Source organism: Rhinoderma darwinii, chromosome 1, assembly GCF_050947455.1.
Source record: "Rhinoderma darwinii isolate aRhiDar2 chromosome 1, aRhiDar2.hap1, whole genome shotgun sequence".
In the NCBI taxonomy this organism is placed as follows: Eukaryota; Metazoa; Chordata; class Amphibia; order Anura; family Rhinodermatidae; genus Rhinoderma; species Rhinoderma darwinii.
In genome coordinates, this window is record NC_134687.1 from 644,917,613 (window position 1) to 644,976,657 (window position 59,045).

General features: G+C 42.7%; 1 protein-coding gene and 1 long non-coding RNA gene across 2 annotated transcripts; one reads left to right on the forward strand and one right to left on the reverse strand.

The window, feature by feature from the left end:
* Nucleotides 1–15,965: 15,965 nt before the first annotated feature.
* Nucleotides 15,966–49,703, reverse strand: LOC142667064 (oocyte zinc finger protein XlCOF8.4-like). Its single transcript, XM_075847072.1, has 7 exons — nt 49,594–49,703; nt 43,417–43,571; nt 42,782–42,955; nt 42,583–42,706; nt 33,050–33,147; nt 32,782–32,896; nt 15,966–19,268 (listed from the first exon to the last, which is right to left on the reverse strand). Exons 2-7 carry the CDS (start codon nt 43,492–43,494, stop codon nt 18,457–18,459), a joined length of 1,401 nt encoding a protein of 466 aa, XP_075703187.1. The 5' UTR covers nt 43,495–43,571; nt 49,594–49,703; the 3' UTR covers nt 15,966–18,456.
* Nucleotides 49,704–49,915: 212 nt separating this feature from the next.
* LOC142679219 (uncharacterized) lies at nt 49,916–51,948 on the forward strand. The gene is made up of 3 exons (XR_012852640.1): nt 49,916–50,066; nt 51,174–51,337; nt 51,804–51,948. It is a non-coding gene; the product is annotated as an uncharacterized LOC142679219 (long non-coding RNA).
* The last annotated feature ends 7,097 nt before the right edge of the window (nt 51,949–59,045 follow it).

Genomic DNA, 59,045 nt, shown 5'->3' on the forward strand with positions numbered 1-59,045 from the left:
CAAACTGTGCACTGAAGAAAAACTCCAATCTTGATATCCATTATCCAAGTTACAACAAAACAGCGAACAACTGTCAAAGTAAAAGAAAAGAAGAGTACTTACAGGGGCTTTAACTCCTCTATTTAACTCCGGTTTTATAACTCCACTTATATCACAAGCCACTTAAACCACCAAGCTCAGAAAAAGGATAGGAACGGTAGTTCATGTAAAGCCTGCTCTGTGAATGGTAACACAAATATAATGTTTTTTCGTGTGTAAGGAAAAACACTAATGTCATTTTTGTCTTACTCACAATCATTCCTCTACCCTTCAAAACTACACGTGTATGGACGGGTTAAAGCTTCCTCTCTTAGGTTCTTTTTTTTAATAACTTTTACTCTGCCCTGATGTGCACCACCATAGGCAAATAGTAAATAATAGGAAAAAATAATGGGGAAAAAAAACAAGAAGGTCAAAAGTTACTTGGATTGTTCGATCTCTTTAAATATTAAACCGGCACCAGAAGGCAGATTATGCCTACCAATGGGATATATGGCGAACAATTTATTTTCAAATCCCATTAATAGTTGTTATTTATTGTTGTTTATTTTTTAATTTTTTTTAATTGTTATGTGGTTATAAAGTCAAATATTATTCACCTCCTTAGCTGCCACTGGTACTTCCAATAGCTAGCAGAGTTGAATACAGAAATAAAAATGGGAATAGGAGGAAAGGCCGGGTTCCAATTTAAATGCTGTATCCCTAATAATCGAAAACTTTGTGCATGGTAACACTAGAAGAAGCTGACTGACTTCAGCGAAAACGTACATCGTGACGAACCCGGCACCAGTTTTGGGATAGTACAATTGAGGAAAAGGTTAGGGAATCCATGCTTCTTCCCTTACACGGTACCACTAAAGCTTAGATCTCCCCCCTAGGTGTGAGAGCGTGACCGCGGTCGCACATTATAACGCTTGTGTGCTGGCTCCGATCCCTGTATCACAGAGCAGTAAATATCATGCTTATCAGCTGACAGGTGGGGAGTGTGACAGCTGTTCTAGCGCTGCTCTGTGTCCTGCTAGCTATGTGTGTGGCCGGCTGGGAGCAGAGCATGTCAGCTACACTAAGTGTTTATATAACATCACACTCAATCAAGAAGCTCTCTGCTCATGCTGCGGTTACATGTACCCTGCTGCTGTGTCTCTGCTCATACTGTGGATACATTTACGCTGCTGCTGTGTCTCTGCTCATGCTGCGGTTACATGTACACTGCTGCTGTGTCTCTGCTCATGCTGTGGATACATGTATGCTGCTGCTGTGTCTCTGCTCATGCTGCGGTTACATGTACTCTGCTGCTGTGTCTCTGCTCATGTTGTGGTTACATGTAGGCTGCTGCTGTGTCTCTGCTCATGCTGTGGATACATGTACGCTCCTGCAGGGTCTCTGCTCATGCTGCGGTTACATGTACTCTGCTGCTGTGTCTCTGCTCATGCTGCGGTTACATGTACACTGCTGCTGTGTCTGCTCATGCTGCAGTTACATGTACTCTACTGCTGTGTGTCTGCTCATGCTGCGGTTACATGTACACTGCTGCTGTGTCTCTGCTCATGCTGCAGTTACAAGTACGCTGCTGCTGTGTCTCTGCTCATGCTGCGGTTACATGTACACTGCTGCTGTGTCTCTGCTCATGCTGTGGTTACATGTACACTGCTGCTGTGTCTCTGCTCATGCTGTAGTTACATGTACTCGGCTGCTGTGTCTCTGCTTATGCTGCGGTTATATGGATGCTGCTGCTGTGTCTCTGCACATGGTGCGGTTACATGTACTCTGCGGTGTCTCTGCTCATGCTGCGGTTACATGTAGGCTTCTGCTGTGTCTCTCATGCTGTGGTTACATGTACGCTGCTGCTGTGTCTGCTCATGCTGCGGTTACATGTACGCTGCTGCTGTGTCTCTGCTCATGCTGCGGTTACATGTACGCTGCTGCTGTGTCTCTGCTCATGCTGTGGTTACATGTACACTGCTGCTGTGTCTCTGCTCATGCTGCGGTTACATGTACACTGCTGCTGTGTCTCTGCTCATGCTGCGGTCACATGTACGCTGCTGCTGTGTCTCTGCTCATGCTGTGGTCACATGTACGCTGCTGCTGTGTCTCTGCTCATGCTGCGGTTACATGTACACTGCTGCTGTGTCTCTGCTCATGCTGTGGTTACATGTATTCTGCTGCTGTGTCTCTGCTCATGCTGTGGTTACATGTACGCGGCTGCTGTGTCTCTGCTCATGCTGCGGTTACATGTATGCTGGTGCTGTGTCTCTGCTCATGCTGCGGTTACATGTACACTGCTGCTGTGTCTCTGATCATGCTGCGGTTACATGTATGCTGCTGCTGTGTCTCTGCTCATGCTGTGGTTACATGTACGCTGCTGCTGTGTCTCTGCTCATGCTGTGGTTACATGTATGCTGCTGCTGTGTCTCTGCTCATGCTGTGGTTACATGTACGCTGCTGCTGTGTCTGCTCATGCTGCGGTTACATGTACTCTGCTGCTGTTTCTCTTCTCATGCTGTGGTTACATATATACTGCTGCTGTGTCTCTGATCATGCTGCGGTTACATGTATGCTGCTGCTGTGTCTCTGCTCATGCTGTGGTTACATGTACCCTTCTGCTGAGTCTCTGCTCATGCTGTGGTTACATGTACGATGCTGCTGTGTCTCTGCTCATGCTGCGGTTAGATGTATGCTGCTGTTGTGTCTCTGCTCATGCTGTGGTTACATGTACTCTGCTACTGTGTCTCTGCTCATGCTGCGGTTACATGTACGCTGCTGCTGTGTCTCTGGTTATGCTGCGATTACATGTACGCTTCTGCTGTGTCTTTGGTCATGCCTCGGTTACATGTACGCTGCTGCTGTGTCTCTGCTCATGCTGCGGTTACATGTACTCTGCTGCTGTGTCTCTGCTCATGCTGTGGTTACATGTATGCTACTGTTGTGTCTCGGCTCATGCTGTGGTTACATGTAGGCTGCAGCTGTGTCTCTGCTCATGCTGTGGTTACATGTACGATGCTGCTGTGTCTCTGCTCATGCTGCGGTTAGATGTATGCTGCTGTTGTGTCTCTGCTCATGCTGTGGTTACATGTACTCTGCTACTGTGTCTCTGCTCATGCTGCGGTTACATGTACGCTGCTGCTGTGTCTCTGGTCATGCCTCGGTTACATGTACGCTGCTGCTGTGTCTCTGCTCATGCTGCGGTTACATGTACTCTGCTGCTGTGTCTCTGCTCATGCTGTGGTTACATGTATGCTACTGTTGTGTCTCGGCTCATGCTGTGGTTACATGTAGGCTGCTGCTGTGTCTCTGCTCATGCTGTGGTTACATGTACGATGCTGCTGTGTCTCTGCTCATGCTGCAGTTAGATGTATGCTGCTGTTGTGTCTCTGCTCGTGCTGTGGTTACATGTACTCTGCTACTGTGTCTCTGCTCATGCTGCGGTTACATGTACGCTGCTGCTGTGTCTCTGGTTATGCTGTGGTTACATGTACGCTGCTGCTGTGTCTCTGCTCATGCTGTGGTTACATGTACGCTGCTGCTGTGTCTCTGCTCATGCTGCGGTTACATGTACTCTGCTGCTGTGTCTCTGCTCATGCTGTGGTTACATGTATGCTACTGTTGTGTCTCGGCTCATGCTGTGGTTACATGTATGCTTCTGCTGTGTCTCTGTCTGTTATGGTGACATTTTATAGCAGGCTATATCTCAGAGGAGCAGCTGCATGGTTTCCACAAGCACTGCTGATACAATTTGCAAAAGTGTAAAAAAGCACAAATTCATGGTGGTTAAATGTGCGCTGCCACTGTATCTCTGCTTGTTAGGATGACACTATATAGATGTTTATATCTCTTAGTAGCAGCTGTATGGTATCAATAAATGCTGTTGATACAATTTACAGCACTGTTACCATGCACAAAGCTATTGATTATTAGGGATACAGTATTTTAATTTGGAACCCGGCCTTTCCTCCTATTCCCATTCTTATTCCTGTATTCACCTCTGCTAGCTATAGGAATTAGCAGTGGCAGCTGAGGAGGTGAATAATATTTGAATTTATAACCACTTAAAAATAATATAAAAAATTTAAATAAATAAATAATACTAATATTAATGGGATTTGAAAATAAATTTTTGGTGTTCGCAACAGAGGGACTGATCGCCATATATCCCATTGGCAGGCATAATCTGCCTTCTGGTGCCGGCTTAATATTATAAGAGATCGAATGATCCAAGTAACTTTTGCCCTTCCTTTTTCTTATCCCCATCCCTTTTTCCAATTATGTACTACACGTGTATGGAGCCTTCTCCGACTACAGTCACGTAAGTAAAGCCATGTAATTTTATTTTTTTCTAGATTTGTTGACATGTGTATCAATATTTAATCTTCATTCATACAGTATTAAAAGGAAAAAGGTGATAGAAAATAAAAGTATAAATTAAATTTGCAATAATTTTTTAAACAAAAACAAAAATTAAAACCTCACAGATATGGCACTTCCTTCAATGGCTCAAATACCTGGTTCTGCCCCTTTGGCAAAAAACAATCGCCAGCAGGCATTATTTTTATAAGACCTCATTCACACTTGCGTATTTTGGTTAGTATTTTGCATCAGTATGTAGAAGCAAAAACCGGAAGCGGAACATAAACAGAGAAAAGTATAATGGAAAGATTAGCATGTCTTCCATGTTCTGGTCCTACTCCTAGTTTTGTCTTACAAATACTGATGTAAAATACTGTCCAAAATATGCAAATGTGAATGAGGCTTTACAGTCTACTAGTCTCCTATATGGGAGATTTTGTTTCCTACTCATTCATGGGGAATATGCACAATCGGTTTTAAACCCCCCCGCCAGAATCTTAATGAGATTTAGAACTAGGCCTTGACTTGGCCATTCAAGAATCCTCCATTTGTTTTGTTTTTTGGCCATTCCTTAGTGGGTTTACTGGTATTTTCATGTTCCAGTCTACTTTACTGAACTTAAAGCTTACTGACAGACCATCTCACATTATCCAAAAACAGACTCTGCCAATGTAGAATTCATAGTGGATTCTAGGAGGATGAGCTGCCCAGGTTCGTATGCAGTTTAGCAGCCCCAAACCATAACATTTCCTCCACCGTGCTCTCAGGTCATTTACAGTTATTTTTCTGGTAAAATACGAACTATAATTTAAGGCAAACATGTCTTCTGGTACTGGAGACAAATAACTTTTTGATTCGTCTCTCCAGAGCAGTCTGTTCCAGAAGTCATGTTTTTTTCCTAGATGTTCACAAGCAAACTGCAGTCTTGCCCTGTTTTTTTTTAAAGGCTTTCTTTTGGCACCCCCCCCCCCCCATGTAGTTTGCATTGTTGAAGCCTATTTTGCAATGGTAGAAATCAAGAGTAGCAAAATCTGCATGTAGATCTTTAAGAAATTCTGGTGTTCTCACAAACCTCTCAGTATCTTGTGTTCTGCTCTCAGGCCAATCTTACTGAGACAGACTGGCCTGGACCAATTGGCAGTTGTCTGAAATCTCCACTGAGGATGGTTTTCTGGACAGTGGAATAATTGACATCTAATAGTTTCAATGTCTTTCCTTTCCTGAATCATAGAAATCCATAACCTTTCTGAAGGACTCAGAGCGCTCTGGATCTCGACATGGTGATACCACACGTCTCAATAACAAAGGGTAAACCAAACGATAGGTGTTTAACCCCTTCCCTCTTTGGCCACTTTTGACATTCCTGACCTAGCCTCATTTTTCAAATTTGACATGTTTCACTTTATGTGGTAATAACTTCGGAAGGCTTTTACCTATCCAAGTGATTCTGAGATTGTTTTCTCGTGACACATTGGACTTTATGTTACCAGCAGAATTTGCTCGGTACATTCAGTATTTAAATTGTGAAAAACACCAAAATTTAGCGAAAAATTGCAAAAATTAGCATTTTTCTATATTTAAATGTATCTGCTTGTAAGACTTGTTGCTAATTAACATCCCCCATATGTCTACTTTAGATTGCCATCATTTTTTGAACATCCTTTTATTTTTCTAGGACGTTACAAGGCTCTGAACTTTAGCAGCAATTTCTCACATTTTCAAGAAAATGTCAGAAGGCAATTTTTACAGGGTCCAGTTCCGTTGTGAGGTGGCTTTGAGGGCTTTATATATTAGAAACCCCCAAAAAGTCACCCCATTTTAGAAACTTCACCCCTCAAAGTATACAAAACAGCATTTAGAAAGTTTCTGACCCCTTTAGACGTTTCACAGGAATTAAAGCAAAGTAGAGGTGAAATTTACAAATTTCATATTTTTTTACAGAAATAAATTTTTTATCTATTTTTTTTGTAACACAGAAAGTTTTACCAGAGAAATGCAACTCAATATTTATTGCCCAGGTTCTGCAGTTTATATATCTTACGTGGCCCTAGCATGCTTATAGACTGAAGCACTGGCCTCATAATCAAAGGAGCACCTAGTGGATTTTGGGGCCTTCTTTTTATTAGAATATATTTTAGGCACCATATCAGGTTTGAAGGGCTCTTGCGGTGCCAAAACAGTGGGAATCCCCCAAAAGTGACCCCATTTGGGAATCTACACACCTCAAGGAAATTATCTAGGGGTATAGTGAGCATTTTGACCCCACAGTTTTTTGCAGAAATTATTGGAAGTAGGCCCTGAAAATGAAAATCTAAATATTTTCAAAGAAAATGTAGGTTTAGCTAATTTTTTCTAATTTCCACAAAGACTAAAGGAGAAAAAGCACCGCACAATTTGTAACGAAATTTCTCCCGAGTAAAACAATACCCCATATTTGGTCATAAACGACTGTTTGGAAACACGGCAGAGCTTAGAAGGGAAGGAGCGCTATTTGGCTTTTGGAGATCACAATTAGCAGGAATGGTTTGCGGAGGCCATGTCACATTTACAAAGCCCTTGAGGGGACAAAACAATGAAAACGCCCAAAAAGTGACTCCATTTAGGAAACTACACCCCTAGAGAAATTCATCTAGGGGTGTAGTGAGCATTTTGACCCCACATGTGTTTCATAGATTTTATTAGAACTGGATAGTGAAAATAAAAACAATCCTTTTTCTTCAATAAGACGTAGCATTAGCTCAAAATTTTTCCTTTTCCCAACAAATAAATGAAAAAAAGAACCCACACATTTGTAAACCAATTTCTCGAGAGTACGGCAATACCCCATATGTGGTCATAAACTGCTGTTTGGGCACACGGCAGAGCTCAGAAGGGCAGGAGCGCCATTTGGCTTTTGGAGTACAGATTTTGCTGGATTGGTTTCTGGGCGCCTGTGGGACCAAGACAGTGGAAAACCCCCAGAAGTGACCCCATTGTGGAAACTACACCCCTCAATGCATTCACCTAGGGGTGTAGTGAGCATCTTAACCCCGCAGGTGTTTTGTAGAAATTAGTGTGCTTTCGATGTTGCAGAGTGAAAATGGGATTTTTTTTTCATAGATATGCTAATATGTGGTGCCCAGCCTGTGCCACCATAACTAGACAACTCTCTAATTATTATGCTGTGTTTCCCGGTTTTAGAAACACCCTACATGTGACCCTAATCTCTTGCCTGGACATTTGACAGGGCTTAGGAGTGAAAGAGTACCATGTAAAATTGAGGCCTAATTTGGCGACTTACAACGTATTGGTTCACAATTGCAGGGCTCAGATGTGAAATAATAAAAAGAAACTCCTGAGAAGTGACCCAATTTTGGAAACTACACCCCTCAAGGCATTCATTAAGTGGTGTAGGGAGCATTTTCACCCCACAGGTCTTTTCCATAAATGAATGCGCTGCGGATGGTGCAAATTAAAAAATAATATTTTTCTCTAGATATGCCATTTCAGTGGCAAATAAGTCCAGCTTGTGCCACTGGAGACACACACCCCAAAAATTGTTAAAAGGGTTTTCCTGGGTATGGCAATGCCATATATGTGGAATTAAACGACTGTTTGGGCAAGCCGTAGGGTTCTTAGTGGAGGGAGCGCCATTTGGCTTTTGGAGGGTGGATTTTGCTTGGTAGTTTTATTTGAGAATTGCTGGTGTTTCAGTTTATAATGTTGGGGGTACATGTAAGCTGGGCAGAGTAAATCAGGGGCATAGTCAGGTGGTATAATAATGTTGTAAACAATAAAATAATCCATAGATTCGTGTTACACTGTGAAGAATCCTTTCTGCACAGGCCAGTGTCGCACTTATAAATGTCCTTCCTTATCCGTCTTTTGGTCCACACTCCGCACCTTTGCAGTTTGGGGAATTTTGCTGGGAAGTGCTATCCTGGTATAATACGCGCACCCTCGCTTCTAGCAGATATGTTTGGGCCCTACCCTTCCTGGTTCCCTAATTTTAGGTCCTTGATAAATCGCCTCTTGAAACAGAAGAAATGTTCCCCTCGGGCCGGCACAACTGCATATTTTTTCATTCCTGACTTATTGGAGCCTTAACTAATTTAATTATTATTTTTTTCTTTATCAAAGTTTATTACATTTTCAGTACAAATATACAATAGCAATGTAATTGCACATAAAACGAGTGGCAGTTTAACTGAACCACATTAAATTAACACAGTTGAATACAATACAAATGCAATACAAGTAGAGTACATATAATGTCAGAATCAAAAAGTTTACATTAGCCTATGGATCATAAAATGGAAATGCAAATATAAAGGGGGAGCGGAGAAGGAAGGAAGGAAAGCGAAAAAGGTGAAAAGTAAAAGGTGAAGAGGGATGGCAGCGACCCAAGATGCGCTGCTGGCCAAAGAGATTCAAGTGTGTTCCTCCGGCCAACAGGAGAGAGCATCACTCTCTGTAAACATAATCCAACTCTTCCAGGTAGTTAGGAATCTGTCATGTTTTCCATTGTCCCATGCCAGGAGGCCCTCCATTCTCATTATACGATTCAACTCGGTTACCCATTCACGAAGAGAAGGGCATCCCGTAGATTTCCAGTGTCTAGGAATCACACACCTGGCTGCAGTAAGAAAATGTCTGAAGATACCATTTTTCAGAGCTGTGACATTACCTGGCAAAAGGGACAATAGTCCAATAGCAAGTTCAATAGGCCTTTGAGAGTCAAACAGTACATTATATAGTTCGAATATGTTACTCCAAAATGGAGACAAAATGGGACAATCCCACCATATGTGTAGCATGGTTCTCAAAGCAGAAAGGCATCGCCAACATTGATCAGACACGGAGGGAAAGGCTCTGTGTAGCAAGACCGGATAACGGTACCATCGGGTGAGAATCTTAAAATTATTTTCCTGAGCATAGCAAGCTGAGGGTAGTTTATGTGTAAGCAAAAAAAAATTTATACCAATCCTCATCCTGTATATGAAACCCTAATTCACGCTCCCACGCCTGTAAGTATCTAAGCTGCGAAAGCACAGGGGGAGCTAGAAGAAATGCATGTAGTGTTGATAAAAGTTTAGAAGGCATAGAGGGTAGCAATAGAAAAGTTTCCAATGTAGTTTTGTCTAAGGTAAGAGCCTCGCAAGCTGAGAAAGAGGAAATGTATGCTCTAAGCTGTAGATATTCCATCCAAGATAATCTTTTGTGAGGACAAGAGACCCGCAGAGACGAGAGAGTGGGAAGCTCACGAGTGTTGGCAAGTGTGGAAGAGAGTCTAACATTGTCCTGTCTACTCCAGGAAAGAAATTCCTCCACTCCCATCGCTGGTATGAAGTCAGGGTGTTCAAAGAAGTGAAAGGTCCGGGACAATGTATTAATTTGAAAAGGCACTGCATCCCTATCCCAGGCCACCAGAAATTGTTGAGTTAACAATGGTAGCATGTGTGTATTTCTGTGCTGTTTAGCAATCCACGGAAGAGATGTTAGGCGCAAAGGTGAGATTTCAAATTCCAGTCGAACCCATTGTTTGTGAGTAAATTATCTAAACCAATCAGCAATTCTCATTAGAAGAGCTGCAGAATATTTTTTTAAAGTAACCCCGCCCCTCCTTCCGATTTAGGTCTGCAGAGCACCGTCATGCTTTTCCAAGGTTTCTTAGAGCCCCAAATAAATTTATTTATGGCTCTATGCAAGGGACGGAAATAGGCTTGAGTGGCCAGAATCGGTACAGTTTGAAACACATGTAGAAATCTAGGTAAGATGTCCATTTTCACAGCGTTGATATGGCCAAACCAGGAAAGGCGAACCGAGGAATACTGCTCTATATCCCTCAAAGTACGATGCAATAGAGAGATGTAGTTCAGACGGAACGCCTTCAAATCCTGTGAAATGTGGATCCACAAATACTTTCTGGATTCCTGTTGCCATTTAAATGGGAAGTTTTGTTTTAAGTGTTCAACCGAATCAAGACTGAGGGACACGTTTAATACTTCAGTTTTAGAGTAGTTAACTTTGAAGTTGCTGAGCTGACTAAAACGTTCAAATTCCTTAAGTATGGATGGTAAAGTCACAATAGGTTCTGTTACATATAACAGGAGGTCGTCAGCATATAAAGCAAGTTTAGTATGAAGTGATCTCACAGTTATTCCTTTTATTGATGGGTTATTTAGCAGGGCACTAGCCAGGTGTTCCATAGTGAGGACATATAGAATAGGGGATAACGGGCATCCCTGTCAAGTACCATTAGAAATATGTAGTGGATCCGACAGTAGACCGTTTACACGGACCCCAGCTGTAGGCCTTGTGTACAGGGACATGATTTTACCGAGCATATTGTGACCTAAACCAATTTGTGACAAGGTCCTCTGAAGGAATAGCCAACTTACCCTGTCGAAAGCCTTCTCAGCGTCTACTGAGAGCAGGCATGCTGGAATATGCTGTCTTTGTGCATGGGACATGAGAAGTATGGTTTTATTCGTATTGTCCCTTGCCTCTTAACGAATCCCACCTGATCATCATGAAGGAGAGAGGGTAATATAGGGGAGATGCGTGACGCAATGGTTTTCGCAAATAGCTTGACATCCACATTGATCAGTGAGATCGGGCGGAAGTTAGGGCAAGACGTAGGGTCTTTCCCAGGCTTTGGTAACAACGTGATATGTGCCTCAAGTGACTGTTGAGTAAAACCACACGCTGAAGTGATGGAGTTGAAAACCCGCATTAAAAAGGGAATCAGCAGATCCTGAAATGTTTTGTAAAATTTATTATTAAAGCCATCAGGCCCAGGACTCTTTCCCAACGGAAAATCTTTCAGAGCTTGCAGCACTTCATCCTCTGTGAAGTCAGTTTCCAAGGTATCAGATTCCAGATGAGAAAGAGTAGGGAGCGGGGTCTCATTTAAATACACATCAATTTTGGACTGCAGAGTTTCAACCGGTATATCATGTAAGTTGCCTTTAATATTGTACAAAGAGGAATAGTATTGTTGGAAGCATGTGGTAATGTCCTTCGGGTCAGAGACCACTTGCCCAGAAGTTGTATGTAATTTAGGGATATAAGCAGCCTGCGACCTGGGATGCAGCGCCCTTGCAAGAGGTCGTACACACTTGTCAGCGAATTCATAGAAGAACTTCCAATTCCTGTCTCTATACCTTGTGTAAGATTGGTCAAGAAGGGCCCTGAGTTGATTCCTCGCAAGGTCAAGCTCTGAGAGTGTAGAGGAGAGTTGTGTACGTTTATGCTGAGTTTCAAGAACGCTAATCTTATCCAACAGTTTAGTCATTTGAGCACCTTTCTTCCTCTTCAAGCGAGACCCATGTTGAATTAGAACTCCTCTTAACACACATTTCAAAGCCTCCCATTGTACTGGTAAGGCTGTTGTATCAGCTATATGATTAAGAATGAAGGACTGGATGGAGTCTTTCATTGCTGTCATACAGACAGTGTCATTCAGGAGGTTATCATTCAGTTTCCAGTTCTTAAAATGAGTCGGCCTATCTGGAACGTCTAAAATCAGATACACTGGAGCATGGTCTGACCAGAGTACATTCCCAATCAGTGTTGTGGGTCTCCACGTGAGAAGATGATGACTGAGAAGGAACATGTCAATTCTATTGTAAGAATTATGCAGTGCAGAGAAATAGGTATAATCCTTAACTTGTGGATGTAGCATGCGCCAAACGTCAACCAACTGCACTGAATGCAGTGTGGAGGATAAAGCAGACATATGGGACCTAGGCACTGAACTTTTACCTGATGAGGAATCAAGATGTTTATCAAAAACAAGATTAAAATCACCTCCGATTACCAAAAGACCCTCCATAAAGTCCTCCAACCTCCGTAACAACGACCTGCAAACCCGAGCCTGATCCTGGTTGGGAAAGTAAACGTTTGCCAATGTAATCACCTTGCCATGCAAAGAAATTTTGAGAAATAGATAGCGTTTCCTCCGTGTCTGACGCTGTAGCCAATACCTCATGAAATAGAGATTTATGAATTGCAATGCTGACACATTTACTTTTGGACTCCGCATTCGTGCTATGATACCACTTAGAGTAGTATTGAGTATTAAGACAAGGAGTATGAGCAGTTTTAAAATGGGTCTCTTGTAAAAACAAGAGTTGAACCCTTTCCTTATGCATATCATAAGATCTGCGTGCGTTTTTCTGGTGTATTGAATCCCCTAACATTCAGGATACACATCTTCAGCGAGGCCATCATTCCACACAGAAAAGACAGGAAAAGATGGGTAGAAACAAGATAAGAAGGTAAAGGGGAAAAAATAAAAAATCAGGAAGAAACAAAGAAAAAGGGTAAATACCAACTCTCTGATGACTAAATCAGAGAGATAATCTCAAACAAAGTTACACTGGCGAACCAGTGAGTCCCTAAGTGGAAGAGTGACTAGTCAGAAACCGAGCAAACGCCGCTAGACTATCACTCCAGCACTACTACTTAGAAAAGAAAAATAACGAGAGAGAAATAAAAAAATAGAAATATAAATAATAGTTAAGAAAACAGTACAGTACAAAAAGAGCTGTAGAGAACACCCGTAATACTTTAGTATCTATGACATCATAAAAAATACATTCAGGAAAAATAGCATACACCCTCCTGTACATACATCAGAACAGTAAATCTTTAAAGAAAGGCGTTTTTGGACAGTGCAAGTGAACCGAAACCGCCTCCATTACAAGCACAGACATGTAGAGGCATGTCCCGCCCTGATAAGCAGACATGGCACAAAAGCGCATAAGTAAACAACATGTAACCACAGCTGGTAACCCTGCATCATGAACAAAATATATAAAACATATACATACAAGTATGAGAATTCTGCGCCAATATCAAAAAGGCTTGAAGGTATGCCAATTTCAGATGAGTATATATACACTCACGAAAAACTATCAAGCTTCTGGAACAGGGTCCATATGTTGGCGTTCCGGACGACGTCCACGGATGGCCGGAGATCTACCACAACGTCCTTGACGCAATCTTTGGGGAAGTAATGCAATTGAGGGCCAGTCCAATATGGGGACTCTAGGAATGTCCAGTGCCTCACAGAACTCTGGGATGTCTTCAAGGTCCCGGACGAAGAAGAGAACGCCATCTTTCCGTACTTGAAGTTGAAAAGGATATCCCCATGAATAGGGAATCCCGTGCTCCCAAAGAACATCCAAGAAAGGGCGCAAATTCCGTAGTTTATCCAAAGTAATTTTGGAGAGATCAGATAAAAGCTGAAGTTTGTTCTCCTCCCATGTGATATCGCCTTTATCTCTGGCTTTACTTAGTATTTCTTCCTTGAGTGTGAAATAATGGATGCGACACAAAATGTCTCTCGGCTTGTCAGGATCAGCGTTTGTAGAACCCAGAGTGCGGTGTGCTCTATCAATTTCCAGGGCAGATTCAGGTTCACGGCCCAGAAGAGAGTTGAATAAGCCTTTCAGCGTAGGGACTATAGCTGCAGTATTGTAAGTCTCAGGCATACCTCGTATGCACAAGTTATTGCATCAGTTGCGATTCTCGTGATCCTCAGCGATATTAAACAGCATATGGATTTGTTGAGTATGTTGTTCTAGTGTTGACTGTTGAGAGGCTTGTACTTGTGATGCAGCAGTAATATCTCCATCCATTCGTTGTACCTGGTCTGTAAGCTGAGAAAGATTGCAGGTCAGTGCCTGTATCTCAGATTTGTATGTGGTCTCCAATCTGTGCACATATGCTTCCATGTCCCCTTTAGTAGGAACAGCAGCAAGTTGTTGCTTTAGCTCCAGAAGCATGTTCCCCGAGACTGAGATCACATCAGTCGTAGGCATAGACAGGTCTGAAGATGTAGTATTCTTCTGAGGTGAGGAAGAGCTGGGAGATGGGTCTCGAGCCGGAGTAGGGGGAGCTGCAGAAGAGGTGTCCTGCACTGCACAGCCATTTCCTCTGGTCCGGCGTTCAGGACCCGGCAGCGCCATTTTGGATTTAACTCCCCTCACTATGTCGCTGAAGTACCTGAGAATTCCGCCGGTAAGTATGTCTGATCGCGGTCTGGAAGGTGTTCCTGGAAGTCTGGGTGCTCTCCTGACAATTAGGGTGCCATTTTCAGCTGAGAAATCGTGCTAATGAGTGTGCTGGTGTAGTCCGTAGCGAAGCTCTCAGTTTGCACGTCCGCTCAGCGCCATTACCAGGCCACACCCCAACTAATTTAATATTTTCATAGATGTAGTGGTATGAGGGCTGTTTATTTGCGGGACGAGCTGTAGTTATTATCGGTACCATTTTGGGGTACATGCAACTTTTTGATCACTGTTTATCCTATTTTTTGGGAGGCCAGGTAACCAAAAAAACGCAATTCTGGCATAGTGTTTTTTTTTTAAAAAACCATTTATACAGCTTTCACCATGCATTATAATTTACATGTTAACTTTATTCTGCGGGTCAACACGATTCCGGCGATACCTAATTTATGGCACTTTTTCATATTTTACAACGTTTTGCACAATAAAATTACTTTTTAAAAAGAATGTATTTTTTCTGTCGCCATGTTCTGAGAACCATAACTTTTTAGTCGACGGAGATGTATGACGGTTTCGTTTTGCAAGACGAGCTATAGTTTTTATAGGTACCATTTTTGGATACGTGCGACTTTTTGATCACTTTTTAGTCCATTATTTGTAGAGCAAAGTGACAAAAAAAACTGAAATTCTGGTATAGTTTTTTACGGGTATTTTTTACGCTGTTCACCGCGTGCAATAAATAATATATTTTTATAGCTCAGGCCGGCGATACCAAATACGAAAGGTCTATTATTTTTTCAATAATAAAGGACTTGATAAGGGAACAGGGCGATTGTGTTTTGTTTTATTTTATTACTTGAAACTTTTACTATGTTTTCAAACTTTTATTTTTTTCACTTTTTTTCAAGTCCCACGAGGGAACTTGAAGGTCCAACTGACTTATTTTTTTTTTTTCTAATACATTGCACCTACGTAGTGCAATGTATTAGATCTGTCAGTTATTCACTGACAGCAAGCCGATTAGGCTTCACCACCAGGCAGGGCCTAATCGGTATCCGTAGTGGCAGAGCAGAAGGCCATTGTGTTTCCTGTTGCCATAGCGGCAGTTGGCAGCTCTGATTGCATGTCAGGGCTGGCGATCTGCTAGCAACCGCTAAGATGCAGCGATCGCTTTCAATCGCTGCATCGACGGGGTTAATGGCAGGGATCGGAGCTAGCTCCGGTTCCTGCCGTTACAGGTGAATGTCAGCTCTTACATACAGCTCACTTCCACCGCTGATGACACCGGCTCAGCTCCTGAGCCGGCACCATTTTGCCGGTGGCTACGGAAGCCGTTAAAGATCTGCCGCCCGGCGTGTCCTGAACGGCTCCCATGCTAGGGCAGACCTGGAGGCCAGTATTAGACCTCCGATTGCCAGTGCAGCCCCCGGTACCCCTGGCAATTTCATTGCTGGGGTCCCTTTGAGCTGCAAACACCTTAAATGCAGCGATCGCGTTTGAGCGCTGCATTTAAGGGGTTAATGGCAGGGATCAAAGCTAATTTCGGTCCCCGCCATTACAGCCGGATGTCAGCTGTAAGATATCCGGCGATGAGGTCACCGGCTCAGCTTCTGAGCCGGTGCCAAGCATTTGGTGTATGGATACGGCAAAATGCGTGAAGCACTAGCTTTCCATGACGTATCCATACGGCAAATGTTGGGAAGGGGTTAAATGAGACATGTTCCTCCTAGATCCTCTCTGAAGGGTCTTTTACACCTGACGATATTCGCCCAGTGCAGCGAGCACCCATCAACAAGACATCGTTAATCGGCGCTCGTTTGCTCCTGTCACACGGAGCTATGTGTGGGGACAAGCGGTCGTTACTCCATCGCTCGTCTCCATACATTATGTCAGCAGCATGTCTTCCTGTTTACAGAGGGATATGTACTGCCGACAACGAATTTTTACTTTTTTAAAACGATGCGATCAGCAGATGAACGAGTTTGCTCGTTCATCTGCTTATCACTGCCCTGTTTACACAGGGCAATTATCGGGAACAAGCGTTCTATGAATGCTTGTCTGCCCAATAATCGCCCGGTGTAAAAGGGTTTTAAGGATGGAATCACACATTCAGTATTTTTAGCCAAAGCCAATAGTGTATTAAAAAGAAATCGGAAATATAAATGAGGGACTTATACTTCTCTTTCTGGCTGGATCCACTTCTGGCTTTGATGCACTTTTTTTTTTAGCTAAACTGCATGTGTGATTCCAGTTTCGTTTCAGAAATGTCTGTGGCTGCCCCAATCATCTGTATGGGGCTTTCAGAATCCGTGTGCATGCTGCAGAAAAAGCCCCACTCACATGTATGGAATGATTTTGAAATTTCTGCTAGCAATCTGCCGCAAGTAAATATACCCTTAGGATAAGACCACATGAAGCAGCAGCCGCAACTATACCCACATAGTTGATGAATGGACACGAGATTTAGACAGTAAATACTGTGGTATTAGCGCAAAAAGCTTGTGGCCATTCGCCCACCGTATAAGTGTGTGATTTCTGGCCGCGGGTGTCAGCTGTGTATTAGAGCTGACATCCGAGCCAACGGCCAGGAACAATGATTGCACTGTTCCTGGCTGTTTAACCCCTCAAATGCTGCGGTCAATTCATGAGTCTGCCTTCACTCTGCCTCTGTTTAACCCTGCCTGTGGGGTGTTTTTCAGATCCAGGCTAATTCCACCCAAAAAATGAACAAACACACTTATTAACGGTTTAATGTCTGTGAATAATCTGAGGTGTTTAAAATCTTTTCCTGACCTTATAGCATTTCCCCTAGACAGAGGGGCCGCTGTGGATATAGTGTCTTTGGACTTTGAAAAGGCATTTGACACTGTCCCTCATAGACATCTAATAGGTAAATTAAGGACTATAGGTTTAGAAAGTATAGTTTGTAATTGGATTGAGAATTGGCTCAGAGACCGTATCCAGAGAGTTGTGGTCAATGATTCCTACTGTAAATGGTGCCCGGTTAGAAGTGGTGTACCACAGGGTTTCGTGCAAGGACCACTATTATTCGACTTGTTTATTAATGGATAGAGAGGATGGGATTAATAGCACTATTTCTATGTTTGCAGAGGACACCAAGCTATGTAGTATTGTTCAGTCTATAGAAGATGTTTGTAAATTACAAGATGATTTGAACACACTTGGTGTTCGGGCGTCCACTTGGCATATTAAGTTTAATGTAGATAAATGTAAAGTTATGCATCTAGGCACCAACAATCTGCATGCATCATATGTCCAAGGGGGATAGCTAATGTGGGAGTCACTTGTTGAGAAGGATCTGGGTGTACTTGTAGATCATAAACTAAATAACAGCACGCAATGTCAATCAGCTGCTTCAAAGGCCAGCAAGATATTATTGTGTATTAAAAGAGGCATGGTCTCGCAGGACAGAGCTATAATATTACCACTTTACAAAGCATTAGTGAGGCCTCATCTAGAATATGCAGTTCAGTTCTGGGCTCCAGTTCATACAAAGGATGCCCTGGAGAAGAGCAACTAAGCTAATAAGGGGCATGGTAAATCTAAGTTATGAAGAAAGATTAAAAGAATTAAACCTATTTAGCCTTGAACAAAGATGACTATGGGGGGACATGATTAACTTATATGAATGGAACATACAAAAAAATATGGTGAAATCCTGTTCCATGTAAAACCCCGTCAAAAAAACAAGGGGGCACTCCCCCCGTCTGGAGAAAAAAAAACCGTTCAATCTGCAGTGGCGACAAGCCTTCTTTACTGTGAGAACTGCGAATCTATGGAATTATCTACCACCGGAGCTGGTCACAGTAGCTACAGTAGATGGCTCTAAAAAATGATTAGATAATTTACTAGAACGAAAAAATATTAGCTCCTTTGTGTAGAAATTTTTCCCTTCCCTTTTCCCATCCCTTGGTTGAACGTGATGGACATGTGTCTTTTTTTCAACCGTACGAACTACGTAACTATTTAAAATTCTAAATGAGAATATGGTTTCTACTCTCTGAGGATTTCCGAAATTTTATTTCTATCTAAAACATCTTCCACATAAAGAAAATCAAAATGGCTTCTCCCCTGTATGGTTTCTCAGATGAGCTCTAAGTTTGGTTTTAGTTATAAAACATTTCCCACATTCTGAACATGAATACGGCTTCTCTCCGGTGTGAATTCTCTCATGTCTAACATGACTTGATTTATCTGTAAAACATTTCCCACATTCTGAACATGAATATGGTTTCTCTCCTGTGTGAATTCTCTGATGTGTAACAAGATGTGATTTAAGTAAAAAACATTTCCCACATTCTGAACATGAATACGGCTTCTCTCCTGTGTGACTTCCCTCATGTCTAACAAGCTGTGATTTGTTTGAATAACATTTCCCACATTCTGAACATGAAAATGGCTTCTCCCCTGTGTGAATTCTCTCATGTATAACAACATATGATTTAGCTGTAAAACATTTTCCACATTCTGAACATGAATATGACTTCAGCCCTGTGTGACTTCTCACATGTTTAACAAGACTTGATTTATGTGCAAAACATCTCTCACATTCTGAACATGAATATGGCTTTTCCCCTGCTTGAATACTTCTGTTTGTACAAAGACCTGAGATTTTTGTGACGTGTTTACCACATCGAAACCTTTTACCCCCTTTCTGAGCTTTACTTGGGGTAAAAATATGTGATTGGTCAGGAGAAGGTTCCTCATGATTAGGGGAAATATATGATAGGTCTTTACTGTGACGTCCTGGATGTACATTGGGGGTAATGAGGCTTTCTCCTGAAGACTGCTGGATGATATCTTCATCTTCGACTTTATAATTTATTGATAACATGTAGCTTCCCTCAGAGTTCTTACTGGGATTTTCTGTTAAAATTACAAAATGCATTTTTAATCCTATTTCAAAACATAAGTTGACAAATTAATAACATTTATATTAGGCTGGAAACAGACATGCAGTGATCTGAGCCAAAGCCAGAAGGGGATCACACAAGATGGATACGTTTAAGCCATGTCTATAGAATCCTCTCCTGGCTTCAGCTCAATAACCTGCCTCAAAAACTATGTGTGAGATTCCAGCCTTAGAACACTTTGTATTACACTACACCCAGGCCTCCACTTTTATAAAAATGGACTTGATAAAATTTTTGGGGAAAAGCAGAACTTTGTCTGGCAATGAAGCCTGTCCTCTGCCAACACATTTGGCCCTTCAATACTAATTAGACATACAACATCTTAACTTAATAATGTTACAGACAATCTAATCTTGGCCACAGTCCACATTTAACAAGATGTGCCATGAGACAAAGCACACATCTCAGGTTGAATTCACAGACATGACAATGGGGTCTAAATATCCTAATAGCTGCACAGTGACGAGATCTAAATTTTATAGAACAACTTTAGGATGTAGTGGAATAGACCGCGTGAGATTATCAATCAGAATCTGTAATAAAGGTTTACAGTACATGGTTATATAATTACACTTCTGGTCTGTTCACATCAGCGTTGCCCTTCCGTTGCGGAGTTCCGTCAGACGTTTCCGTCGGGTTAACCCCTCAACGGAAAGACAAACGGAAACCCCACAATGGTGACCGAAACGTTGCTAAAGGTTCCCGTTTGCCACCGTTGTGACAGGGTTCCGTTGTTTGACGGAATCAATAGCGCAGTCATTGAGGAGGCTGTGGAACAATAGGATGCCTCAAATCTGGGTATACGGTATACGCCCTATTTTCTTTGCGTTTATGCTATTCCTCAGTGCTCGCGCCTGAAAAATGGTGTCCCTGCAAAACCCCCTTAAATATAGAACTATAATTAGGCTCTTTCTTCTCAGATGTTATTATTAGGGTATGTGCACACGATAACGGCAAATACGGCTGAAATGACAGAGCTGTTTTCAGCTCCTGAATTTCAGACGTAATTGCTCGTACTCGCGTTTTTCAATGGAGTCAATGAAAAACGGCTCCAATTACGTCCCAAGAAGTGTCCTGCACTTCTTTTGACGAGCCGTCTTTTTTACGCGCCGTCTTTTTACAGCGACGCGTAATATGACAGGTCGTCGGCACAGTACATCGTAAACCCATTGAAAGTAATGGGCAGATGTTTGCCGACGTATTGGAGCCATCTTTTCAGGCGTAATTCGAGGCATAAAACGCCTCCATTACGTCTGAATAGAGGTCGTGTGAACCCAGCCTAAGGGGTTTTGTAATGGAAGAACCAAATAAATTACAAAGTACAAAAGGCAATCACCAAAATGTATGTGTTATATATGTATATATCTATCAGGTTTACGTTTGCTGCCCGAGCGATTGGGCAGCTGGATGTCAGCGATTGGGCAGAGACTGCCAGGAACCCTGGAGAGAAGACAAAAGTGTTTTTCACAACTTCTGTCTTCTCTATACTCACATACACATCGTTTAATGAGCGCTGTGTATAGAATAGAGGCCACTGCATTTATCGGTCCCGGTAGTCATATAACTGGTCACATGCTTGCAGAGATGTTGGTAGGAGGAGGCTGCTGTTGCTGCTGGATCTAACTGAACACAGCCCTATCAGTGACAATAGCCACTACAAGGTTATATTCACACAGGGTGGATACGCTGCGTAAAAGCACAGTGTTTCGGCCCTGTGCACCACAGGGAATTTCGGCCGAAAAACTGCACCAAATTGTGGTGCAGTTTTTCGGCCAAAATGGCCGCTGCTGAAAACTGCACCAAAAAAATAATTAAAAAAAATGTGATGCTTATTATAGCGAGGCATCCCTCCGACATCCTGACGTCTTGCAGCTCTGGGAGAACGTTTCGTCCCATGTGACCAGCCTCTCATTGGCTGCAGCGGTCAGATGGGATGAAACGCCATCCCAGGAGGCCGGCCTGGACAATGAAACAGACTTCTGTTTTTTTCCTGAGTTGTGATTTTTGTGGCGGAATCTCTGCTTTGCCGCCGCAAAATAACGCAACAACTGCTATTTGTTGTGGGTTTTACCTCCCCTTGAATTTAATGAATTTCCTGTTAAATTGTACAATTGACAGGCTGCGGACTAAAAAAACGCACCGCAGGTCAATTTCTGAGCGTTATTAAATGCTTCATCAAAGCCACAGGACACAGCTCCTTCCATCATAGTTTTGGTGTGGATAAGTGGCACACTTACGATATTTCAATCAAGGCACTTATACTCATGCCAAGGTGACGACTACAGTCCAGCATGGTTGGGCATATATAGGACAATAGGGTCAACTGTTCCCAAAGAATGCAGATATAGAAGTCTCTGCATTCATCTAATTTACACCAACTGTTGATTTTTTAACATTATCTATTGATAAAGATTTAATTTTATATTTACTATAATACACCCACACACTTTTCCAATCCCCTTTTCCCTCCCATCATACTGTCCATTGATCGGTGGTGCACACCTTGTGTGGTTTCCTGCATAATTATCGTTCAAAATTTTGAGGGATATTGCCAACTCTCCCTATAATATATAATTTTGTGTCCTGCTTGGATAGTCACGGTTTATAACCCTCAATATAATCAATGTGCTAAAATTTTATATATAGCTCAATCTAAAATTACTGATCAAATACACCTGAATTGCAAAACCATGAAGGGTCCCGTTGCATTGATGAAGCATTTCATAAGACCAGATTGACATGGTTGAAACAAAAGGTCAAGAATAGAAAAAAAAAAGGGGTAATAAAAAAAAAATAAAGAAATCGCATCATCTCAATAATAAAACAAAAACTACTAATTTGGATAAAAACACGACACATCATTTCTCAGATACTGACACTGAAGTAACTGAAGCCTCTGAGTCAGAGACCGAATCACTCCCTCAGGGCTGTACTGGTGGACAGACTAGTCCTCTAAGTCGATACCCTGGAAATATGAATAAAATCTACACTAAACCCGGAACTCCCTTTTTTTACAGGACAGAGGGAGATGGGGTTTCAGGGGTTCCCAGAGAGGGAAAGGGAAAAATCCAGAACACCGCAGGAAATAGAATCAATTAAATAAGGTGAACTTGGAGATTCCCTGCACATTCATTTATCCCAACATTCCCTCACCAGAGCACAGATACAGATCCTGCAAAACAGCTTGAACTTCTGCCTAGCCACCCGATTAAATAAATTCATGGCAGTTAAGTATTTGGACATAAGCGAATATATAAAAAAATAAAATAAATTGCAAACCGAAAAACATCAGATAAGGATATCACCAATGCATCAGTGGATTCTTTGGCCACACAAGTCAGTATCAGACCTTGAAAGCGAGGCCTTAATAAATTTGGAAGAACTACTCCTTGAAAACACAAACACAACAGGGATAGGAACTTTGGAAAGCAAAAACACAGTAACCTTTGAAACCTAAATCCACTACAATGCCACCCTTAGTTACATGCCCAGCAGCTATTCTCTCGCTCCCAGATAACAATATACACGATAACATCTCAGCAGAGGAGCAAAGGACACTTAAAGAGCTTAGGACTTGGCAGGATGTATTCTTCAAACAGTCCAATAAGGGTGGCAATATAGTTATTTGGCCCAAAGACATATGTACGAGAGGCCAAAAGACAACGCTTGGACAGAAACGGCTATAGACCTTTGTGGAGAGATTTCCACATCACAGTTCCAACAGGAGTAAAAGTCATTTTTAGATGAGGGGTACGAGTCAGGAGCAATTGCTCAGAATGAAAAGAACTGTCTGTGAAAGACCCTAGTCGCTACGTTTTATTTACTTCCAAAAAAATATCAAAAATCCTCCAGGTCGGACTATTCTCTCTGGTGTAGAAATCTTCCTCACCACAGACACAATGCAAATTTTGAAGGAGGTGGAAGGCATAATTCTGGATCGAGATGAAATGTTGGTTACTTGCAATGTGGAGAGTCTGTACATGAGCATTGACCTTGCCAAAGGGTGCGCGGTAGTGGATTTCTCCCCCTCGAGACAAGGGCAATACAACCCAGTGAGGAAAGATTTTGTTCTTCGGGTTTTAAAATTTATTTTTATATACAAAACTGCAACCAGCAGAATAACACTTCTTTCCCAACTATTGTAAATTATTAAAATGAAATAACTTTATTAAGCATAAAGACTAACCACATGTAAGTTATTAAAATTTATTTTGACACGCAACTATTTTCTGTTCGATGACCGTTTTTATCTACAAGCGCGGGGCACAGCTATGGCAGATGCAGTGGCTCCAACTTTTGCTAACATCTATCTTGGGTGGTGGGAAGAGGTTATAGTCTTCAATGACAACATCCGAACATATACCGATGACATCAGCCTGTGGCGTCGTTACATAGACTACATTTTAGTCATGTTTCCAATTTACATAAATTCATTAAACTTATTACATGAAAATACATATAACCTTAGATTGACATTGGAATTCAATCGACAAGCTATACACTTCCTAGATATCAGACGACTATATACAGACACCACAGATAAAATTAAAACTGACCTTTATAGAAAGGACGCCTCAACTAATAGTCTACTGGATGCCACAAGTACCCACTCAATTCACACAATAAGAGGGATTCCGAAATAAGTTTTGCGCCTCAGGCGAAATTGCTAAATTTTCTCCATCTTTAAAGAAAGAGCGATGGAACTTAGAACAAGACGCCAAGCGAGAAGTTACTCAAATAGGAGCAATAAAGAAGCCTACAACATAGCTCTAAGAACACAGTGTAAAAATCTATTGGTTCCCAAAAAGAAAGAAGATGTATTTCCCAAACAACAAAGGTTTATCACACACTACCATGATAACTGGGACCTCATGTTAAATATTTTTTACAAACATTGGCATGTCCTAAAGACAGACTTTGATCTAAACAAAATTTTGGGTAGCAGAGTCCGACAGGTTACCGGAAAGGTAAGAGCATTTAGGATCTTCTCATTTCTAGTCATGTTGTTCGCAATGATACCAGACCAACAGCTCTGACCTTGGGTTTCTTTCCATGCAAGCTTGTAGAATTCTCAAAACCACAAGAGAATTCCTGGATAGTTTTGGTAAAAAATTCTCTATCAAAGAACATATTAGATGTACCTCAGCAGGTGTGGTTTACTGCTTGGAATGCCCATGCGGCCTCAGATATGTAGGCAAATCATAAGAGAACTCAGGGTACGGATCCACGAGCATATTGGCTCAATTGTGAACTTTGACATAAATGAGAGAGAGAGAAATTCTGGGCCACAATAAGTCCTTTACCCCAACCCTAATTGCTAGGCACTACAAGAATGTGCACAATTTAGATTTGACCAATCTTAAAGGTTGGGCAATCTGCCAATTACATCTTGGCATCAGAGGAGGGGATTTGGATGAGGCCATCCTGAAAAGGGAGAGTCTGAATTTTCGTATGTACTCTGTTAATCCCCGTGGCTTAAATGAGAACTTCCACTTTCGATGTTTCCTTTAATTACTTTCTTCACAATCAAAAATTTCCAAGATGTTTTTCCTTTTCCCCTTTTGTCGAATTGAAAGGATTATAGTGGCCATGATATGGGCAACTCAAGGGACACCTCTCTCATATTTAAGATATACTCTAGTAGAATCATAAGGATAATTGTCGAACGTATATCTATAGTGAATTAACTCTAGATCATATTGCGTTTATGGGTAAAACAACAATGAATTTAATATGAAATCAATAAAATTATTGTCAACCTTTATATTGACAATATCACGGTCCTCAAAGGTTTGTTTGTGGATCCTCTGTGTCGTCCGGGAGATGGTGCTTGTAACCCAGGGCAACGCTTGGCACAGCAGGTTTAGCGGCAGTCAGATGTATAGGCCAGAAGTCAGGACAGGCAGCAGACGTCGAAACGGGTATCGATAGCAATAGGTCAAGGCAGACGGCAGGCAAGGATAGTCAAGTTCAGGCTGAGGTCAAAACTGAAAATCCAGACAAAGGCAGAAGGCAGGAAAACAGGGCACAGGGAAACTCACGGGGAACTTGGTTGAACAAGCAAGTATTCAGAGGGAGGAGGATGCTTAAATAGGAAGTCTTGGAATTTTGGCATGCGCTGCCCTTTAAGAAGTGAAGACTCAGCGCGCGCCCTCTAGTGGCTACAGCCGCACATCGTGGATGACGGCCGCGGAGGGAGATAAGAGATGCACTTACCTGACGCCGCCCAGAGCCAACAGAGCATCCGAATCGGGTATGTGGAGCTCGGGTCGAGAATGAGGGAATGGAGGGTGCAGGAACCGGAGCAGAGACCGTGGAAGAGGCGGGGATCGGTGCAGCAGCCATTACAGACAAATACATAACCAGTATATCTCCGATAATTTTGTTTTGATTTGCTATAACCTTTCAACTATAAATTTTTTCTTTTTACTAACTACACAATATATTTTCATTTTCAATGAGTATATGTCATGTCACGGGGTGTGGACCCACTGGGCCGTACCGCGTAGCGGGATAGCAGCTGGCCAACTAGGTACAAAACAATGTCTATAGTCCAAAACGGGTACCTGAGGCAATGTAGACAGTAGCGGTGACACAACTGACTTTCACTGCAGATAGCACAGTAGATGCAGCGGAAGACACGACTTGACTTTCACTGTAGATGGCACAAAGGCACGGGATACAGCGTACAGGCAGAAGGAACGGGTAACACTGGGAACTGGAAAACACTAGGAGACCATTTGTAAGACAAACTTTAGGTATACAAGAACGCTCAGGCAAGGATCAAGTGGGCAGAGCCCTTATTATAGTCCAGCAGCATTCTGGGCTAATTACTCATTAATAACAACTGGACGTGTACTGACCCTTTAAGGTCGTGCGCCCTGCGGGAAACAGTCCCAGAACCCGGAAGTGATTGCCGGCGTCTCCCTGGAGGGAGATGCCGCCGAGAACACAGACGTTCATGGCCGGGGCCGTCAGGGGGTAAGTCTGAACGATGGCCCTCGACATTACAGAATCCCCCTATTACGCCTCCTCTTCTTGGGGTCAGAGCGGGAAATAAATCTCTTCATGAGGACAGGGGCATCAATGTTCTCCTCTGGCTCCCAAATCCCCTCCAATCCACCAAATAAAACATCCTTCCTCCCACTTTCTTGGTGGCCAGGATGTCCCTCACTTCGAAAGTCCCTGACGAACTGCCAGGGGCCACTGCGGAACAAGGAGACCTGGAGTAGCAGTTCAGGACCACGGGCTTAAGCAAGGAGACATGGAAAGAGTTAGAGATTTTGAGGGTAGGAGGCAGCCGAAGCTTCTGAGACACAGGATTTATTTGTAGCAGAATCTCAAAGGGTCCGAGGAATCTGGGAGAATACTTGCAAGATGGCGCCCTCAGCCGGACATTTCTGGAAGACAGCCAGACCTTCGTACCTGGAAGAAACTTGGGAGGTTCTCGTCTTCTAGTGTCTGCCTTTCTCTTCATGCAGTCTAGAGTCTCTCCAGCAGAATAGAATATCGTGTCTGTTGCCATATCTGCAGAAAGTCCCAGAAGGTAGTCAGCTGCAGGCACCTGGGACATAGTAGAGACAGGAAGAGATATACAAGGATGTTGGCCGTAGACGATGAAGAACGGACTGGAGGTGGTGGACTCACTGGTATGGTTATTATAGGGGAACTCAGCCCACGGGAGCAGTTGCACCCAGTCATCATGTCGTCTGGAGACAAAGTGCCGCAGATAGTTCTCCATAATCTGGTTAAAGAGGCTCTGTCACCAGATTTTGCAGCCCCTATCTGCTATTGCAGCAGATAGGCGCTGCAATGTAGATTACAGTAACGTTTTTATTTTAAAAAAAACGAGCATTTTTGGCGAAGTTATGACCATTTTTGTATTTATGCAAATGAGGCTTGCAAAAGTACAACTGGGCGTGTTTACAGTAAAAGTACAACTGGGCGTGTATTATGTGTGTACATCGGGGCGTTTTTACTTCTTTTACTAGCTGGGCGTTAGGAATGGGAGTGTATGATGCTGACGAATCAGCATCATCCACTTCTGTTCGTTAACACCCAGCTTCTGGCAGTGCAGACACACAGCGTGTTCTCGAGAGATCACGCTGTGACGTCACTCACTTCCTGCCCCAGGTCCTGCATCGTGTCGGCCACATCGGCTACAGTTGATTCTGCAGCAGCATCAGCGTTTGCAGGTAAGTAGCTACATCGACTTACCTGCAAACGCCGATGCTGCTGCAGAATCAACTGTAGCCTCTGGTGCCGATGTGTCCTCGCTCGTCCGACACGATGCAGGACCTGGGGCAGGAAGTGAGTGACGACACAGCGTGATCACTCGAGAACACGCTGTGTCTGCACTGCCAGAAGCTGGGCGTTGTGAAGAGAAGTGGATGATACTTCTCGTCAGAATGCCCAGCTAGTAAAATAAGTAAACACGCCCAGATGTAACACACATAATACACGCCCAGTTGGACTTTTACTTTAAACACGCCCAGTTGGACTTTTGCAAGCCTCATTTGCATAAATACAAAAATGGTCATAACTTGGCCAAAAATGCTCGTTTTTAAAAAATAAAAACGTTACTGTTATCTACATTGCAGCGCCGATCTGCTGCAATAGCAGATAGGGGTTGCAAAATCTGGTGACAGAGCCTCTTTAACCCTTTTGACCTGTCCATTGGACTGAGGATGATAAGCCGATGAGAAGTCAAACTTTACACCGAGGAGGCCGCAGAGTTCTCTCCAGAACTTCGAGGTGAACTGGACCCGTCGATCTGAGACAATATGCAGAGGCAAGCCGTGCAGACGGAAGAGGTGTTGAACGCAGAGGTCGGCCAGTCGAGCAGCAGAAGGCAAGCCGGTCAGGGGAACAAAATAAGCCATTTTAGAAAATCGATCCACCACCACCCGGATCACAGTGTATCCCGCAGAGAGAGGCAGATCTGTGACATAGTCCATAGCAACATGCTGCCAGGGGGCGTCCGGCAGAGGCAGTGGTTGGAGCAGACTGGCTGGTCTGCAGTGGGCAACTATGTTTGCTGCACACACCGTGCAGGAGGAGACAAAGTCTATGATGTCTTTGGGCAGCGTGGGCCACCAGAACTGACGGGCAATTAGGTCTCTGGTCTTACGGGCACCCGTGTGACCTGCCAGCTTGGAACGGTGACCCCCAGCGAAGGATTCTTCCTCTGTCTGATAGACGTACAAAAGTCCTTCCGGGAAGAATGTCTCTAACTTGCAGATGGTTAACAGAATAGATGCAGGAAGGGTCATTAATATTCTGTGAGGACTCCACAGTGTCCTCTGTTTCAAAAGATGTGGACACTAATAGCTACATTGATTTTTCTAGGGCCCACTTCAAACCATGGCTCACTAACATACCTCATAACCAATTCAAAAGAATCAAAAAGAATTGTAGTTCTAACAAAAGCTACCGCCACCAAGCAGATCTATTAAAAAAGAGATTTGAAGAAAAAAAAAAAAAGCATCCCAAACAAATCATTAGATCAGCATACTTATCCTCCCTGACTACCACACAAAAAAACCTTTTATATATACCTAAACCGACAGTAGTGGCCTCACAAATAACTAAACACAATTTCATTACAGATTTTAATAGCGGCAACAATACATTAAGGAATATTTTGGCAAACCATTGGAACATCCTACGTAGCGACCCAGTCTTAAAATCTATCCTACCTGCTAAACCAGGCTTCACTTACAGAAAAGGCTGCAGTATAAAAAATAGTCGCACCAAGTCATTTGAAAGACACCAGTACAAAATCTGCAATAAATTTCATGCTAAAAATAGTGGGCTCCTACAAATGCAACTCAGCTAGGTGTCAATGTTGTGACACCATAAGTCACAGAAAAACGTCATCCACTTGCAACATTACAAAATAAATCTTTCCGATTAAAGAATTCATGAACTGTTCCTCTAGCTATGTAATATACCTATTGGAATGCAGCTGTGGGCTCCAGGACATAGGTAGGACCATACCGTCCCTGAGAACAAGAATAAACAAACACAGGTCCAATACCAATAATAATTTCCTGAAACACAGCGTTTCTAGACACCTCCATTACCAACATGAGGGAGTTTTTTCAGTAACGGTATCACCCCTGAAACACATATCCAATACCTCTAATAACAGGTTCTCCCTTTTAAAAAACCGGGAGGCGTACTGGATTTATAAATATCATAGCCTAAGCCCTGTAGGATTGAATGAAACTATTGAAAACACTAGTGATTTCTAACAAAATCCAGTCTGGAACATGTGTCATCCAGACACAACATATAGGTTACACTGTATAGATAAGAAGGTGATTTAAATTATATAGAACTCAGTACAGATAGGGAATTCACAATGATTAATCTTTAATCACCAATATTTAATATAACAAAATGTATATAAATATGTATGTATAGTATAAACTCCTTCACACAAGATTTTGTTATAGACAACATCTACATAGGTCTTTCAAACCATGCATCCAACATTTGGGATCTCCCCTATATTTTTTTCTCCTTAGCCACAAAAATTTTGAGTACAATAAAAAGCTCAGGGGAATGCATGGAGTAAAGTACGATTTAAACTCTGACCATCTGTACCTGTATATCCTCATCCCATTGAGTATATTTCTATACACAACGAATAAAAAGAAACTGAGCATATTGTCACAGCGCGGGGTGTGGATCCACTAGGCCGTACCGCGTAGCGGGATAGCAGTTGGTCAGCTAGGTACAAAACAAGGTCTATAGTCCAGAACGGGTACCTGGGCCAATGTAGACAGTAGAGGTGACGCAACTTGACTTTCACTGTAGATGGCACAGAGGCACGGTAGCACGGGATACAGGGTACAGGAAGCAGGAACGCGTAACACTGGGAACTGGAAAACACTAGGAGACCATTTGCAACATAAACTTTAGGTATACAACACTCAGGCAAGGATAAAGTGGGCAGAGCCCTTTTTATAGTCCAGAAGCATTCTGGGCTAATTACTGATTAATGACAACTGGACGCTTACTTGCCCTTTAAGGTCGTGCGCGCGCCCTGCGGGAAACAGTCCTAGAACCCGAAAGTGAGTGCTGGCGTCTCCCTGGAGGGAGATGCCGCCGAGAACTCAGACGTCCATGGCCGATGCCGTCAGAGGGTAAGTCTGAACGACGGCCCTCGGCCATAGACGTTACAGTGTAGTTACACACATTTACTATTACATTAACATTTCCCAAATCAGGTGTAATGTACTCTGTGTCAAAATATTCATAGCTCAGTAAGTGGGTTATTGTTACTTTCATGCCCATTTTAGTAGCCAGAATTTGTAAATAGAGACTATAGCCATAATTTTGTATCTAACAAGTTATGTAGTTGTACATTGATACACCTTTATACTTCAGACTTAATTTCATTGGCCCATCTTGATGTCAATCATCCTTTGACACATAAAAAGGACGTCAACTCAGCTATCCCCGCCCCTAGAAGCCAGAAATACCGGCCAAACGCACGTCAGGCGATATAGTTTTTTAATAATCTAACATTGGGGCACAGCTCTAAACCTAGCCAGGATCTAATCTATAGTGCATCCCACCTCTCGTCCTGGTCCAGCTTTCACGCAAGCCGCCAGGCCATTCTCACTCTGCACACGAGCGGAGTCTCCATTGAGCAGGGGAGTTCACCGGTCTTCTACTTCCTTTGCTCAGTGTACGAGCGGAGGAGGTTCTGTTGGAGAGCAGGGTCCAGCGCTCTGGCATACAGCTAGAACGCTGGTGGCTGCGGACTCTCACAGGGAGAGTGGCTCATGCATTAAGTCTCTGCCTCACTTACCCTGCATTCTTCATGCAGGGTTTTGATAGAGCACCCACGTCAGTACCAGTTGTGGATGCTTGGTTTCAGTCAGGCACTGTATATTTTACACCACACTGCACTGCCCATTAACATATATCATGCAGTATTGTCCAATTAGTACATCCAATACCCTACTCTCAGCAATAGGGACAATGGCTTATAATTTTTATAGCTAGGTGCCAGCACAGTTCCTTCCATCATAGTTTAGGTGTGGATAAGTGGCACACTTACGATCTATCAAACAAGGTACTTATACGCATGCCAAGGTGACGGCTACAGTCCAGCATGGTTGGGCATATATAGGACAATAGGGTCAACTGTTCCCAAAGAATGCAGAAATAGGGGTCTCTGAATTCAATTTACACCAACTGTTGATTTTTTTAACATTATCTATTAATAAAGATTTAATTTTATATTTACTGTAATACACCCACACACTTTTCCAATCCCCTTTTCCCTCCCATAATACTTTTTTATTTTTATATAACGTATGGGCAATACAATTAATTTTATGTTAAAGACTTTTACTTTTTTTTAATCCCATGTCGGGATAACTTTATTTTTGACTTATAAAGTATTATAATACTCCCGTATACTAATACATAATACGGTGTTACGATGACATCACACAGTGTGCCCTAACAGCAGGAAGACTGAACAGACAGCCCTGAGGTCCTTCCTAGGTCTGACTACAGAGAGTTCCCCAGTCTCTGATAGCATCACCGTAATATACAGGGACCCCCATCATCCCTGTATATAACCCCCATCAGCCCTGTGTGTAATCATCATCTGTATATATTATTCTCATCATCTGGTTATATACCATTGGGGTGGGCACTGTCTGCTAGCCGTAGTGCATGGGCATTGAGGCAAACAAAATAAGTAATTTGGGCGGCCATTGAGGACATCTTGGACTAAAAGGATGCCTGAAACTCCGGTATATGACAGAAGTACAGAAAAATCAGAAAATATGCACCGAGCTACACAGACCGGAGGAAAGGAGGGGTCTCCTCCACTCGTCATTGGAATGGGGTTATGTATGTACTTTATTATTTTTATTAGGCACTATTGGTGCTGTATGGGGCATTATACTGTGTGGGGGCAGCTCTGGAAGAATTACACCGTGTGGGTGCAGCTATGGGACATTATACTGTGTGGGGGCAGCTATAGGGACACTATACTGTGTGGGGGCAGCTATGGAAGCATTATACTGTGTGGGTGCAGCTTTGGGGTATAATATGTGTGAGCTGCAGTAACGGGGGGTATATTATATACAGCAGGCTTAGGGGATCCATATCAAATGGGGTGTAATGCAAAAGGGGGCGTGGCCTAAAAATTGTTCATTAATCATGATCGAGGTTACGTGTTCAAGTAATCGTTATTTTGATTTAGGTCATAAACGCCCAACCCTAGCTGGTGCCCCCCAAAATCTGATACTAAGCCTAGTGCATGGCCGGAAACATAGAACACCTTGTAGAGAACTTCTATGTGCAGTCACAGCTCCCTCAGGTCCTGCACTATGTATAACACATTGTCTGAAGTGTTACTGTAATGTAGAACTAAGGAGGAACCTCACCTTAACAAACCTCCCAATTCACTTCCTAAATTCATTATTACTTACCTCTGGTAACACCTCCTGGAATTTCCTCCTCCACTTCACTCTTACACAATTGATTGCCCCTCACCCGCTCTTCTTCTTCTTCATCCTCCACTTTAATATTAGTCAGATCTTCCCCCTGATTTCACATATGGAACAATTCAGTACAATACAGCAGAGAGAGCGAAGAATCTAACAGATCAATATAAGAAACCACCAAAATCTATGACCACAGGACCAAAAAGCTCCGCACCCCCTATATAGACCTGGTATAGGGCTCAGCTTCATCTACCTGATGATTCTCTGGGACATTGTGATTTTCCTCTTGACAGTCCTGGGAATACAGAGGACTGGGACAGCTCTCTGGTGGATTTCTCCTACTGGATCCATCTGTAGGAAACACACAGTGACTGAATACATGACTACGGTATATCTGTCTATATATTACACACTTCTCTCAACACCCCACATTCTATATTTATTTTTAGAGTGTCAATTATAGTATTTGGGTCAATAAGAGCCAATAGTGTCGCAGGAGAAACACGGCTTTTTATTCTGCTATAATATTCAACGTACACACTTGAAAGCGGCAGGGCGCATCTCTTTTAAGAGTGCCCTGCTAGGCCAAACAAATCCCGGGGCGTCACCTGCTTATTAGCCCCTTAAGCACCGAGCCAGTTTTTGCCATAAGGACCAAGACCATTTTTTTGTTTTTGCCTCCTCATATTACATCAGCTATAACTTTATTTTTAAGGCTACACAGTAATGCTCACCAGAATCAGTTGTGCAGCAGGCACAACACCAGGATAAAGTTTTCTTTGTGAATTCAAGTAGGGTCTGTGACCGATGCTCCACCCTGCAGGCCTCCAGCATCGGGTACAATTACCTGATTTACCCCCGGAGGAAAGGCATCCCACCGAAACGCGCGTCGGGTCTGGTGTCTCTACAGTGCAGGAGCAGCAACATGGGTAGGTTTATATCTCTAGTACTTGAATTTAGATCTGTCAGGCTATTTACAATGATCGAATAGTTCACTTACCAGGGTTCCCTACATCATTCAGACAGTTTGAGGTCTTGGGTAATATTTTTGATCCTTTATCCGTTTCTCCTTTACATGCATGGGGATTTTGCCCATAACTTTGTACGCATTCTGACACTTGATATCTATCTTTGTGGTTATATACCATTACCGTACTCTTTGATACACACATGCTCCTTGCCCTGATAGATACCTTGTTTTGATTTGCATGATTCGTTTTTTTAATCTGTATGTTCAATATATGTAATCAATGAAAACATTTTTTTGTATTTTTCTAAAAAAAAAAAACTTGTGTTAATTGACCTTATTTATAGTCTATATATACAATTTACCTGATGAAGAGCTCAGATCGACCTTGAAACGCGTTATACGTGCCTAATAAATCTTTTTATACCGGTCTACACAATGGTGACAGCGCCCAATCTATTCCGGCTTTCTTCCCATCACTCTGGATGTCTTACATAGTTATTTGAGGCCTTGTTGTTTGCGGGACGAGTCGTATATTTTTTTAGGAATCATTTTTGGTTAAATACATCCCGGTGCTTTCTCTTCCCCAGGTAAGCGATGCACACGCACCCGGCCATCCACGAGATGTAAAAGAAAATGTGATTCATCAGACCAGGCCGACTTCTATTATTCCATGGTCCAGTTCTGACGTATGTGCCCATTGTAGGAGCTTTTGGTGGTGGACAGGGGTCGGCATGTCACCCCCAACTGCAGTAAGCTGCGATGCTCTGCGTGATCGGACACCTTTCTATCACAGCCAGCAGTAACTTTTTCAGCAATTTGTGCTACAGTAGCTCTTTTGCGGGATTGGTCCATATGGAGTAGTCTTCTCTCCCTATGGGCATCAATGAGCTTTGGGCGCCCATGAACCTGTCACTTGTTCACCGGTTGTCCTTCTTTGGACCTCTTTTTGTAGGTACTAACCACTGCATACCGGGAACACCCCACAAGACCGGAAGTTTTGTAGATGCTCGTCCAGACATCACAATTTGGCCGTTGTCAGAGTCGCTCAGATCCTTACACTTGCCCATTTTTCTGCTTCCAACATCAACTTCAAGAACTCACTGATCACTTGCTGTGTAATATACCCCCCCCCCCCTTTGTCGGGCGTCATTGTAACCAGATCATCAATGTTTTCACTTCACCTGTCACTGGTTTTAATGGTATGGATGAACAGTGCAAGTGTGTGTAATATATATATATATATATATATATATATATATATATATATATATATATATACACACACACATATATATATATTTATTCATAGTGTGCGTGTATAAATATGTATTCACTGTACAATCCACTTCCGCTGTGAATATATATATATATATATTTATAAAAAATCACAGTGGAAGTGGATTGTACAGTGAATTGACATCGCTAAAGTAAAGCGTGAATGTCAAAGAAATAGTCAGTATGGAGATAATAAATCCACATCCACTCGTCATTCTCTACCCTCTGTAACGTCCGTGGTCGCTGACCACGAACTCCTTCCATCCAGTTGACGCACTTCTCTCCAGATGTTTGCACATGCGGCCGTCCTGCTCCACAGTGACCACCAGGGTGCGCTCACGAGCGCAGTCCAGACTCAAGAAGCCAAAGCACACGCATGTGGGATATTTTGCTGATTGCTCCCTGAACACCCTGGGCTTTAAGAAGGTCTCAGCCCCTTCCTCCCACGCCTGAGCGTTGTTGTCATATCCTAAGTTTGTCTTGCAAATGGTCTCCTAGTGTTTCCTGCTCCCATTGTAACCCTGTTCCTGTATCCTGATCTAGTGCCGGGTTGAGCTGTTGCCGTGCTGCATACCATGCCTGTCCTGCTACTCCACGCCTGACGTCTACCTGCTGCCTAGTCCCAGCCAAGCCTGCCTTGCTACTGTCCGAGCTGCCACAGGTACCCTATATGAACTATAGACTGTGACCTGCGCCCTGTTGGCCTCTGGCGAGCTTAAGAGAAGCTTGTCAGAAAGACGATATACAGCAATACATTAGAATTGCAGTATATAGTGCATGCGATCCAACGATCACTGGTTCAACTCCCCTAGGGGGGATAATAAAGAAAAAAGTATAATTAAAATATGTTTTTTGTTGTTTTTTTTTTTTTATGTACAAAAAAAAATCTTAACCCCTACGCGCACGTGTATGTCCCTGCGGCCAGTGTCTTAAAGAGGCTCTGTCACCACATTATAAGTGCCCTATCTCCTATATAAGTAAAGAGGCTCTGTCACCACATTATAAGTGCCCTATCTCCTATATAAGTAATGAGGCTCTGTCACCACATTATAAGCGCCCTATCTCCTATATAAGTAAAGAGGCTCTGTCACCACATTATAAGTGCCCTATCTCCTATATAAGTAAAGAGGCCCTGTCACCACATTATAAGTGCCCTATCTCCTATATAAGTAAAGAGGCTCTGTCACCACATTATAAGTGTCCTATCTCCTATATAAGTAAAGAGGCTCTGTCACCACATTATAAGTGCCATATCTCCTATATAAGTAAAGAGGCTCTGTCACCACATTATAAGTGTCCTATCTCCTATATAAGTAAAGAGACTCTGTCACCACATTATAAGTGTCCTATCTCCTATATAAGTAAAGAGGCTCTGTCACCACATTATAAGTGCCCTATCTCCTATATAAGTAAAGAGGCTCTGTCACCACATTATAAGTGCCCTATCTCCTATATAAGTAAAGAGGCTGTCACCACATTATAAGTGCCCTATCTCCTATATAAGTAAAGAGGCTCTGTCACCTCATTATAAGTGTCCTATCTCCTATATAAGTAAAGAGACTCTGTCACCACATTATAAGTGCCCTATCTCCTATATAAGTAAAGAGGCTCTGTCACCACATTATAAGTGTCCTATCTCCTATATAAGTAAAGAGGCTCTGTCACCACATTATAAGTGCCCTATCTCCTATATAAGTAAAGAGGCCCTGTCACCACATTATAAGTGTCCTATCTCCTATATAAGTAAAGAGGATCTGTCACCACATTATAAGTGCCCTATCTCCTATATAAGTAAAGAGGCTCTGTCACCACATTATAAGTGTCCTATCTCCTATATAAGTAATGAGACTGTCACCACATTATAAGTGTCCTATCTCCTATATAAGTAAAGAGAGTCTGTCACCACATTATAAGTGTCCTATCTTCTATATAAGTAAAGAGGCTCTGTCACCACATTATAAGTGCCCTATCTCCTATATAAGAGACTCTGTCACCACATTATAAGTGTCCTATCTCCTATATAAGTAAAGAGGCTCTGTCACCACATTATAAGTGTCCTATCTCCTATATAAGTAAAGAGACTGTCACCACATTATAAGTGTCCTATCTCCTATATAAGTAAAGAGGCTCTGTCACCACATTATAAGTGCCCTATCTCCTATATAAGTAAAGAGACTCTGTCACCACATTATAAGTGTCCTATCTCCTATATAAGTAAAGAGGCTCTGTCACCACATTATAAGTGCCCTATCTTCTATATAAGCAAAGAGGCTCTGTCACCACATTATAAGTGTCCTATCACCTATATAAGTAAAGAGGCTCTGTCACCACATTATAAGTGCCCTATCTCCTATATAAGTAAAGAGGCTCTGTCACCACATTATAAGTGTCCTATCTCCTATATAAGTAAAGAGGCTCTGTCACCACATTATAAGTGTCCTATCTCCTATATAAGTAAAGAGGCTCTGTCACCACATTATAAGTGCCCTATCTCCTATATAAGTAAAGAGGCTCTGTCACCTCATTATAAGTGTCCTATCTCCTATATAAGTAAAGAGGCTCTGTCACCACATTATAAGTGTCCTATCTCCTATATAAGTAAAGAGACTCTGTCACCACATTATAAGTGCCCTATCTCCTATATAAGTAAAGAGACTCTGTCACCACATTATAAGTGCCCTATCTCCTATATAAGTAAAGAGGCTCTGTCACCACATTATAAGTGCCCTATCTCCTATATAAGTAAAGAGGCTCTGTCACCACATTATAAGTGTCCTATCTCCTATATAAGTAAAGAGACTCTGTCACCACATTATAAGCGCCCTATCTCCTATATAAGTAAAGAGGCTCTGTCACCACATTATAAGTGCCCTATCTCCTATATAAGTAAAGAGGCTCTGTCACCACATTATAAGTGTCCTATCTCCTATATAAGTAAAGAGGCTCTGTCACCACATTATAAGTGTCCTATCTCCTATATAAGTAAAGAGGCTCTGTCACCACATTATAAGTGCCCTATCTCCTATATAAGTAAAGAGGCTCTGTCACCACATTATAAGTGCCCTATCTCCTATATAAGTAAAGAGGCTCTGTCACCACATTATAAGTGCCCTATCTCCTATATAAGTAAAGAGGCTCTGTCACCACATTATAAGTGTCCTATCTCCTATATAAGTAAAGAGGCTCTGTCACCACATTATAAGTGTCCTATCTCCTATATAAGTAAAGAGGCTCTGTCACCACATTATAAGTGTCCTATCTCCTATATAAGTAAAGAGACTCTGTCACCACACTATAAGTGCCCTATCTCCTATATAAGTAAAGAGGCTCTGTCACCACATTATAAGTGTCCTATCTCCTATATAAGTAAAGAGACTCTGTCACCACATTATAAGTGCCCTATCTCCTATATAAGGAGACCGGCGCTGTAATGTAGGTGACAGTAATGCTTTTTATTTAAAAAAAACCTTTTTTAAAAAAGATCGTTTTTTTTAAAATAAAAAGCATTACTGTCACCTACATTACAGCGCCCATCTCCTTATGTAGGAGATAGGGCACTTATAATGTGGTGACAGAGCCTCTTTACTTATATAGGAGATAGGACACTTATAATATGGTGACAGAGCCTCTTTACTTATATAGGAGATAGGGCACTTATAATGTGGTGACAGAGCCTCTTTACTTATATAGGAGATAGGGCACGTATAATGTGGTGACAGAGCCTCTTTACTTATATAGGAGATAGGGCACTTATAATGTGGTGACAGAGCCTCTTTACTTATATAGGAGATAGGGCACTTATAATGTGGTGACAGAGTCTCTTTACTTATATAGGAGATAGGACACTTATAATGTGGTGACAGAGCCTCTTTACTTATATAGGAGATAGGACACTTATAATGTGGTGACAGAGCCTCATTACTTATATAGGAGATAGGGCACTTATAATGTGGTGACAGAGCCTCTTTACTTATATAGGAGATAGGACACTTATAATGTGGTGACAGAGCCTCTTTACTTATATAGGAGATAGGGCACTTATAATGTGGTGACAGAGCCTCTTTACTTATATAGGAGATAGGACACTTATAATGTGGTGACAGAGTCTCTTTACTTATATAGGAGATAGGACACTTATAATGTGGTGACAGCCTCTTTACTTATATAGGAGATAGGACACTTATAATGTGGTGACAGAGTCTCTTTACTTATATAGGAGATAGGACACTTATAATGTGGTGACAGCCTCTTTACTTATATAGGAGATAGGACACTTATAATGTGGTGACAGAGCCTCTTTACTTATATAGGAGATAGGGCACTTATAATGTGGTGACAGAGTCTCTTTACTTATATAGGAGATAGGACACTTATAATGTGGTGACAGATCCTCTTTACTTATATAGGAGATAGGGCACTTATAATGTGGTGACAGAGCCTCTTTACTTATATAGGAGATAGGACACTTATAATGTGGTGACAGAGTCTCTTTACTTATATAGGAGATAGGACACTTATAATGTGGTGACAGAGTCTCTTTACTTATATAGGCGATAGGGCACTTATAATGTGGTGACAGAGTCTCTTTACTTATATAGGAGATAGGGCACTTATAATGTGGTGACAGAGTCTCTTTAAGGCACAGGGACGAACAGTTACTGCGTAGTTCCCGATGCACACTGTCCGGGAGGCCAGCTGTCCCTGACAGCTGACACTCTACTGTATGCCGATCAGTGGTTATTTCCGCTGATTCCGGCAATTAACCCCTTGATTGCGGTGATCGATTGCAATCACCGCATTCAGGGGTTTCTAGCTCATCGGCAGACCTCACAATGAAATTGTGAGGTCTGCAGGTGGCTAGCATGGCGATCGGAGGCCAAGTAATCGCCTCCGTGTCTGCCATGTACGGAAGCCTATCAGGATCAGCCTCCTGATAGACTTCCTGTCAGTGACAGGACGTCACTGCCGTTCTCGATGCACACTGTCGATGACAGTGTTGGCGACATTGTGCATCTAGAACCGGGAGGTCAGCTGTCCCTGACAGCTGACACTCCACTAGTTACTGATCAGCGGCTCATTGCTGCTGATTTCGGCAATTAACCCATTACATGCGGGGCTCGATTGTGATCTCCACATGTAGGGGGCTTGTAGCACATCAGCAGCCCCCATGCAATTGTGGGGGCTGCTGATGCTTGTGATGGCCCCCGGGTCTGCCATGTATGCAAGCCTATGAGTATGCAGTTTATTACCACATATGGGGTATTTCCGTAATCGGGAGAAGATGCTTTACAAATGTTGGGGTGAATTTTCTTCTTTATTCCTTGTAAATATTAAAAAGGTCTATGTTATTTCAGAAAAAAAGTAGATTTTCATTTTCACAGACTAACTCCAATAAATATAGCAAAATACTTGTGGGGTCAAAGTGCTAACTATACCCCTAGATAAATTTCTTGAGGGGTCTAGTTTCCAAAATGGGGTCACTTTTGGAGAGTTTCCACTGTTTTGGCACCACAAGACCTCTTCAAACCCGACATGGTGCCTAAAATATAATCTAAAAATAAGCAGGCCCCAAAATCCACTAGGTGCTCCTTTGCTTCTAAGGCCGGTGTTTCAGTCCATTACCGCACTAGGGCCACATGTGGGATATTCCTAAAAACTGCAGGACCTGGGCAATAAATATTGAGTTGTATTTCTCTGGTAAAACCTTCTGTGTTATACAATTTTCTTTATTACAAATGAACTTCGGCAAAAAAAAAAAAGAGAATTTTGTAAATTTCCCCTCTACATTGCTTTATTTCCTGTGAAACGCCTAAAGGGTTCAAATACTTTCTGAATGCTCTTTTGAATACTTTGAGGGGTGCAGTTTTTAAAATGGGGTGATTTATTGGGGTATTATAATATATAAGGCCCTCAAAACCAGTTCAGAACTGAACTGGCCCCTGTAAAAATAGCCTTTTGAAATTTTCTTGAAAATGTGAGAAATCGCTGCTAAAGTTCTAAGCCTTGTGAGGTCATAGAAAAATAAAAGGATGTTCAAAAAACGATGCCAATATAAAGTACACATATGGGAAATGGTAACTAGTGACTATTTTGTGTGGTATTACTATCGGTTTTACAAGCAGATACATTTTAATTTAGAGAAATGCAAATTTTCTGTACATTTTGGTGTTTTTCACAAATAAATATTGACTTTATCGACCAAATTTTTCCACTATCATAAAGTACAATATGTCACGAGAAAACAATCTCAGAATCGCTTGGATAGGTAAAAGCATTCCGGAGTTATTACCACATAAATTGACACGTCAGATTTGAAAAAAAAAAAAACGGCTGTGCCACAAGGCCAAAACAGGCTGCGTCCTAAAGGGGTTAAGTTTAAAAAAAAAAAAACAACCTTTTCCCTATAAAGAAATGTAAAAAAAAAAAAAACTACAAATAAAATTGGTATTGCCGCGTCTATAAAAGCCTGAACTATTCCAATATATCATTAGTTAACCCGCACAGTGTACACCATGAAAAAACGAAACATTTAAAAAAACGGCAGAATCACTGTTATTTGGTCTCATCATCGCCCGCAAATTTTTTTTATAAAAAGTGATCAAAAGCTTGCATTCATTTTTTTTTTCTTTACTGTCTTTGTTGTTATGTGAAAATGTAATAAAAACTAAAATTAAAAAAAAAAAAAAAGCTTGTATGCACACCAAAATGGTATCATTAAAAACTACAGCTCGTCCCACAAAAACTATCCCCTCAAACCGCACATCGACGGAATAAGAAGTGTTATGGCTCTCAGAATTTGGCGACATAAAATAAATTTTACTTTTACTTTTTTCCTTGTAAAAATACTAAAATATAAAGAATATATAAATTTGGTATCGCTGTAATCGTATTCACCCACAGAATAAGGTTAACATGTCATTTTAATTGCAGGTTGAATTCCGTAAAAACTAAGCGCAAAAAACAAATGGCGGAATCGCTTTTTTTAAAATTTTCTACCCCATAAATAATTGTATTTCCCGTTTCCTAGTACATTACATGGTACAATAACTGGTGCCATGAAAAACTACAACTCGTCCCGCAAAAATCATAGGACTATATAGACGGAAAAATAACAAAGTTATAACTTTTGGAAGGTGGGGAGCAAAAAAAATGTAAATGAAAATCTGAAAAATTACAGAAAGGGGTTAAAATATGGGCGTGGTCTAAAAGAGACAACATGATAACGTGTGGGCCAGTCTCATCCTGGAAGGAGAAGACTCACGTGACTATGTATCTTGGGCCAATGTGGAAAAAGCTTTGAAGGCTACGGAGATCAGTGGAAATGATGTACTACAAGCCACGTGGTCTGTGGTGGGACAAATATTACATGGAGACTCCCATGACTTTCTTGTTCCACACATGAATTACCTCCCCCAAAAATGTGCACAGACGTTTAAAGTAATGGCCCCCACATCACAGATATACAGCAGGGTTTCTCAACATGGCTACCAATGCCAGCCTGTGCCCACAGTAATGCCGATTATATATCTGCCTCTTCTTACCTTGTGATGTGCACTGCCGGTAGTTCTCCATCATGACCTCCTCGTACAGATCCTTGTGTCCTTCTAGATACTCCCACTCCTCCATGGAGAGATAGACAGTGACATCCTGACACCTTATAGGAACCTGACACACACAATGATACAGTCATTACCCAGACACCTCCAGTGCGGTTACTGTAGAATTTCCCAGCAGTGTCACCTCTCCAGTCAGCAGCTCCGTCATCTTGTAGATCAGTTCTAAGATCTTCTTCACAGGTATCCGGGAGTGAGGCGGAGGCTCTGTGATGGGGCTCTGACTACTGCTCCATCCTCCTGACTCATGGATGATGGGAGTCGTACAGTCACCCGATGTCTTCTTCACTATTGTGTACTCCTGTGTATGGAGAGAGACACTTAGAGAACTGAACACCGTATTCCCCCCTCAGTAGAAAGAGGGAGATTGTGACCCCGCTGTATAGAGCTCTAGAGACCCACATCTGTAATACTGGAGACCTCACCTACAAAAAGACATTGAGAAAATAGAACGAGGCCAAAACTAAACAGGAAAAAATATTGGGGGGGGGGGGGCTAGATAGACCATGTGCTCTCCTCCTTCCGTCATCTTCTGTTTCTATATAGAGGTCATCCTGATCCTCCTGGTTCCTGGTCATTCTCATTGCTCTACAACATTACTATTGGTGACATGACACATAACTGACCATATTGGTGGCTGACCTGCAGCTTCTTGACGTCACTTGGAAGGTCTGGACACTGTTATACAGGACACTGGATTCCTCCTATTATGTATTGTCCCTTCCCTATGTGTGACTTGTTCTATAATGTAGAAAAGTTTACCTCTCTGCTCAACAGGTAGATGATCTCCAAGGTGAAGTCTAATATTCTTCTGCTCATCTCATTCCTGTCCTTGTCCATCCTTGGTGGGTCATTCAGGAGAAGGAACGTTGTGGAGGAGAAGATGAGAAAACTGGAGGATCTAGTACTGCAGACGTCTTTATGAAGAAAGGAGAAGATGGAGATCATACAGGGGACAACATCATGTGTGACATACAGAACCTCACTTATTGATCATTGAGAGAAACATCTTCTCAGAGCCGTCACCACATGGAATAAAGGGGTATTCCCAACACGGACATTTCTCCCCAGGATATGCCAGAAATGTCTGATAGATGCGGCTTCACCTCTGGGTGGCCTTGTTAATCGGTTTCCGTAACTCTTATAGAAGTGATTGGAGACACAATCTGCTCAGGTCCTTCTGCTAAATTTGCTGCCAACAGATCAGACATGTGGTCAATGTGAAAGATGCCCTTTATGCATTAATACACCCCTAATATAAGTTTTTACAGATATTAGTAGTTACCTCAGAGATCCTGGATCTTCAGAGACATCTAAAAATTTTGTTTATACCAGTATTCCCCTATTCCTTGTAGATTATTTTATCAGATAGTAACTTTCTTCACATCTGAATGACAAAACACGAACCATGTTTCGTGGAAACCGGCCATCCAGTGTATGTACGGAAGGACCCGGCAGTCCATCGTGCATGTACGGAAGGACCCGGCAGTCCATCGTGCATGTTCGGAAGGACCCGGCAGTCCATCGTGTAAGTTCGGAAGGACCCGGCAGTCCAGTGTGTATGTACGGAAGGTCCTGGCAGTGACGTGTGAGGAAGCAGCATGTATTGTGCTGTGTGTGCAGGATCTCTTTATTATCTTATCACTTAGCAGTCACATCTTTTTACACAGACTTTTGTAAAGTGCGACCTGTCCTCCGCCTTTTACATTACTCTGTGCTCCACCTTGTAGACCTGTCCTCTGCTTCTACATTACTCTGTGCTCCTCCTCCTAGACCTGTCCTCTGCTTCTACATTACTCTGTGCTCCTCCTTCTAGACCTGTCCTCTGCTTCTACATTACTCTGTGCTCCTCCTTCTAGACCTGTCCTCTGCTTCTACATTACTCTGTGCTCCTCCGTCTAGACCTGTCCTCTGCTTCTACATTACTCTGTGCTCCTCCGTCTAGACCTGTCCTCTGCTTCTACATTACTCTGTGCTCCTCCTCCTAGACCTGTCCTCTGCTTCTACATTACTCTGTGCGCCTCCTTCTAGACCTGTCCACCCCCTACGACACAGTCCACCACACCCTCCTGATACAAATTCTCTAGTCCCTTGACATCATAGACTTGGCCCTCTCCTGGAACTCCTCATACCTTACAAAAGTAAACATTTAGTATCTCCCACTCACACACCACCTCGTCCCACCCTCTCTCTGTTAGTGTCCCTCAAGGGTCTCAGTGTCCTGGGACCCTTACTCTTCTCCATCTAAACCTTTGGTCAAAGTTACCTCTCTGGTCTTTATGTTGCCTCCCTGCTATCTAGAGTAGGGTTGTCACGATTCCAGAATTTGGACTTCAATACCGATACTTCGTGTAGCATTGCGATAATCGATACCGAAACGATACTTTGCCAACACAAATAACAATAAAAGAAAAAGTTCTTCCACTTTCTGATGTAAGGCATGTGGTGTGATGAACTTTGAATCTCCATGTGCCTCACATTAATAGTAATTAACCCCATCATGTTCCTCATTCATAATGGACAACATTGGGTTAATGTGTGAGGTACATGATGGGGTTAATTACTATTAATGTGAGGCACATGGAGGCTCAAAATTTATAATACCTCGTGCCTCACATTAATAAGTGAAAGAAAGCAGTTTTTATTTTGTAACAGCGTAAACATCATAAATGACGCTATAGATTTGTTATTACGGCTGCACCAATACCGAATGTGTATATTTTATGTATTGTGCTCATTTAAATGTAAATTGTAAAAAATTTGTGTATTTTTTTCTTATCTATATGCCAGTACATTAGCCTTTGTACTGATAATACACAGGCAGTTGTTAGGACCTACCTAAGTTACCCCTAACAACAGGAAATATGGTCAGACAGCCCTGGGGTCCTTCAATGGACCGTGGGCTGTCTGCCCATATATGGTATGTCCCTCAATCGCGTCACAGGGATCCAAAGGGCATCCTCCCTTCTCGTTTCCCCCTTGAATGCTGCGGTCAGCTTTGATCGCAGCTTTCAAGGGAATAGCGGTAGAGATGAGGTTTCTCTGATCTCCGCTGTTAGAGCTCCTGACAAGAAATGTGTGCGCACTTAAGGTAAGCATGCGGCTGGCGCTGCACTAATGAGCGGCTTCGCAGGCACTGAAGACAGAGAACATGGGGGTGTTTTGTTTTCTGTCTTCAGTGCCGGCGCTCATTAGTGCATGATGGTCGCAACACATTCGCGCACACACACTTGTCAGGACTCCAAGCACACCATTGTTTTTCTTGTGAAATTCTCGATAAGTTTGATGTGTCACATGACCCTCTTCCCATTGAAAAAACTAAAGTTGGATACAAAATGGCCGACTTCAAAATGGACACCATGGTCAACTAGGGATGCACGGTGCATCGAAACTTCGATACTGTTTCGATACTGTGCATCCCCAAACGGTTCGATACCGCTATTTCCCGTATTTCGATACTTAGCTGCGCAGCCAAACAGCTAAGTATAGTAATACATGACTGTATGAGAGCGGGACTGCAGCTGTGTAATTCAGCCACAGCCCCGCTCCTGAGTCCTGACATATGCGCGCGGGGTCAGCATCATGTGATGCGGCCGGCGCTGCACTAATGATCTGCGGCACTGAAGACAGAACATGGCGGGCGCGCTACAAAACACCCCCATGTTCTGTCTTCAGTGCCGCTGCTCATTAGTGCAGCGCCGGCCGCATCTCCTCATGCTGACCGCGCGCGCACTTCCTGTCAGGAGCGGGGCAATGGCTGTATTACACAGCCGCAGCCCCGCTCTATAACGGCAGAGATCAGAGAAACCTCTCATCTCCGCCGTTATTCCCCTGAATGCTGCGATCATAGCGGACTGCAGCATTCAGGAGAAAATGAGAAGGGGGGATGCCCCTGGATCGCGTCACAGGGAATTCCTGTGACGCGATCGAGGGCCATACCATATATGGGCAGACAGCCCAGGGTCTATTGACGGACCCCAGGGCTGTCTTACCATATTTCTTGTTGTTAGGACATACCCAAGTATGTCCTAACAACTGCCTGTGTGCTTTCTGTCCACAGGTTAATGTACTGGCACATATCTGATATATGTCAGTACATTAAAGTTTAAAAATAAAGTAAAAACAAAGTATTGTTAAAATATCCACATTCACCTTTTTTACAGTAAACATTAAAATAAGTCTCAATACATAAAATATTCACACATTCAGTAATGGCGCGGACAACAATTTCTCTGCGTCATTTATGATGTGTACGCTGTAAAAAAATGAAATAAACACGGCTTTCATTCACTTATTAATGTGAGGCGCGAGGTGCGATGAATTTAACCTCCATGTTCCTCACATTAATAGTAATTAACCCCATCATGTACCTCACACATTAACCCATTATGACTGAGAAACATGATGGGATTAATTACTATTAATGTGAGGTGCGTTCAAAATTCATCACACGTCGCGCCTCACATCAGAAAACGCAAGAATTTTTTTTTTTATTACTGTTGGCAAAAGTATCGAAATTGGTATCGAAATCGCAATACTAAACGAAGTATCGGTATCGAAGTCCAAATTCTGGTATCGTGACATCCCTATGGTCAACACCCAGTTGAAAAGTTTCCCCCCTCCCATATACTAATGTGCCACAAACAGGAAGTTAATATCACCAACCATTCCCATTTTATTTAGGTGTATCCATATAAATGGCCCACCCTGTATATATATATATATATATATATATATATATATATATATATATATAAATAAAATGACCTGTCTTGAACATGAACAAGTGTATAAAAAAAAAACAAACTAATAAAATTGTACAGTAAACCTTACTACATAAGATGTAGATTCTGTTGACCTGTTCCCTGCTGGGGAACGCAGACGTTATAATCAATTAGAAAGACATTTTTCCAATTGTATTTATTGTAAAATAAAGTATTTGGAGAGGTTACAAGTTGTTAAGTTATTTATATAAAGAAAATTTATTAAATTATCTCTTGGTATTACTGTTAAATAAAACTTGATTCAAATCGAAAATCACCCAAAGTGTAGAAAAAAATCTAGATATTATTTTTGGGCAAAATCGCCCATCCCTACTACCCACACATAATATCCAGTGCACTACCTGTCCCCTCGATACATCTCTGCCCTAATCACCCGATACCTACTCACACGCAATCTCCGGTACTCACAAGACCTTTTTGCTCTCCTTTTATCTGTTCCTCACATCATTGTCTATATTTCTCCCCGTGCTTCCCCCATACTATGGACCTCTTTCACCCAACACATGAGATCTCTCCCACCATCCAAACCTTCACTAGTAACCTGAACACCCCCTCTTCAGAAAAGCTTACACCCTGCAATAACCCGGGTGCCACTACTCCACCAGATGACCAGCTTCTACCCTCACCCACTGTCTCCTCTTGCAGTGTCTACGCGGGCAGAGTCTCTCCTTTTATATTTCCGGTGATTGCGAGGTGTGAGGGGTTTATATTGCCGGTGATTGCGCGGTGTGAGGGGTTTATATTTCCGGTGATTGCGCGGTGTGAGGGGTTTATATTTCCGGTGATTGCGCGGTGTGAGGGGTTTTATATTTCCGGTGATTGCGCGGTGTGGGGGGGGTTTATATTTCCGGTGATTGCGCGGTGTGAGGGGTTTATATTTCCGGTGATTGCGCGGTGTGAGGGGGTTTATATTTCCGGTGATTGCGCGGTGTGAGGGGTTTATATTTCCGGTGATTGCGCGGTGTGAGGGGTTTATATTTCCTGTGATTGCGCGGTGTGAGGGGTTTATATTTCCGGTGATTGCGCGGTGTGAGGGGTTTATATTTCCGGTGATTGCGCGGTGTGAGGGGGTTTATATTTCCGGTGATTGCGCGGTGTGAGGGGTTTATATTTCCTGTGATTGCGCGGTGTGAGGGGTTTATATTTCCGGTGATTGCGCGGTGTGAGGGGTTTATATTTCCGGTGATTGCGCGGTGTGGGGGTTTTATATTTCCGGTGATTGCGCGGTGTGAGGGGTTTATATTTCCGGTGATTGCGCGCTGTGAGGGTGTTTATATTTCCGGTGATTGCGCGGTGTGAGGGGTTTATATTTCCGGTGATTGCGCGGTGTGAGGGGTTTTATATTTCCGGTGATTGCGCGGTGTGAGGGGTTTATATTTCCGGTGATTGCGCGGTGTGAGGGGTTTATATTTCCGGTGATTGCGCGGTGTGAGGGGTTTTATATTTCCGGTGATTGCGCGGTGTGAGGGGGTTTATATTTCCGGTGATTGCGCGGTGTGAGGGGTTTTATATTTCCGGTGATTGCGCGGTGTGGGGGGTTTTATATTTCCGGTGATTGCGCGGTGTGGGGGGTTTTGTGGGGTGAGATGTAGATTTTGTTGGTGACATTTTGGGATCTTTTTATTCCATACGTTGGAGAATCGCGGCGACCAATAACAGCGACGTTTACATGTGAGTTATTTCTGCCGGTTATAACTTGATATTTTAATAATTTGGACAATAACGGATGCGGCGATTCCGTTACTTATTTTTAATGGTTACATAATTTTTGGAAATAAACAAACAATGTATTGCAATGGTAACCGGTCTATATCGCGCAGTTTCTTTGGAGGACAGAGGAAGCCGCGATCTCTAACTGATCAGATGCTGCGGTCACTATTGATCACGGCATCTGAGGGGTTACACGGCAGGGATTGCGCTGTCTCTGATCTTGGCGGTTGCCGGCGGCTGTCAGTAGTCGTGTACGGTGCAGGCTCCGCTCCTTCTAGTGTGACGGCGCACGTACAACATAATACTATAGATCTGATGTCACCAAGGGGTTAAACCCTCCTGTATTTCATATTTACAGCGCTAATAATAAATAATAATAATCACTAACACTGTGCCAGACAAAAACGCACCAAAACCGGACAGAAATGACCTCATGTAACCTTACCTTACTACTGCATCATGGGAAATCTCCTGACTGATAACAGAGAGACCACTAAACAACAGCGGTGACCCGAAGTCATGTACACCCGCCCAGCGCTGCTCCCTACCTCATACATGGAAAGGACCTGTGATGACGTCACCACCCGAAGGCAATAGAACTCCGCCCCTCATGTCACGTGATCATCAGCACTTTACATAGCATGGAGTTCCGCCCCCTCATGGCACGTGATCAACGTCACAGGTCCTTCATGCGCCACAGATAAGCTCCGCCCCTCCTGCACGGTCACGTGGTGGTGACGTCATCACAGGTCCTTCAGCTGTTGCCGTGTACGAGTTGGAGGGCAGCTCTGGTCGGGTGTTCTCTCTGTTATCAGTCACCCCTGTATGAGTGTGTATACAGAGCTGTCAATCATTGAGTGACCCCGCCCACTGGACTCCTAGCCGGGATTTAACCCCTCCAGTGCCGGCCTCTTTGGGGTAAGTGGTTATTTCTGGTCTTTGTAGTGGTCGGATGTTTTGTGGGACGAGTCGTGTTTTGTAATGACATAATATTCGGGACATACAACTTATTCACCGACTTTTATACATTTCTTGTTAATGTCGTTCACCGTGCGGTTTAAGGGAATGTTCACACGTAGCGAATACGACCCACAACACGCAAGGAAATCACCCCGAATATTCACCCCAAATGGTGGACGTATAATCCTCCCGAATATCTACTACAGAAATACAACAAGGCCGATCCCCACCTCTCCGAGCGTTACCATAGCAACACGTCCCTGCTCTTCCGGCTGTGTCCAGGTGACCCCTATAATGACATGTGACCTCTCCGGCCTGTGATTGGCTGCAGGGGTCACATGACGCCTTCTGTTTTATATATGTGTAACCTGCAGCGTTGCTGTGAACACGCGGTGGAGCCGCAGAGGATTCTGGGAACAATGCGATATCCTGCGAGTCTATAATCCGCACCGCAGGTTAACCCCTTCACCACCAGGACAGTTTAGTTTCCCTCCGTCTTCTCAGATCTATAACGTTCTGGTTTCTCTGTCAGTCTCGCGGTGCGAGGATTAGATTCTGCGGGACGAGTTGTAGATTTTCGGGGCGTCATATAAAGTATCACATAATCTCACTGCAACTGCAAAACTTCTATGTGGGGGAAATGGGAAAAAAACCTGTGATTCCTCCAATGTATTTGTGGTAAAAACGTTCTGATAACTTTATTCTGCGGTCAATACGACGGAGATACCAAATTTCTATAGTTTTTCATGATGCGCGACATTTACAAATCGTTAAATAGAATTTATGTCGCCAAATTCTCAGCCAGAACTTTTTTATTGTTTCATCGATGGAGCCGAGTGACAATGTTGTTGTTTTTTGGGCCGAGCACGGCCAGAGGTGGAGCCGCATCTATCAGACATTTCTGGCATATCCCGGGGAGAAATGTCCGTGTTGGGAATACCCCTTTATTCCATGTGGTGACGGCTCTGAGAAGATGTTTCTCTCAATGATGAATAAGTGAGGTTCTGTATGTCACACATGATGTTGTCCCCTGTATGATCTCCATCTTCTCCTTTCTTCATAAAGACGTCTGCAGTACTAGATCCTCCAGTTCCTCCAGTTTTCTCATCTTCTCCTCCACAACGTTCCTTCTCCTGAATGACCCACCAAGGATGGACAAGGACAGGAATGAGATGAGCAGAAGAATATTAGACTTCACCTTGGAGATCATCTACCTGTTGAGCGGAGAGGTAAACTTTACTACATTATAGAACAAGTCACACATAGGGAAGGGACAATACATAATAGGAAGAATCCAGTGTCCTGTATAACAGCGTCCAGACCTTCCAAGTGACGTCAAGAAGCTGAAGATCAGCCACCAATATGGTCAGTTATGTGTCATGTCACCAATGCAGCAATAGTAATGTTGTAGAGCAATGAGAATGACCAGGAACCAGGAGGATCAGGATGACATCTATATAGAAACATAGGAGATGACGGCAGGAGGAGAGCACATGGTCCATCTAGTCCCCCCAATATTATATCCTTTTTAGTTTTGGCCTCGTTCTATTTTCTCAATGTCTTTTTGTAGGTGAGGTCTCCAGTATTACAGATGTGGGGTCACTAGAGCTCTATACAGCGGGGTCACAATCTCCCTCTTTCTACTGAGGGGGGAATACTGTGCTCAGTTCTCTAAGTGTCTCTCTCCATACACAGGAGTACACAATAGTGAAGAAGACATCGGGTGACTGTACGACTCCCATCATCCATGAGTCAGGAGGATGGAGCAGTAGTCCCATCACAGAGCCTCCCCCTCACTCCCGGATACATGAGAAGAAGATCTTAGAACTGATCTACAAGATGACGGAGCTGCTGACTGGAGAGGTGACACTGTTGGGAATGCTGGGAAATTCTACAGTAACAGCACTGGAGGTGTCTGGGTAATGACTGTATCATTGTGTGTGTCAGGTTCCTATAAGGTGTCAGGATGTCACTGTCTATCTCTCCATGGAGGAGTGTGAGTATCTAGAAGGACACAAGGATCTGTACGAGGAGGTCATGATGGAGGACTACCGGCCGCGCACATCACAAGGTGAGAAGAGACAGATATATATTGGCATTACTGTGGGCACAGGCTGGACTGGCACTATGTTGAAGTCTTAATACCGTCATGTGCAGTACATATACACGTGTGTACAATGACATGTAATGTAGGAGCTCCACAATTTTGGCTCTTTTCACGTTAGATCCCTACGTTTCCTGTATATGTCCAATAAATCTATAGCGCTCCATTCACCAGACAGATTATGTATTTTGGTACAAATGAAGCCAAGAGCAGTACACTGTACGAGCGCAGTAAAGCGTGGTATACGGTCCTCTCCTTCATGTGTGTAATGCGCATGCGCTCCTCCCCGCTGGACTCCTCCCCGCTGGACTCCTCTCAGTAACTTGTAAGTTCTTTTGCTGAAACGGAGGGTTTTGACGTGGGCAGGTTTGGAACACTAAACTCCATCTATATAACGACATGCTCGGGGTTCAGTGGCTCCAAAACTACTGACAGGTTCCATTTTAAAGGGGATGTGTTGCCAGAAAAACATGTTGTTTTTTTTTAATTAAACATTTAGTGTGTAGGTGATTAAACATTGTTCAAATTTTTTTTATTTTTTTCACGAGTCAGGAAATATTATAAATTAGATTCTAATTTATAATACCCATTGCTGGTCACTAGATGGAGCTATTCCCAAAATTGCAGCATTGCAAAATTGGGTAAAAAGCCCTCGCTCTAGTGAGCTCTCAGCATCCCCCCCTCCTTTATCCTGGCTACTGCCGGGATAAACGAGGGGTTTGAACGGTCTAACCTCCTACACTGAGTGTCGCCATTTCTTGAGCTAACACACAGTGTAGTAGGTTTACATACAGTAGTAAACGTACACGAACATACATTGAAATCTCTTACCTGCTCCTGCCGCCGCGGCTCCCTCCGGCCTGTCCGCTCCGTCTGCTGCCGCTGGTCCAAGTGCACAAGTCCGGAAGCCGCGACCGGAAGTAGTAATCTTACTGTCCGGCCGCGACTTCCGGTCCACAGGAAAATGGCGCCGGACGGCGCCAATTTCAAATTGGACTGTGTGGGAGCGGCGCATGCGCAGTTCCCACACAGATGGCGTACACAGAAGTGGATGGGACGGGAGCCGTTCGCAGTCCCTATGGGACTGTGGCTGCCGTATTCCATGTCTGTATGTGTCGTTAATCGACACATACAGAAATGGAACAAAAAATAGCAGCCCCCATAGGGAAGAAAAAGTGTAAAAATAAAAAAAAGTAAAACACAAACACACAAATAAATATAAACGTTTTTAATAAAGCACTAACCTCTTTAACATATGAAAAAAAAATTTGTGATGACACTGTTCCTTTAAATACTGCCAGGACTTCTAGAGAGAGCCTGTGAGTCCTGCTTGCCCCGCCCACACAGAATGATTGACAGCTTTTCCTTTGTAATCCTGCTCATGAACTCTGAGAGTGACAGGCGTTCCTGATGGGGCCGATGCCTGAGCTCCAAACACACGTTCCTTACTTTACCTCCTGTCCATGCAGAACATGTAGGGAGCAATGCTGGAAGGGGTTAATATCAGTCCCACACAGACATTCATATCATCTGCTGTAAATCTGTGACGTGGGGCCATTACTTTACACATTTGTGGGGAGGGAAAATCATATTCTGTGACATGCCGCTCATTTGTTGGGTGGAGGATGGGCAGTCGTACCAGGTGTATGTTCCTGCCAGTCATCAATCTCCGCCAGTGTGCTAAGCTGGTCATATACATTAGATGTATGTCGGCCGGACCTGCTGATTTTCTAATGTATTTGGCGACTTCTCAACTCTCCGAGTCTGGCTGCGACTTTCCCTCTATTGAAAACACATACACACCCGACCGAGCGTACATGTATAAGGAGGAGCGGAGGAACGATGGTTCACCTGACATCTTGAGTGTATGGCCGGCTTTAGACTAGTAGTTCACAAAACTAAGAACCTCTGCAGGTCCCAAATAATGACTGCAAATCACTTTAGAAGGGGTGTAACTAGGAAACCCTAGGCCCCATAGCAAACTTTTGACTGGGCCCCCTCCCCTGGGTGCCACACACAGCCCGCCCTTGTAGATATTGCCCCCATGTAAAGGGTGCTATACAGCCTCCCCACACAGCGGAAAATGCATTTTTATTTTAAGCCACACCCATTTCCCGCCCATACGCATCGGGTTCAGCTCACAGAGTATAATGCCCCCATAGCTGCCACCATACAGTATAATGCGCCCATACAGTATACTGACCCACAGATGCCCCCATACAGTATAATGCCCCCCATAGTACAATGCCATCCATAGCTGCCTCCACCGTATAATGCCCCACACAGTATAATGCCCCCTCATAGCTGCCCCACACAGTATAATGCCCCCATAGCTGCCCCCAATGTATAGTGCCCCCCATAGCTGCCCCCACAGTATAGTGCCCCCATAGCTGCCCCCACAGTATAATGCCCCCATAGCTGCCCCCACAGTATAATGCCCACATAGCTGTCCCCACAGTATAATGCCCCCCATAACTACCCACCCACTGTATAAAGCCCCTCATTGCTACCCCCACAATATAATGCCCCCATAGCTGCCCCCACAATATAATGCCCCCATAGCTGCCCCCACAATATAATGCCCCCCATAGCTGCCCCCACAATATAATGCCCCCCATAGCTGCCCCACAATATAATGCCCCCATAGCTGTCCCCACAGTATAATGCTTTTATAGCTGTCCCCACAGTATAAAGCCCCCCCATAGCTCCCCCCACTATATAAAGCCCCCCATAGCTGCCCCCACAGTATAAAGCCCCTCATTGCTGCCCCCACAGTATAAAGCTCCCCCCACTATATAAAGCCCCCCATAACTGTCCCCACAGTATAATGCCCCCCATAGCTGCCTCCACCGTATAATTCCCCACACCGTATAATGCCCCCTCATAGCTGCCCCACACAATATAATGCCCCCATAGCTGACCCCACAGTATAATGCCCCTCATAGCTGACCCCACAGTATAATGCCCCCATAGCTGACCCCACAGTATAATGCCCCCATAGCTGACCCCACAATATAATGCCCCCATAGCCGCCCATACAGTATAATGCCCCCCATATACCGTAGTAAAATGCTCCTATAGCAGCGACCATGTCAGTCCCCCTTTCCTACCCAGTATAATGCCCCGTAGTGCCTAATAGAATAATAATAAGATAATTACTTACCTATTCCGGTTCCCATGACGGGTGGCGGATCCTTCTCCTCCGGTCTGTGCTGTGAGTGACTCAGCGACTGACATTATACAGAAAAACTATTATACTGCAGGAGTTTGCCAATAATCGTCTTTCTAAATGACTTGTATTACTATTTTTGCTTCTAACTACAGCACAGACTGCCCATAGTCCGCGCTGCCGGCTGCCCATAACTCTGCATTAGAGGTCACTAGGGATGCACAATGCATCGAAGCTTCTATACTGTTTCGATACTCTGCATCCCCAAACGGTTCGATACCGTTATTTCATGTATTTCGATACTTGGCTGTGCGGCGTCACAGCTCAGTATAGTAACACGTGAATGTATGAGAGCGGGGCTGCGGCTGTGTGATACAGTCATTGCCGCGCTCCTGAGTCCTGATAACACGTGCGCGGGGTCAGGATGATGCGATGCGGCCGGCACTGCACTAATGAGCGGGCGCACTACAAAACACCCCCATGTTCTGTCTTCAGTGTCTGAACCCCCGCTCATAAGTGCAGCGCCGGCCGCATCTCCTCATGCTGACCGCACACACACTTCCTGTCAGGAGCGGGGCAATGACTGTATTACACAGCCGCAGTCCCGCTGGCGGAGATGAGAGAAACCTCTCATCTCTGCCGTTATTCCCCTGAATGCTGCGATCACAGCGGACTGCAGCATTCAGGGGAAAATGAGAAGGGGGGATGCCCCTTGGATCGCGTCACAGGGAATTCCTGTGATGCGATTGAGGGACATACCATATATGGGCAGACCGCCCAAGGTCCATTGAAGGACCCCAGGGTTGTCCTACCATATTTCCTGTTGTTAGGGCATACTGAGGTATGTCCTAACAACTGCCTGTGTACTATCAGTATATAGATATATGCCTGTGTACTATCAGTATATAGATATATGCCTGTGTACTATCAGTATATAGATGTATGCCTGTGTGCTATCAGTATATAGATATATGCCTGTGTACTATCAGTATATAGATATATGCCTGTGTACTATCAGTATATAGATATATGCCTGTGTACTATCAGTGTATAGATATATGCCTGTGTGCTATCAGTATATAGATATATGCCTGTGTACTATCAGTATATAGATATATGCCTGTGTACTATCAGTATATAGATATATGCCTGTGTGCTATCAGTATATAGATATATGCCTGTGTACTATCAGTATATAGATATATGCCTGTGTACTATCAGTATATAGATATATGCCTGTGTACTATCAGTATATAGATATATGCCTGTGTACTATCAGTATATAGATATATGCCTGTGTACTATCAGTATATAGATATATGCCTGTGTACTATCAGTATATAGATATATGCCTGTGTACTATCAGTATATAGATATATGCCTGTGTACTATCAGTATATAGATATATGCCTGTGTACTATCAGTGTATAGATATATGCCTGTGTACTATCAGTATATAGATATATGCCTGTGTATTATCAGTGTATAGATATATGCCTGTGTACTATCAGTATATAGATATATGCCTGTGTACTATCAGTATATAGATATATGCCAGGGTACTATCAGTGTATAGATATATGCCTGTGTACTATCAGTATATAGATATATGCCTGTATACTATCAGTATATAGATATATGCCTGTGTGCTATCAGTATATAGATATATGGCTGTGTGCTATCAGTATATAGATATATGCCTGTGTACTATCAGTATATAGATATATGCCTGTGTACTATCAGTATATAGATATATGCCTGTGTACTATCAGTATATAGATATATGCCAGGGTACTATCAGTATATAGATATGTGCCTGTGTACTATCAGTATATAGATATATGCCTGTGTGCTATCAGTATATAGATATATGCCTGTGTGCTATCAGTATATAGATATATGCCTGTGTATTATCAGTGTATAGATATATGCCTGTGTGCTATCAGTATATAGATATATGCCTGTGTACTATCAGTATATAGATATAGGCCTGTGTACTATCAGTATATAGATATATGCCTGTGTACTATCAGTATATAGATATATGCCTGTGTACTATCAGTATATAGATATATGCCTGTGTACTATCAGTATATAGATATATGCCTGTGTACTATCAGTATATAGATATATGCCTGTGTACTATCAGTATATAGATATATGCCTGTGTACTATCAGTATATAGATATATGCCTGTGTGCTATCAGTATATAGATATATGCCTGTGTACTATCAGTATATAGATATATGCCTGTGTACTATTAGTATATAGATATATGCCTGTGTACTATCAGTGTATAGATATATGCCTGTGTACTATCAGTATATAGATATATGCCTGTGAGCTATCAGTATATAGATATATGCCTGTGTACTATCAGTATATAGATATATGCCTGTGTGCTATCAGTATATAGATATATGCCTGTGTACTATTAGTATATAGATATATGCCTGTGTACTATCAGTGTATAGATATATGCCTGTGTACTATCAGTATATAGATATATGCCTGTGTGCTATCAGTATATAGATATATGCCTGTGTACTATCAGTGTATAGATATATGCCTGTGTACTATCAGTATATAGATATATGGCTGTGTGCTATCAGTATATAGATATATGCCTGTGTGCTATCAGTGTATAGATATATGCCTGTGTACTATCAGTATATAGATATAGGCCTGTGTACTATCAGTATATAGATATATGCCTGTGTACTATCAGTATATAGATATATGCCTGTGTACTATCAGTATATAGATATATGCCTGTGTACTATCAGTATATAGATATATGCCTGTGTACTATCAGTGTATAGATATATGCCTGTGTACTATCAGTATATAGATATATGCCTGTGTACTATCAGTATATAGATATACGCCTGTGTACTATCAGTATATAGATATATGCCTGTGTACTATCAGTATATAGATATATGCCTGTGTACTATCAGTATATAGATATATGCCTGTGTACTATCAGTATATAGATATATGCCTGTGTACTATTAGTATATAGATATATGCCTGTGTACTATCAGTGTATAGATATATGCCTGTGTGCTATTAGTATATAGATATATGCCTGTGTACTATCAGTGTATAGATATATGCCTGTGTACTATCAGTATATAGATATATGCCTGTGTACTATCAGTGTATAGATATATGCCTGTGTACTATCAGTATATAGATATATGCCTGTGTACTATCAGTGTATAGATATATGCCTGTGTGCTATCAGTATATAGATATATGCCTGTGTACTATCAGTATATAGATATACGCCTGTGTACTATCAGTATATAGATATATGCCTGTGTACTATCAGTATATAGATATATGCCTGTGTACTATCAGTATATAGATATATGCCTGTGTACTATCAGTATATAGATATACGCCTGTGTACTATCAGTATATAGATATATGCCTGTGTACTATCAGTATATAGATATATGCCTGTGTACTATCAGTGTATAGATATATGCCTGTGTGCTATCAGTATATAGATATATGCCTGTGTACTATCAGTATATAGATATACGCCTGTGTACTATCAGTATATAGATATATGCCTGTGTACTATCAGTGTATAGATATATGCCTGTGTACTATCAGTATATAGATATATGCCTGTGTACTATCAGTATATAG

Excerpts from the sequence above, each read along its gene's own strand:
- LOC142667064 (XM_075847072.1), bottom strand. The coding sequence starts at position 43,494 with ATGGACAAGGACAGGAATGAGATGAGCAGAAGAATATTAGACTTCACC. Across the intron at positions 32,897-33,049 it reads ATGTCCCAGAGAATCATCAG|GGGGAAGATCTGACTAATAT; the intron begins GTAGATGAAGCT and ends ATGTGAAATCAG. Across the intron at positions 19,269-32,781 it reads TCCAGGAGGTGTTACCAGAG|AAAATCCCAGTAAGAACTCT; the intron begins GTAAGTAATAAT and ends TAATTTTAACAG.